The 72,089-nt window shown below is 43.0% G+C and overlaps 4 protein-coding genes across 4 annotated transcripts in view; 3 read left to right on the forward strand and 1 right to left on the reverse strand.

Moving 5' to 3' along the window:
- The window catches only part of ap3s2 (adaptor related protein complex 3 subunit sigma 2), a 12,507-nt gene extending 12,289 nt beyond the window's left edge, over window positions 1–218 (forward strand). Inside the window, exon 6 of the mRNA XM_083662140.1 lies at window positions 1–218. This exon is cut by the window's left edge and continues 2,004 nt beyond it. The gene's annotated coding sequence lies outside the window, so the exon portion shown is untranslated.
- Window positions 219–8,729: 8,511 nt separating this feature from the next.
- LOC310799805 (aminopeptidase N-like) lies at window positions 8,730–35,410 on the forward strand (the record flags this gene model as incomplete). Its single annotated transcript, XM_083662414.1, has 20 exons — window positions 8,730–9,364; window positions 10,435–10,577; window positions 11,468–11,607; window positions 12,637–12,763; window positions 14,509–14,663; window positions 16,658–16,771; window positions 17,997–18,140; window positions 19,546–19,611; window positions 20,439–20,504; window positions 21,682–21,857; window positions 21,988–22,064; window positions 23,003–23,136; window positions 24,833–24,888; window positions 26,374–26,521; window positions 26,725–26,816; window positions 26,978–27,088; window positions 27,695–27,862; window positions 30,325–30,465; window positions 34,308–34,389; window positions 35,050–35,410. The coding sequence occupies 20 exons, from the start codon at window positions 8,730–8,732 to the stop codon at window positions 35,200–35,202; spliced, it is 2,928 nt and encodes a 975-aa protein (XP_083518540.1). The 3' UTR covers window positions 35,203–35,410.
- An 8,443-nt stretch (window positions 35,411–43,853) lies between these two features.
- On the forward strand, window positions 43,854–61,680 carry LOC310799583 (aminopeptidase Ey-like; the record flags this gene model as incomplete). Its single annotated transcript, XM_083662172.1, has 20 exons — window positions 43,854–44,437; window positions 47,191–47,333; window positions 50,085–50,224; window positions 50,668–50,794; window positions 51,895–52,049; window positions 52,579–52,692; window positions 53,147–53,290; window positions 54,188–54,253; window positions 54,375–54,440; window positions 56,360–56,538; window positions 56,757–56,833; window positions 56,928–57,064; window positions 58,155–58,210; window positions 58,367–58,514; window positions 58,743–58,834; window positions 59,071–59,181; window positions 59,873–60,040; window positions 60,124–60,264; window positions 60,516–60,597; window positions 61,525–61,680. 20 exons carry the CDS (start codon window positions 43,854–43,856, stop codon window positions 61,678–61,680), a joined length of 2,886 nt encoding a protein of 961 aa, XP_083518298.1.
- Window positions 61,681–70,334: 8,654 nt separating this feature from the next.
- On the reverse strand, window positions 70,335–71,397 carry LOC310799584 (uncharacterized protein; the record flags this gene model as incomplete). The annotated part of the gene is made up of 2 exons (XM_083662173.1): window positions 70,335–70,388; window positions 70,594–71,397. 2 exons carry the CDS (start codon window positions 71,395–71,397, stop codon window positions 70,335–70,337), a joined length of 858 nt encoding a protein of 285 aa, XP_083518299.1.
- Between the last annotated feature and the right edge of the window lie 692 nt (window positions 71,398–72,089).

A 72,089-nucleotide genomic window follows, 5' to 3' on the forward strand; every position in this document is an offset into this window, starting at 1 on the left:
TTGACGAACATACTCGTCCTTGGCACTCAATGAGTTAAAGGGATACACACACAAATGCTGCATCAGGTATCAATGTTTTAAGAGAAGCAGTAGGCTAACTTTTACCTTTTTTGGATCTAAATGATCTCAATGTTTATATGAAGTGTGTTTGTGTCTTATCAGCTTTGTAGCTAGCGGTCAGATATGAGAGGTAGCGTGATCAATCCGTGTCAGACATTCCTCGCCAATGTAAATTAAATAAATGGAAGAGACCAGAGCGAGTGAGATTGACTTGTGTTTTTAATCCTGCACCGGCTCTTTCACAACCTGGAATATGTCAAAGTCACGTTGTTTCTGCGTCTGAGTCACCACAGCTGCGGTCGGGCCAGGATCAGATCATGTGCACCTCTACCAAAGCCATCTGTGGTACATTTTGTACCGCTAAGCATCTTCTTCTGAGCCGGGTTCCTCCTGTTTAGTCCCATGCGAAAGCCACAATGAGTTCATGAATGTTGTTGATACAGGCGCATTCTTTCAACCCAGCCCCCACTAATTCAGGGAAGGTTTTTGTGGAACTGGAGGGATCCCCCCCCCCACCTCCCTCCGAACATCGCCCCTCTAGGAAAACCCGTGGTAGCTCACACCACCCTCCTCCGCCCTCACACCACCTCCCACCTCCTCCGCCCTCACAGATGGAGAAGGAGTGTTTCCCATCAGCCGGGGATCACTCCAGCTCAACCTCCACGGCTCGCACAGTGCCTGTCCGTGGACCTCCAGCTGCAGAGGGTTTTGGTATGTAGTGTTTTTTTCTACCTTCATCTGACGTTTGACAAGTTTGTGTTTACCCACTACACAGCGTCAAAAGTGGCTCAATTGCCAAGTTGCATGCTTTGTATGTTTCAGCGTGATATCAGATACTGGAGTAGTAGCCTGTGTGTGTAACAGTGTTATCTGGTAATCATCTGGTGAGTTATTTCCTTGCTGCCTTGACACAACTGGAGGTTTCTCAGAAATAGAGAAGTGGCTGTGCGCTTCTGCAGCCTTGTGATTGTGAAGATGGTTTATTTTTGCTGCACTGTTTTTTGCGACAACACCAGGTGTTAAAACTGGAGAGCAACGTACCATGCGAAGCCTTGGCTTTCTCAGACTCCAGGGTAATGGAACTGTTGAGTGAATGGTCAGACAGAGACAGATTTATTGCTGACTGTAGCATGAATGGTACTTAGGATACGTCGTCCACACAGTGAGTTATAGACAGATTTATCGCTGGTCTGTAGCATGAATGGTACTTAGACAGAATACCTCCACACAGTGAGTTATAGACAGATTTATTGCTCGTCTGTAGCATGAATGGTACTTAGACAGAATACCTCCACACAGTGAGTTATAGACAGATTTATTGCTCGTCTGTAGCATGAATGGTACTTAGACAGAATACCTCCACACAGTGAGTTATAGACAGATTTATTGCTCGTCTGTAGCATGAATGGTACTTAGACAGAATACCTCCACACAGTGAGTTATAGACAGATTTATCGCTGGTCTGTAGCATGAATGGTACTTAGACAGAATACCTCCACACAGTGAGTTATAGACAGGTTTATTGCTGGTCTGTAGCATGAATGGTACTTAGTAGGGGTGTCACGATACACTCAGTTCACGATACGATACGTATCACGATACTGGGTTCACGATAACGATACGATACGATACGATTTTAACAATATTTTTTTAAACTTGAATAATGACAATATATGACTGGAAAAGTAGTATTTTATTTGAAATGCACAAATACAAAACATGCTGTTGTGGGAAATTGTTATTACAATAACAACTAGAAAAAACATGAGATTGGAGATAAGGCTTATCTTGAAATAGAATGAGTTACACCGTCACTTAGATTTACTTTGAACTAAAAGGTTTCTCAGCAGTATAAATTCTCATTATGCATCTTCAGTTTTTCTTCAAACTCAAACAACAAGACTTTTCTTAATCTATTTTTTATGCATCTTCAGTTTTTCCTGTCAAGTAAACAGTTTTGCCAGAAACTCAATTGAATGGTTTCTCTCCTGTATAACTTCTCATGTGTCTCTTCAGAGACTTGTTCAACTGAACTACTTTCCACACATTGAACTTCAACAAACAAAGACGTTTCTTAGTCTATTTTTTGAAAAAAAAAAATTTTTTTTTTTTTTTTTTTTTTTTTTTTTTTTGCGATATGAGATTTCATCTCAACGATACATATCGTGACGTTTTACTATCGCGAAATTTCGTGGGACGATATATTGTGACACCCCTAGTACTTAGACAGAATATGTCCACACAGTGAGTTATAGACAGGTTTATTGCTGGTCTGTAGCATGAATGCTGCTTAGACAGAATATGTGCACACAGTCAGTTATAGACAGATTTATTGCTGGTCTGTAGCATGAATGGTACTTAGACAGAATACCTCCACACAGTGAGTTATAGACAGATTTATCGCTGGTCTGTAGCATGAATGGTACTTAGACAGAATACATCGTCCACACAGTGAGTTATAGTTTTGTATGAATGGAAACAGTGACAGCATAACAAAGTCTGGGATAGGTTGGCATAAATCAGTGCCAAGTTAGTCACAGATCCTGTTCACGACTGTTCCCCTTCTCTGCCTTCCTGGTAAGGCTGCATTACTAACCACAAACTATGAAATATAATATATAAATGAATCCTTAGTTCACATGAACACTATTAGTAAATCAATACTAGACACATGAACACAATTAGTAAATGAACACTAGACACATTACTGTTAATTACCCCTTAATTAATGTACCCTTATTGTAAAATATTACCGCCTTCCTCTTTTACTTTCCATTCCATGTCATCCAATTAAAAGCCTATAAAATGATCTCACCACACCTTGAAATGCTGTGCATATTGTAAATGGAGTGCTTGTCAAATGCTTCCCGCTTCATTGAGTAAGGAAGTAATTCGTCCTGTCCGTCAGTCCCACTCTGAGTGCCAAAGAGCCGTTGGCTCCATGTAATGTTTATCACTCATCTGTCACTGTGGGAAGCCGACACCCAGCGCGGAATCTGCTGCTCCTGCAGCCGGGCCAGCAGGAACACACCGGCCAGAGTTTGTGTGAATAGTTGAGCTGGTAATGGTTACCACATGGCAGTGATAGTGAAGGGCCACAGGTTCATGGGCAAGTTGAGGTTGTGAGTGACGAGGTTGTTTCCTCACGTGTTTAAGATAAGATTAACCTAGTGTCCTCTAGAGAGAGAGAGAGTGGCGTCAACGGAGGACCAAAATGCGAGACTCATTAGCCAATGAACAGCCAGGAATGGGTCTCGAGCTACTTTTGCATGCTAAAATAAAGTTGTCCGTCCGTACGTCCCATGTTCATGGTCAAAGGTCAAGGTCAAGTTCAAGGTCACTGTGACCTCACGATTCCCAAGTTCGTTAATGCGATATCTCAGGAATGCCTTGACGGAATTGCATCAATTTTGCCTCAAATGTCGACTTGGACGCAAGGATGAACTGATTAGATTTTGCTGGTCAAAGGTCAAAGTTCAAGGTCACTGTGACCTCGCAAACGCCATTTTCAAGCTCGTTAACGCGATATCTCAGGAATGCCTTGACGGAATTTAATCTAATTTGCCTCAAACGTCCACTTGGACTCAAGGATGAACTGATTAGATTTCGGCGGTCAAAGTTCAAGGTCACTGTGACATCATGACTGCTCCGTTCATGCTCGTTAACGCGATATCTCAGGAACGCCTTGACGGATTTTCTTCAAATTTGGCTTAAAAACATCAAAGTCTCGACAGACATGGATGTGTACTGCTCACTTGTTGGCGGAGGCATATATCCGCGGTGCTGTCGTTCTAGTTTTGTTTATGTAATTGGTCACCATGGTCACATGGTTATAGAGCACAGACAAAACATACAATAATAACAAAGCAATAGCGCATGGCTAAAGTACAACGCATGTCAGGACATTCTTCGAAAAGGCACCTAGTTTACACATGACTTTTTCCCACATCAGATTGTAATAACAAAATTAGTTTAAACAGACAGGCAATTTAAATCCTACTTTGGCAAGTACCTTCCGCTATCATTCAATCTGCTTACATTCAAACAGATGATACTTGTCTCCCACGCGATTGTCATTAGAAAGGTTGGAGAGATCCCCAGGTTCTTTTCCAATTCAAATATATGACTTTTGGAGCCCAAGGAAAACATTCCTACTTACAGGATTACTCCCCTTTCTACTGGCACAGGGCCAGCGCTCATGCTTTCTGCTTTGCTCAGATCCCGTGTTAACGTGTTCTAGAGTGATAGTCAGGACATTAGACATTAGACCCAAATGACACTCTATTCTATTGTTTTCACACATTTACCATTTCAACAGTTTTATCATGTTTCAACTATGACATCATTAAACGTTGACCTTTTGTATACACTGCACTAGGGATGTCACGATACTAGAATTTCCACTTGGATACCGATACCCGGGAAAAGATCGATACTCGATAGCATTTTCGATACCATGGGAAGGGGGGATGATGACACATCAAGAGGCATAAAAATAAAGTTAGACAGACGGACGGACGGACAGACGCACACTTCTCCATAATCTAGACCTGATCAAACTTTGAATTTGGACAGCAGATTAGCCCTGCTCTAGCCACCAGAACACGTTTAGCTTGTTGAAGCAACAGATACCCACCAATGATAGGGAGGGAAAAATCAGTGATTTTTCATTAAAAGAAAGCACTCATAGTATCAAAACTGTTGCAAATGAGTACTGCATCCATTTACATTTTTTAGTATTGATACTTTCGATATTATCGATACCTGTTGCAAATGAGTATTGTACTGTATCTGATTCAAAGTTTCAGTATCGATACTTTTCGATACTATCGATACTTTTGACAACCCTACACTGCACCCAGAACAGAACCTTTGCTGTGGTCCGTTTTAAGATTTGGTGTTATTTTTGGGATCACAAGTTATAGTTTAGTCATCATACAATGACACATAATATGGACATGTGAGTGTTAATCCTTTGTGTTTTGTAGCCATTGGTGGTCAGTGATGACTCAAATTTAAGAAAAGGTTGCACTAAAACGTATTTTTTTTATGCTAACACAATCCATATTCTAACATCTAAACATTGGCCACCTAATACATAATAACCGAATATAATAGTTAGTATTTATTTTTAATTCACCATTATGAGCCATTGGGGAACATGTATTTTGATATATTTGTAATTTGTATAATTTGAAATACATGTAATGTTAATAGCTAATACTGTTAATTGAAATTCTAGTGATATTGAATAGTTAATTTGTACTATAGTCATATTTGTTGTTTACTGTACATTGACATCACCATGGTTATACTTAATTGGAGTGAGAAAGTCCATGGAGCAATACAATTTTTGACAGAAAGAAAATGATTGATGGATCTTGTTAGTCTGTAACTGTTTTGTGTTTTCCACTAAACGTTCTAATGGAGTTATAGGCCATGTTCTTCAGACTAGGAGGCCAAATCTGATTTGTGAACTTTAGTGACCTATTAATGACTTTATCCAGATTGGTTTTATGAGTCTGGACGCTCCAAGTCTGATTTGTGTCACTTGTCCCAAACCACATAATATGAGGTAGTTTCCAATCTGCGTTCGACTGATGTGACTTCAGTGCGGACGCGCAGATCCACCAAATCTGATTTGAACGTCACTCGCAACTCGTCATCAAATGTCAGCTATGTCAGCTAATATCTTAACATTTTCCAAATGCAGAAAATATCTGTTGAGAAATTCCCTGTAGATGCCTTCCTTCTTTTGGCAGAAGTGCAGACTGCTGACTGGGCCTGGTATGTTTCATATTAGAGAGCGATCGTTTGTGTGGGCTTAGGCTGTGGTGGATCCAATCAAGTCCATTATATCCAGATGTTCAGGCCTTACATACCCGATGAGAGATTGGGATTCATAACATAAGTTAGTAGATAAAGTTGTATCATATGTCAATTCTTTTAAACATTGTGCTGCAGGTCCTTGCTTCATAACAAAATATTTGAATAGTCTTACCGTGTCTTCCCAGCCAACATTTTGATGGCCCGTCATGGTTCGAAAACATAGGAGGCCTGCTAAGGGACTGTTGGTTATTTATCAGAGGGGGGGTATGGTGCGTGCGTGGGTGACTTTATTTTTTTTGTTTTTCCTTGACCCTCCCTGGAGCTACAAATATTTTTCGATGACCCTCCCTGAGTGACTGGAGGAAACTGCATGACCCTCCCTCCCTCCATCATAAATAACCCTATTTTTATTATATTAACACCAACAGTAGGTAGGGGGAAATAAAAAAAGCAAATGCTGATCTTTCCCAACCATTAGGCTATTTTTAATAGCGTCCCAATAGCCCTCTCCACTTCCCTTGTCGGGGAGTGAGAGAGAGAGACACACACCCAACAAAACAACATGTGATATTAATGACGCTCTCTTCTCCCAAATATGAATAGGACTACACAACAGTGCAGTGTTTTATCACATGGTGAAATTAGATTAGATTAGATTCTTTAATGACCACACAGCCAGCCTGGTGGAATTTGTTTTCAGTACAGTTCATACGTAAGCCATCGTCCAACATTGAACATCGTAATACATCAAACACAATAACAATACACAATACAGTCATAGCAGCTGAGATATGGAGGTTGTCTCGGGTTGAAACGCTCGCTTCCCACAAGTTCCTGGTCAATAATAACAGAAATCAGCCAAGATGGAGCTATTGTTCACTGCTACTGTGGTGGTTTATGTCAACTGAAAGGCCTCCAGACTGCAGTGTTTTAGAACGGTATTACCACGGCACACGGGCTTACTGAGGCGGCACAGTTACGGATAAGCCAGCTATCCGATAAAAAGGGAGGGAGTATTATGTCACTGGGGGAAAAAATCACTTTCAGGCTGTTTACTTTAAACTTTAAATAGGCTAGTAAATGTCATCCACAGTCCCTGGAGGGCCTATTCTGTTTTAATTGAATCTCTGTGTCAAACTTTATCTTCCAAAGATATGATGAACATTTATGTCCTTCCGTCATATGAGCCTGGACTACATAAAAAGGGTTGTACAGCAGAGATTAAAGATTATCGGGGCACTATATCCGTTGTAAATATTGCTGCCAGGCAGTTTCTCTGTTATCTATTAAAACAGAATTAGCTGCTGTTCCCCACTATTCTGTTAGCTTTAGATGTCCGGTGTGTTTGGAAAAATCCAAACACACCATTTAATTACTTTTGACAGATTTGACATTTCAAACGAAATGTAGCTCACGGACAAACATCTCAATAATTCATGAATGCAAATGTAGGACCAAAATTAAGGGCGCACGTGCTTCAACCAAAGAACAAAGGGTTCTACGTCGCCGTTAGACCTCAAAGTTCATGCACACCACTCATTAAGATAAGACCTCCTTATTGACGGGTGAGTCAGTTGGACTTCCTCACGCTTACCAATAGATCAACCTAGCTTATCAAGCAGAGGTGGAGATTTGAGATCAGTCAGTGACTACAGCCCCCGCTGTGAACATCCCACAGCATGCTGCAAAGCAATGTATATAAGCAAGTAAACAGAACCCAGACAATTCAAACGTCCAGAATCCATAATTTATGCCCCCTCAGCAGCAATGATGATACAATAAAAACAAATAATCGATTTCATTAATCTCTTCCATTTGTGCGCTCTATCATTACCACTCATCTGCAGACATTACTTGGGCCCCCGATTTTTTATCCCATTTTTATCCCCCATTAGTGCTAATCCAATTTATTTATCCTGGTTGCTACTCCACCCTCTGCCGATCTGGGGAGAGCCGAAACTGGCTCCATGCTTCCTCCGAGACATGGGCAGTTAGCCAGCCGCTTCTTTTCACCTGACAGAGGAAGCTTCACCGGTAGGACATAGCACGTGGGAGGTTCACGCTATTCCAACCGGTTCTCCTCCCTCTGAACAGGCGCCCTTAACGACCAGAGGATGAACCACATTAGCAACCATGATATTGCATGTTTTTGTGAAAACTCCACACAAAAAGGCCCTTTAGACGACCCCACCCGGGCGGTGGGCACTCGAGGACATGCGGACGGGCACGCACTCCTTCAGCGTTCACAGCGTCCCAGGTGGGAATCGAACCCAGGACCTTCGAGCTGTGAGGCGACAGCACTTACCACTGCACCCCCCCTTAAAAAAACAAAAAGCTTTTGCGGACAGTTTAGTTAGTAGATCAGAATTGGCACGTTGATGTGTGCAACGGCACCAGAAACACTTTGTAAGTACTGTATGCCCCTCAGTGCGATACCCAGAGAAGCACTTTTTGAATACGTTTTGCTAGTAATCTTAGCATTTTTAAACATGGTCTTATTCGTTTTATGGTCACTATACAAGCATTCCTAATGTGGTAATAATTTATTGATGTTAAACTGCTACACATGGCGCTTTTAACAATGAAAATTGACAATTTAACAATGACAATTTGGAACATGGCCTTTAGATTGTACTGTGCACGACCACTACTTGACATTTAATCTGCGAACTGGATAACTGAGGTATTTCGATTTCTCCATCTCTCTTTAGGTGTTATGGAAATGTGTTTTTTGCCATGTTAATAGCTCAGCTATTAACCGAGCAGGGAAGAGTCCTGCTCCCTTGAAAGAACACAGACTGAGATCCCTCAGATCGCTGCTCTGACCTCCTGTATCGGCCATGGCGAAAGGTTACTACGTCAGTAAGAACCTGGGCCTGGCGGCGATCGTCCTGGCTGCTGTGGCTGTGGCTACCATCATAGCTCTCTCCATAGTCTACGACCGGGAGAAGGCTAGGAACCAACGGAGGCCCGGGGATGGAGCAGCAAGCAGCACCAGCATGCCTACACCTACACCGTCTACCACCTCCCTCTCCTCCACCACCCCCTCCTCCACCCCTAAGGAGCCCTGGGAGCGCTACAGGCTCCCCGACTCCCTCTCCCCCGTCTCCTACAACGTGACCCTGTGGCCCAGGCTGGAGCCCGACGACGCCACAGGCCTGTACGTCTTCAGCGGACGCTCGGCCGTGGTCTTCAGGTGCCAGAAGGAAACCGACCTCATCCTCATCCACTCCAACAAGCTGAACCTCACCACCTTCCAGGGACACCACGCCAGGCTGAGCGGCCTGGACGGAGTGCCCGTGCCGGGCATACGGAGGTCTTGGCTGGTGGTGAAGACGGAGTATCTGGTGCTTCAGCTGGATGGCAGACTGGCCGTAGGACGGTCCTACGTTCTTTACACTGAGTTCCAGGGGGAGTTGGCAGACGACCTGGAGGGCTTCTACAGGAGTGAATACACGGACGACGGTGTGAAGAAGTAAGCGATTTTTCACACGTAGCAAAAGAACAAGACTAAGAAAAATAATTTTGAGAATATGCTTTAAAAAGACATGCCTTGAGAATGTTTACAGCGCACAGTGCACCGTGATTCTTCTCTTTAGAGGCAGTGAATTTCCATCGTTCCACTGTTCCTCCTGTTGGGACTTTAAACTATGTGCCATTGAAGGATGTTTTTTTCCCATTATCGACCCACTTTGTATCATTATAATCTCGCTAATATAAGCACATGGGCAGTGTTTACCCTCGCTCTCGGTTTTGGAGAAAAACACTCCCTTTCTCTGCCTGCAGAAACTCCGCCCCCGCCAGCTGCAAGTCATTAAGGCTCGTTAAAGGAACACTCTGCCCATTTTCAACCAGCTTTGTATCATTAGAACATCAGTAGTATAACAGAAAACTGTAAACGGTTTTGAAGTCTGTCATTTAATTTGACAGTTATTGAGTGTTAAACACTAACTCAAATTAATAACTCATTAACTCAAATCAACTCTCAATAACTGTCAAACTAGATGAATGATGAATAGTTTGACAGTTATTGAGAGTTGATTTGAGTTAATGAGTTATTAATTTGAGTTAGTGTGGACCAGTGATGTCACTGGTCCACACTTTAACACTCAATAACTGTCAAATTAAATGACAGACTTCAAAACCGTTTACAGTTTTCTGATATACTACTGATGTTCTAATGATACAAAACTGGTTGAAAATGGGCGGAGTGTTCCTTTAAGGCTCTGATTCTCCCTGGATGTGCGCATACTTTAAAATTTAAAATAAATAATAACAGCCGCCCTCGGAGCGGATTCCGCGTCTCGAGCAGAACTTCCGCAGTTCTGCTGTGACGCGTTGTGACGTAAAACGCGTCACAACGGAGCGTTTTGCCAGAGGAGGAAATGGGAGCTCTCCGTGAGGAAAACAGAGAGCGAGAAGGTAAACACTGCCCATGTGCTTATATTACCGAGATTAGAATGATTACAAAGGGGGTTGATAATCGGTAAAGTTACATCCTTTAATATTCATATATAATTCATATTTAATTGGGACATTTTCCAGAGTTGTGGCTACCTCACAGATGCAGGCGACGTACGCCAGGAAAGCGTTCCCCTGCTTTGACGAGCCAGCGATGAAAGCCGTCTTCCACATCGCCCTCGTCCACCAGCCGGACACCGTGGCGCTGTCCAACAGCAGGGACATCGGTCGGTTTCACAATCAACCCTTTTCATTCCTTTTACTCAGTGGAAGCAGGTTACATTAGATTCAATGACCTGAGATTCAAAACGACGAAACTTTTGTGGGGAAACCGGATCAATGTAGAAGCAAATATTAAGATAATAGCCCAAATACACATTAGGGATGTACGATGATATCGGCACGTCGTTGGTATCGGCCGATAAAGACTTTAAAATGAAATATCGGCATCGACCCCAAGCGAATATTTCCGCCGATATGACAGACCTGAAAAAATGATGCTTTAATTATGCTCAATGCTTGACTAAAGTTGAAGTGGTTTTCTTATTTTGCCCAGCAGTGAATGTGTAGATTTTGAAAAGTATTGTATTTATGTCTGCGGGCCATCACGATAAGAGGAGGCATAATAATGTCTTAATTCCACTACAGGAGAGACTTAATGCTCTCAAAAATTAGGTGGAGAAAAATACTATTAATACTAATTCACATATTGAAGATACTACAGTAAATAATTGCAACACAAATGGTGGATAATACAAGATGTTAAAACAAAGTTAATGAACGTCAGCTTGAAGCCAATGTTCAGGTCATGTTGAAACTGGCTCATTTAAAGTGAAGAGTGCAGTGAAGTGGGCATTGTTCATGTTCTGCTGGTGTGAGTATCATTTTTAACAAGTCAAGTCCAATTTTAGCAAACATTACAGACGCAGAAAAGAACAAGAGAGAACAAGGACATCACAAATTGTGAGACATGAGACCTCTGTGTTTGTGTGTGAGAGAAAGAGTTTGTCTCTAAATAATGCATAACTTGGGGGCAACATGTCATGAGAAAATCAACAACTAAATGCTGTTAATGCTAACATGAGTCCGAGTCCAACTCTTCCCTCATCCTCTCCAGATGTTGCTGACTCTTTGATGGATGGCGTCGCTGTCAGAAAGACCACGTTTGGGCCCACAGAGAGAATGTCCACATATCTGCTGGCGTTCATCGTCAGCGACTTCGCTTACATCGAATCAACCCAAGACAACGATTTGATGGTAAGAAAAAAATGCCGTTTTGTGAGGACATGACATGACACCATTTATAAAATCTGACTGCAAGATAAACTTTGAGTTTATAACATTACATTTCATATTTTAGACATGTATCTTATCCAGAGTGCCTTGCAATGAGGTCAACAGCAGAATTCAATTCAAGCAGCCAATATTCTGGTTGACACGGGTCAGATGTCACAGTAAAGTGTCCTGCAACCCCATAATGCTCATATCAGAGAGGCCATTTGCACCTGGCGTTATTAACATGTGTTTTCTGTGATCAGATTGCAATCAGATTGTGTTTTATCACTTGAAAGTACAGGTGTAAACACCCCCAAAACGCATTGAAGAAGGATTGCAATCTGATCGGCCAAACCACCTCCGGAGGTGGCCAGGGATGCATTGTGTACTAGGGCATTCACAGACTAGTCGACTAGTCAACTAGTAAAACCACTAGTCGACACTGTGCTTAGTAGTCGACTAGTAGTTTTTTTTTTTTTTTTTTTTTTTTCATTGTTTTTGTTTGGTTGTTTGTCCAATAGTCTTGTTTGTTCTTGGATTATTGTGTATCTTATGCAGTTTTCTTGTTTTGTTTTGTTGTGTTTTGATGTTCTTTGTGGGGGATATGGGATATGATAGTCCATGTATGTCGTGTAAATACCTCATGTTCTTTCTTAAAGATTAAAAAAATAAAAAAATAAAAAAATAAAAAAATAAAAAAATAAAAAACGACTAGTCGACTAGTCGACTACCTTTAGGGACGACTAGTCGACTAGTAAAATTCACTAGTCGTGAATGCCCTATTGTGTACACATTGAACACAAGTGTAAATGCAATGTGTCCTCTCAATCTGGATACAGCAACTTTATGCGGATTGAGAGGACAACTATTTCTGCAATCTGATTGCAATCAGATTGCGGAAAACGCATGTTAACGCCAGGTGTAAATGGAATCAGAGAGAATCAATAAATGAGGTGAGAAAGGGATGTTTGTCCAGTTAGCGTTGACTCAAAGCGTCTATCTTCTTTGCAGATTCGAATTTGGGGTAGAAGGAAAGCCATCGATGACGGGCAGGGTGCCTATGCTCTCAATGTTACAGGACCCATTCTGAAATTTTATGAGCGCTACTACAACACAACATATCCCCTCTCCAAATCAGGTAGGATAACTCTGCATCAAGATCGCTGTTTGCCCACCGATTGTTTGGAAAACTGAATGTTTTAAATTCAATTAATTACATTTCCATAATCTCACTGTGCCAGCATTCATTCATGCTGTGCATTTGGGAAGTTCTACAACGCATGTTCACTGTGTTCTCCGGCTTTGCACATTTACCTGTTAAGCATTTCTTATGCAGAGAGAACGCAACAGGAGGATACACTTCAGTTCCTAGATTAAACATTACAATCAACCAATACAAGGTCACGGGTCAGACGAGGTCACAGCACCCAGGCAGTAGATGGAACAAATATGACTCTGACCCTAGAATGGGTCTCAGCTACTGTATTTTACCTGGGCATTATTTTCATTCAACTATTATTTACATCTTGGGAGACACATTGAGGATGCATTATGCTACAAATACATACACAATCCACAGAAACTTGGGAGGCATACACGCAAATACATAATTAAATTAGTAATAAGTATTTTGAATTGTATGTATGTATGTATGTATGTAGTGGACAGAGTAGGCTTTCCTACTTTGTCCACCCATGTATAGCATATATCATACATATATAATATTATGTATATATGTTGCTCTTCTGTTAATAACACTGTACATACTGTAAGACATGGTTCTGTAAATAGTGGCCCGTAAGAGCCAAATGTACTGTATGGCCCTCCAGTGCATTTCCAAAATGCGTGGCCATGAAATACAGCTGTAATATTGTTCAATATCCTTGAGGAGATCTGGCTAAAGTTAATCTCTTGTATAAGAAATGACTGTTCAACACTGAGACATTTGAAAGAAAGAAGTATAATAGTGAAATGATTGGTTTTAGACTTGTTTTGTTTCAAGAGTGCATTTTTTCTTGTGACCATCAACACAGGCTTTGAGAATCCCAGGCCTAAATTAGCTGCCACTACTACCACTACTAGCCTACTACTACTAGCCTACTACTACTACTACTACTACTACTACTACTACTGGTGATAGCAATAGCAGCCACAACATCTGCACATAAAACCACTTTTCTTGGTGCGATGTAGGGGATGTACCCCCCAAGACGTTTTGGCCCTCGGCTTGGCATGCTTGACATAATGTGGCCCTCAGGGGAAAACTATTTGGGGTCCCCTGCTGTAAGATCTACTGTAGCATCACTAATGCTGCAAGTGCTTATTTGCACTCCTCTGTAAATAATACTATTATATTGTGTTTTCTGGTTAAATGCTAACTGCATTTCATTCATGTCACAATGACAATTAATGTAATCTAATTAAATGTAACCCTAGCTACTGTAAGTTAGGGCTGTGAAGCTTCACTGGCCTCACGATTCGATTACAATTCATCTGTCAACGATTCGATTCGATTCCACGATGCATCACGATGCATCTCGATACAGCTCAAAGTATCGCAGCTCCAAGTATCACATCCTCAATTTTCTGTACTATTACTGCACATGGCTCATTTTTCATCAAGATAAATATCATCTCCTTTTTTTTTTAACTTAGAAAGTGCTTTAAAAACGGAATGTCAACATCAATTTAAACATAAACGATTCAGCGATTATCTTGTCAACGATTTGATTCGATTCACATGTCCGCATCGCGATGCATCGATTAAACGATTAATTTTGACACAGCTACTGTTACTGTAAGCGCGTACATTTTCAGCCCTAGCGGTCCGTTTCTTTGGCACTTGAAATGAATTGGACTTCCTGATGTCCTCGTCCTCTCCAGATCAGATAGCGCTGCCCGACTTCAGCGCCGGTGCCATGGAGAACTGGGGCCTGGTGACGTACAGGGAGACGGCCCTGCTGTACGACCCCATCGTCTCCTCCACGGGAAACAAAGAGAGGGTTGTCACCGTCATCTCCCATGAACTCGCCCACCAGGTGAGCTGTCAAACCACTGACATCACATCCTGTAGTACAGAGGTTCTCAAATGTTTTTCAGCCAAGGACCCCTTACAAGATAGAAAATATACCGGGGACCCCCTCATTCTGATTTGTGATTTTTGGGCTAAGCTTAATTGTTTCCACGGTAACGTGCTTGACTTTTAATTTGATAGGTTTGTTATTAGAATGTAATCCATGAACCATTTTAGATTTAAAGCATAAACTATTTTCGCTGAACTATGAAGATTTTGCAACAAAAAAATTTTTTTTTTTTTTATTACATTACATTTACATTACGTCATTTAGCAGATGCTTTTGTTTTGTCCAAAGCGACTTACAATATCACAATTTGTCAACAGTACAGAAAACCACTATGCAACACAATCAATGACAGCCAAGATATTTTGATAGACTAGCACCATGTAGGAAGTAGTTTGAGAAGGAATAAGTAACATGTAGCATTTTATTTATTTATGTTTTTGTTTGTTTTTTACCTGAAAACTTTTCACGGACCCCCTGGCAAAGTGCCACGGACCCCTCGGGGTCCGCGGACCTCCATTTGAGAACCACTGCTGTAGTAGGCTTATGACATCACCACATGGCATGTGGTGACACACTGCCACTAGTAGGTGGTAAAGAGCTGTAGCTACATTACAAGGTTAAATAGTCTAGAAAAAGCAAAAAGGGGAAGGCTACACCTTAATGTGCTTCCTCCACAGCTTTTGCTCATTTGGAGTTAACATTGAGATTTCCCTCATTTCTGCCTGGGTAGAACAAGTTGACATCGCTAGCTTAGCTACATTACATCGCTAGCTTAGCTACAACACTAGCAACGTATCCGAGTAAATTGGAGTTAATACACAGTCTGTGGGTCAATTAAATGAAGAAGATGAAACTGGATGAAAGGGGCCGCTGGATAAGTTACGGCCGCTGCCATGTTTAAACCTCACCTTTGTAAAGTAACTGTAGCAACTGCCTTGTACCTATGACTGCAAAAAAGGGAGCAGGTTTCCCTGCCTGTCTCCTTTGTTTCCTTACCTGTCTCCTGGTGTGTTTCCTTACCTGTCTCCAGGTGTGTTTCCTTACCTGTCTCCTGTGTTTCCTTACCTGTCTCTGGGTGTGTTTCCTTACCTGTCTCTGGGTGTGTTTCCTTACCTGTCTCTGGGTGTGTTTCCTTACCTGTCTCTGGGTGTGTTTCCTTACCTGTCTCCGGGTGTGTTTCCTTACCTGTCTCCAGGTGTGTTTCCTTACCTGTCTCCTGTGTTTCCTTACCTGTCTCTGGGTGTGTTTCCTTACCTGTCTCTGGGTGTTTCCACCTGTGTCTGGGTGTTTCCTTACCTGTCTCTGGGTGTGTTTCCTTACCTGTCTCCAGGTGTGTTTCCTTACCTGTCTCCTGTGTTTCCTTACCTGTCTCCAGGTGTGTTTCCTTACCTGTCTCCAGGTGTGTTTCCTTACCTGTCTCCTGTGTTTCCTTATCTGTCTCCTGTGTTTCCTTACCTGTCTCCTGTGTTTCCTTACCTGTCTCCAGGTGTGTTTCCTTACCTGTCTCCAGGTGTGTTTCCTTACCTGTCTCCTGGTGTGTTTCCTTACCTGTCTCTGGGTGTTTCCACCTGTGTCTGGGTGTTTCCTTACCTGTCTCCTGTGTTTCCTTACCTGTCTCCTGGTGTGTTTCCTTACCTGTCTCCAGGTGTGTTTCCTTACCTGTCTCCAGGTGTGTTTCCTTACCTGTCTCCTGGTGTGTTTCCTTACCTGTCTCCAGGTGTGTTTCCTTACCTGTCTCCAGGTGTGTTTCCTTACCTGTCTCCAGGTGTGTTTCCTTACCTGTCTCCTGGTGTGTTTCCTTACCTGTCTCCAGGTGTGTTTCCTTACCTGTCTCCAGGTGTGTTTCCTTACCTGTCTCCAGGTGTGTTTCCTTACCTGTCTCCAGGTGTGTTTCCTTATCTGTCTCCAGGTGTGTTTCCTTACCTGTCTCCATGTGTGTTGTGTTCTAGTGGTTTGGGAACTTGGTGACTCTGAGGTGGTGGAATGACCTGTGGTTAAACGAGGGCTTCGCCTCCTATGTGGAATACCTGGGAGCTGACCATGCCGAGCCCACCTGGAACATTGTAAGAATAATGACTGTACTGTACCTTTAAGAGACTGTAACAGTAACTGGGTTTCCATCCAAATGTATCGCATAATTCAAGCGAATTTTGTGAAAATCCGCAAAATAAAATGCGAATTTATGCATGTTTCCATTCAGTTTTGTTTAGCGAGTTTTGGGAGTCGGCAGGTTGAGCAGTCGGTGGCGCTTCTCGTCAGGAGGAGGCGTAACGTGCCTGTGTGCCTGTAAGATCTCTATCAGCGGAGACCTGCTTTGATTGAGTCATCACCCGGTGACGGTGATGATCACCGTCCTCATCGTCGTAAAGTCGCCTTCAAAGCATGATGTTAGATTATAACGAACTAGTTGTGTGGCTTAGCCTTCCCAAATGTTGAGGGTCGTTTTTTAGAATTTAATACATAGAATTGGGAACGTTACATTCAATTTCATTCAGACTGCCTGGCGCTAATCGCCACCATTTCCCCCCTGGAGTAGCATAAAGCGGAAGTGAAGTCACATCTGGTACGTCATCGTTAATTCGCAAAATCTGTTTCCATTGCAAAAGTTCGCATCTTCCTACTGTCGATACGCTGATAAATCCACCCCCTCCAAGCGTAAAAACATTCATGCGATATTTCGACCTTTATTCGAATTTCTGGTGTTTCCATTCAAGTTTATATTCGCATTTTGGGTAAATGCGAATATCCAGAGGTGGATGGAAACCCAGTTAGTGATACACAAAACACATTGCTGTTTCAATCTTTATGCTCATGACCATGTAGGACAGGAATACTCAACTTGCTTTGCCCGGGGGCCACGTTTGCAAAATGACAGGAGGCCAGGGGCCAGTTAATAAACAAACATTAATCATATACATTTTTCTGTAGCGGATTGTAGGTATTTGGGGTGTCAGCCGGAGTTTAGTCTGACAATTCTGTGCACACAGGATAGGATAAGTTAAGTTAGTTAGTACATAGTACCTGGTTGGCGAGCAAGTGGCGATATTTGAGAATTTAGCTGGAGCTCAGTCGAACTTTATAGTTTTCATTGTGAATTAGAAAATGGCCAGGGGGCCACTTGGCACCCTATCGCGGGCCACATCTGGCCCCCGGGCCGCAAGTTGAGTATCACTGATGTAGGATGAGAGAGGTAGGGATTTTCGTAGTTCTATCCTATGGCAGTGTGGCAGCATACTGACATGTTGGTTTAGCTGGCTGATTCTTACTCGTCTTTCTGCTCGGCTACAGAAAGAGCAGATCGTCCTCTACGACGTCCACAAGGTGTTTGCTGTGGACGCCCTGGCTTCCTCCCACCCACTGTCCCGCGCAGAGGAGGAGGTCAACGATCCTGCCCAGATCAGCGAGATGTTCAACACCATCTCCTACAGCAAGGTCTGGTCCGCTGATCATCTCCTACAGCAAGGTCTGATCCGCTGAGAGGGTTTCCTACAGGATCTGAGACTGGATCTTATCAGTGATGTTCATACATATCATTTTGCAACAGAACTATTCATTTACTTTGGGGAGCAACTAAGGAATCTTCATCATTTGCTTCATCTGACGAACCATCACAACTGTCCTTTTTTTGCTCAATATTGCTCTTCCACAACCTTGGTGGACTGGCCTCCTTGTGAGAATGGAGCACTTTGAATTAAAACTATGATTTCTATTTTCCATTTTCAGGCTATTTTACCAGTTATTGGAGGAAGCCTAGGCTTCAATGCCATTATCTCGATGCTCGATGCCCAAAACTCGTGATTTGATTTGATTTAGCAATAGAAAAAGCAATAATAGCAATAATCTCAGACTTATTTCCATTGTGGTCATTGATCTTATGGCAGCAACTGACCACTAAATAATAGCTACGAAAGAGAAAATATGACACATTTCAATAACATTACAGCTGAGTGAAGAGCTGCATTTGAACTGCCCTGGCCTCCAGGGGGAGCCAGCCTAGCTGCTGGAACTGCAATTTTCCTACATGGTGCCGCGGGGTTAATCCCAGCACTACCCTGGGAGACCTGTAGCTTACCTTTAAGTACTTTAGTCAGACCTCCATACCAAGAACATATTGCATAGTCAGAACAACAGGAAACGAAAGAATTAGCCAGCGATCGGAGACTTGCTGCATGTAAAAACTGGGCTTTTCTAGCTAGGAACTTGGTTCTCCCATTCACCTTACGTATGATCTTTAGAACCATGTTCTCACCTCCCAGGCTGCTATCTAAAGAGCAACCTAGGTAGCTAATTGAGGACTTATTAGCAGAAAAGTTCTGACCCCCAAGGTCGATATTGTGCGATGTCAGTTTGCGCAACCTGGGCTGTGAGCCAAATAAAATTAATTTGTTTTTTTCTTATTAAATAGCAAGCTTGAATGCCTTTTGTAAATCAATTCAAATCATGCCACATATTGAGCAATACAAAATGTTTTAATTTCTATTCTAAGCATATGTATCAACAACAGGCCAAAAACATTTAATATCAGCCTTTGATTGAAATGCAAGATTGCTTGCGCTGATGAGAAGTTCAGACTACTGAGCTTGTGTGTGTGTGTGTGTGTGTGTGTGTGTGTTTGTTTGTGTGTGTGTGTGTGTGTGTGTGTGTGTGTGTGTCTGTGTCTGTGTGTGTGTGTGTGTCTGTGTCTGTGTCTGTGTCTGTGTCTGTGTGTGTGTGTGTGTGTGTGTGTGTGTGTGTGTGTGTGTGTGTGTGTGTGTGTGTGTCTGTGTGTGTGTGTGTGTGTGTGTGTGTGTGTGTGTGTGTGTGTGTGTGTGTGTGTGTGTGTGTGTGCTGTTCCCAGGGGGCTGCGGTGTTGAGGATGTTGTCTGAGTTCCTGACGGAGCCTGTGTTTGCCAGAGGACTCAGTGTGAGTATTCACTCTGAACACATCATCATCACTCTATTACTATATGACTGCAACCGTTCAGGAGGTAGGACGAATCATAGAATGATAAAGCTAGCTTATTCCATATACTACGGACTATTTGCCGACAGTGTAGTTCTGCGACATAAGGCAAGACTTTCGATCAGACCCAACCATTCAGGTTGAGGGCTTTCTGAACATGTGCGTTGATTGTAAAAAAAAAAGTGCAGCTTTTGTCAATGTGAAGATCATCAAAGACACAAACCACCCCCACAACAGTCTGTTCTCCCTGCTACCCTCAGGGAGGAGATACAGGGTCCCAAGAGCACGCACAAATCGCTTGAGGGACAGTTTCTTCCCGCAGGCCACGAGACTCCTTAACATATAGTGTAGTAGCCGCACTGTACCGCACTGTAGATGCTACCATTATGTATGACTAATGTTCAATAGTATGTTTAATTAGGTATACGCTATTTGCACCTAACAGAATGTTATTATGTTTAATTATGTTTAAAGTATGTTCATGCCATTTGCACTATGGGCAGTGAATACGCCACTGTCTGTGGCGTGTCTTACTGCTTTATTGCTCGTTGCCTCTTGTTTTTTATTTATATATCTTTTATTTTTTACACTATGTTGTAACGGAGCCTACAGCACAAGAATTTCACACGTGATACTTGTACTACGGAGTGACAATAAAAATCTTGAATCTTGAATCTTGAATCAATCAGGAACTGCTTTTCATTAAGAAATAGAATGTATATTGTGTGTGGTCCCTAACACTGTTACTGATGGCTGGCCTGGTGTTTCTCACGACTTCCTCTCCTCAGTCTTACCTGAATACGTTTGCCTACAGCAACACAGTGTATACAGATCTATGGGACCATCTCCAACAGGTTGGTGTGACGACAAACAAACTTAAAGTCGAACTGAACCCGTTCGTCGCGTGCGTCAGAGTCCGTTTCAGACTGAAAACACAACTTGTCTGAGATGACGGGTTGAGAGGCGGGTCACAGTAGCTTGTCGACGATTTTATTTGACAATTCTGGGGACTGGATTGGGCTTTGGCCAATCCTGGCGTGTTCCGCCTCCAAATCGAGTGGGATTCAGTGTGTTGTGGCGCTCTCCTCGGGAGAAAAGAGCCTGCTGACGCGAGGTTAGTGGCTGAGTGGAGCTCAGCGAGCTGCAGGCAGCCAGCTGCCGGAGCGGAGAGTGCAGCCCGTCGGCCTGGAATCTCCGAGGGGCGACCCCTTGACAACCAGGCTCTCTGAGGCGTGCGCCACTATCGCTATTGCAGTAAATAATATTCCTGGAATCCGAGTTTTAACGAGCCAGTTACATTTATTTGCATTCTTAGACATTACCGTTTGATTTAGTTTGCATAATTGGCCAAGTTAGTAGTTAGTTTATCGGCTAGAAATTCTGCCAAATGACAGGCACTAGGCGCCATTTTCCCCTTCATTTGGAATAGAAAATGATCCTGAAATGAAGATTTGATTGACAGCTGCCATGTCGTGATATGATTGGTTGAAATGGGGTCGAAATTTGATAGTACTAGCTAGGTGACGTCAGCAAACTGTCGATTACTGTTATGAATGAAATCTTGAAAAATGAACTTTTGATGTGAAAAAGTGTGAAAAACTAAAGAAATTCGATTTTTGTGATTTCTTTGGCATACATTATTAAATAGGTGCACTGAATACCCAGGTGTTTGAAAGAAAAGTCATTTTTGGGTTCAGCTCGACTTTAACAGACACAACTTTCAACAGCCACTCAGTCCATTATTTTAAAAGGAATAATGTTGTGTGTGTGTGTGTGTGTGTGTGTGTGTGTGTGTGTGTGTGTGTGTGTGGATCGCGAATAGGTCTTCACAGCCACATGAGGTGGCATGAGCGCACCAAGCGCTAAATACCTCTATACCCCTGGGAGATATGAAGTCATCATCGATATCGATGGACTGCCATAAGCAAAAAGAAGCGCGTGTGCGTGTGTGCGCGTGTGTGTGTGTGCGCGTACGTGCGTGCGTGCGTGTGTGCGTGTGTTAATATCTGCCTGCCGTCTGTCTGTTGTCAGGCAGTAGAAAACACACCAGGTATGCATCTCCCACACACCATCCACAACATCATGAACCGCTGGACTCTCCAGATGGGCTTCCCGGTGGTCACCATTGACACCCGGACAGGAAGCCTCACCCAGAAACACTTCCTGCTGGACCCAGAATCTGTGGTGGAGCGGCCCTCTGAGTTCAAGTAGGCATCACTTTTACCTTCTCCTGTAAGTTCCATACATCATGTGTACCGTATGCTTGCTTGTTAAAACCAGCATCACCAGTCAACGTTTATGTTTACTCATCATGTCTTTTTCTGTGTTTCTGTCCAGTTACACCTGGTTTGTGCCAATTAAATGGATGAAGAGAGGCGTGGAACAGGAGCAGTACTGGCTCCTTCAAAACACAGGTAGTCATGTTCAAACCCGCTGTGGTCGACTCTGTCACTGATCCTCCATTATTACTGATGATTTCACCAGCCGCAAGATCATTCTGTCATCTCTAATTATGTCAACTACTCTACAACCTTCAGATGTATTGGAGACACAGAAACATGCAGGACGGGACAGGATAGCCTGGGTAAACCCAGCCCCCAGTGACCTGCTCTCAGACAGACCCTGCTCACTAGTCACAAGGTAGTGACTAGTGAGCAGTAGGGGTGGGACAAAATATCGATACTCATGGTATCGCGATATTTCCACTTGCGATACGTTATCGATACACTGGCACCAAGTATCGATATGTTTATTAAAAAAATAAAATAATAATAAACAGGCTAAAATATTATGCTGTGTGTGGTAGTTGAAACATAGTTTCAAGTTGACGTTTATTTATGTTTGTAGTTGAAACAAAAACATAAATACTGTAGGCTACATGAATGGAAATGTTTGATCATTAATATCTACTTTTAGAAATGATATAGGTAGGTAGGTTATATAGGTTTTCTTGTTTTAATAATAATAATTAAAAGACTTAATGTGTAACTTTTCCTCCGTGGTATCGAAAATGGTATGAGTGAGTGAGTGAACTCTGAGAGAGTTCATGTCAATTCTCCTAATAAATACATAATACCTGCTTCTTGCCTTTTAGGGGTATTTTTTCCTCTTCAGTTACACAGATATGTATCGTAGGTTAAATTTCTTCCAATATATCGATTATCGCAGAATCGCTGTATCGTGATAATATCGTTATCGAGGGCCAAGTATCGTGACCATATCGTATCGTGAGTTACTCCACGATTCCCACCCCTAGTGAGCAGGTCTGAGAGCAGGTCACGTGGGGGCTGGGTTTACCCAGGCTAGGGACAGGATGATTTATTAATACCCAGGGTATGATGTTTCTTACTAGACACCCACAGTCCAATGAGAGCGTCAGGAGATGACTGGGTGCTGGCCAACACTAATGTGTCTGGATACTTCAGGGTGAACTATGACCCCGACAACTGGGAGCGTCTCCTCCACCTGCTCAACACCAACCACCAGGTGAGTCCTCACCTGTCTCATGCTAATGCCACAATGTAAATGCAGGAATGTTACGTGGATTTTGAGGGTATCTGTGGGCCCTTAAGATGTCAGAAAAAGTCTCCTGTATCCTGCTCTGTTTGGAAATTAAACATAGTATTTTATATGTATGTTGTTTTAATCTAATGCTCTTGCAGATGGTGATTCTCATGTGGCCTGAAGTAACCCCAGGGTCACTATGACACTGAGGGAACTGGTAGTCAGTTTCAATATTTTTCCACCAGTTTTGGGATGAACAACAAGTTTTATGCCTAATAATAGCAGGGCTAGTTTTCTGCTTGGAGATAGCCCTGAGGATCTGCTGGAACCTGGTACTTCTCTCCAAACTCGCCAGTTTCTGATCAATCAATTATTACAGAAAAGTCTACCACAGCTGGACCGGCTGGAAAGATCTGGGTGAGGAAAGTGAATCAAAAAAACGCTCTGTTAACATGTACTGTTGAGGTGCGATGTTGCCAATATGGTGTGAATGTGTGGAAAAGTTTGACTGGAGCTGAGAAAGAGCAGGGAGTTCATTCAACCTTTACACCAGTATGGAATTGTACTTACTGGGGTCTTAATACGGAGGGATCAGCCGATCAGCATTTTTGTAAACAAACTGCATCACTGGGTGGAAACGGCATTGGGACCCTATGGAGCCTGAGCTTGATCGTCTGACTCTAGCCGACTATGCTGTTTACATTTTAAAAACTACCACAGTTCACACAACTTTAACACAACATGCATTATACATCAAACTCTTGAGCTACTTCTGCTCTCACTCAGAATGTCAAAATATAAGCGACGTGATGTATCGTTTTTGAGATATTAACGTTTGTTTGGCACAACTCATACTAGTTAACTGCTGTGGGGTTCCGCATTTCTGGGTGGTTGTGACATCACGCCGATTCGTCCTATCCATAGTATTCCCATGATGTCACAAGCATTTTCCTACCAATATGGCGCTACAATACACACAGCTCATTGGCTGGTTGTGTCACTTGATTGTAATCACCTGTTAATTGATTACAATCACCTGCTATTTCCCTACCAAGATGGCCATGTGGTGCTGTAACAGAATACTATTATCAATAGTTGACCAAAGTTTATTTTTTCTTTTAATGAATTTTTTTGTGTGAGTTTTCTCCAATTTTTCTCCCCAATTTGATTTGGCCAATTCCCCCTGTTGTCCCAGTCATTGCTGCAGCCCCGATGCCGATCTGGGGAGAGTTGTAGACTAGCACATGCTTCCTCCGATACATGTGCAGTCACCGGCCGCTTCTTTCCACCTGACAGCGAGGACCAGGTCACACATAGCCTTAATCCGGCTTCCCACCCGCAGACATGGCCAGTGTATGGACGCCTGACCAAGCGAGAGGTCGGGGCTCAAACCTGCGACCCTCGTATTGGCAAAAGTAGGGAATCTACCGCTGCCCTACCTGGACCAACCAACGTTGACCTAGTTTCAGGATGTGTCTGATGTTTCTGCTGCAAGGTCATTGGCTCCGAGCGAGCATCAGCTATCAGGCATAATGGAGACATGAAGGAGCCGCGTCTTGTCACTTTATCTGTCATGTACGTAATGGAGCACGATAAAGGTCAGATCAACTCAGTCTGTCGCTGTGCTCCGCTATCAATATCACCATACAACAGTGTCATCTCTCTTCATCTCCTTCAGGCTATACCAATCATCAACAGAGCACAGATCGTGGATGATGCCTTCAACCTGGCCAGGTGAAAACATTTTCTCACACACTTAACACTAGGGGTGTCAAAAATAATCGATTATAAGATGCATCGCGATGCGGACGTGTACGATTCTGCATCGATTCACAAATGTCAAAAATTGATTATTAAAAAAAAAAAAAAATAATAATAATAATCAAATAGAATATAATGGAAGTACATGCAGTTGTTTATTTTAATTATGGATCATAATACAATGCAATTCCAACTGCACTTTTATTTTAAAAGTAGCCACACAGTGAGAAAAAAGAAAGTGAGAAAAAATAAATCATGTATTGCGGAAAAAAGTGATATGCATCGATTTAAGATGCATCGAGATGCATCGAGATGCATCGATAATCGTAATCGAATCGAATCGTAATCGAATCGAATCGTGAGGCCAGTGAAGATTCACAGCCCTACTTAACACACTCTCTCGCACATTGCCTCTTACACGACTTGGTAGTGTGTGGAAAGCATGTCAATGACTTGGTAGTGTGTGTAAAACATGCAAACGACTTGGAAGTGTGTGTGTGTGTGTGTGTGTGTGTGTGTGTGTGTGTGTGTGTGTGTGTGTGTGTGTGTGTGTGTGTGTGTAAAACATGTATGTTATTTCAAACGAGTTAGTGACTCCCACAGGACCAGGGCCAGTGACTATAGAGACACTGCGGAGCACGTCACCATTCAGAAACCATGCCCAAAACGGGGGAAAACACAAACTCCCGTCCAATCCTGGCGTTCTCCTATGTCGCGTGCATGGTCGGGTGTTGCACACAAAGATCGTATATACGGAAGATGAACACTCCAACTTACTTCATTGACAGCAACATCCACATTTTTCTTGTCGCCATTTCTTAATGGCTTCCTTGTTTTCCTCGGGAGTACAAACAAACTTTAACTGTCGATTTTTTTACATTTGTCGTCTGCGCAGCCCACCACACAACAGCTTTTAGCTATGTTTAATTCAAGGAAAATGACGCTGGCTGGTGTGTGGAAATGAACGGAGCTTTCCCCCCGTGATGGGCGTGGCCTATTTCATGCAGTGTCTCTATAATGTCAACATTCTTAGATTTAGGACTGTAGTGGGGAAAAGTACCTTGGCCTACACTGGAGCGTGGAGTAGCCTCCCAGCATCACTTAAATCCATTGGCTCTAAAAGTCAGTTTAAGGGGTCAGTTTAAGTGGCTGGCGGCTAACCTGCTACAATAGTCCTTCCAGTGGAGGGTCTGTTGTTTTTAACTATTCGTTGTTTACACATTTGATATTGTTTTGATATTTGAGTTGATTGTTGCCATTCTTGTTGCCACTAAGAGGACCGCAGTGGAAACAAGTCCTTGACTCTTCTGTGTTTTGATCCTCGTTAGTTATGGAATGTCATACTGTGGTTCTTTTCTGTGTCTGTGGGAAGGGGGGGGAACTATTTGTGTGTGTTTTCTTTTAACTTTCAAATAAACCAAACTTGGTAGCATGTGAATGACCCTCTCCTCTCTGTAGAGCCAAAGTCATCAATACGACGTTGGCCCTGAGCACCACCAAGTTCCTGTTCAACGAGACAGACTACGTCCCCTGGGCGTCAGCACTGTCAAACCTCAACTACTACATCCTCATGTTCGACCGCACCGAGGTGTACGGCGCTCTGCAGGTCAGTGCTGCAGCACCGATACTGATCAGTTAATCCTGTCGATACAATACAATGTCAATACAAATCAATAACAATGCTGTAGGCGTAAGAGTTACCTCGACAAGACGAAAGACATTTTGGCTTTTGTCTAAACAAGCGACTAAAGACTAAACTTTATAAAGGGGAAGTGTAAAAAGACTATTGCAGATCATCTTTTGTTTTAGGGATACCTCAAGAAACAAATCCGACCTCTTTTTGAGCACTTCAAGACGCTAACCGCTAATTGGACCAAAGTACCAACGGGACACACCGACCAGTAAGACATTTTACACCACCAGATTCCTTTTTTTTACGACTACTCTTTGAGATATAATTTAATACAGTCTAAAATTAGTCCGATATGACCTTTTCCACGTGGAATATTGTGATACTACATTGTAAACGTGAACATGTTTCCTCCCGTTTCTCCCTCGTCAGATATAACCAGATCAATGCTATTGGAATGGGCTGCAGTATGGGTGTGGAGGGCTGCCGGGAGCTGACCAAAGGCTGGTTCAGACAGTGGATGGACCACCCAGACCACAACCCGTAAGCAAGTTGATTTCAAGCCTCCCCTGTTATGAGCAAATATGAGCTTCAGTTCAGCTGGCTACCCATTACTTTACTTTACTTTACTTTACTTTATTGGTTTATTGTGACGGGACAATGCACATTAATGGACATGTTCAGAAATACAGAAGCCTCTATATACGAAAACATGTAAATATGCCGGAGTTAGCTAATGCTAATTTACATCCGTAGTCCCCAATAAATATCAAAACAATCACTCATTACATTCATTCAACGCACAAACTGAAATATACATGTAACGTGTCATCGCAAAAGATACCACAGCATTACAGACATCAAAATTACAGCAAAACACAGACAGGATGTACGCAACAAACTGATATACCTGTAGCGTGTCATCGCAAGAGATACCACACATTACAGACAGCAAAATTACAGCAAAACACAGACAGGATGTACATGCAGCATGTCAGTGCTAAAAGAAGAATACTACACCTTCCATTCGACAGGTTACACGACAGGTTACATTACATTGAAACTGACATTTGTGATTGAGGTTGTGTCTGATGTTTGGCCTGGTGTTGAGATGTTGTGTCTGATGTTTGGCATGATGGTGTTGAGCAGGATCCATCCCAGCCTGAAGAGCACAGTGTACTGCAGTGCCATCGCGTCCGGCGGTGTGCAGGAATGGGACTTTGCCTGGAGAATGTTCAAGAATGCCACGGTGGCAACTGAAGCCGCCAGACTCAGGTCGGCCATGGCCTGCACCAAAGCTCCCTGGCTTCTGAACAGGTAGGCACCTCCTCCACACACCATGGCCTGCACCAAAGCTCCCTGGCTTCTGAACAGGTAGGCACCTCCTCCACACACCATGGCCTGCACCAAAGCTCCCTGGCTTCTGAACAGGTAGGCACCTCCTCCACACACCATGGCCTGCACCAAAGCTCCCTGGCTTCTGAACAGGTAGGCACCTCCTCCACACACCATGGCCTGCACCAAAGCTCCCTGGCTTCTGAACAGGTAGGCACCTCCTCCACACACCATGGCCTGCACCAAAGCTCCCTGGCTTCTGAACAGGTAGGCACCTCCTCCACACACCATGGCCTGCACCAAAGCTCCCTGGCTTCTGAACAGGTAGGCACCTCCTCCACACACCATGGCCTGCACCAAAGCTCCCTGGCTTCTGAACAGGTAGGCACCTCCTCCACACACCATGGCCTGCACCAAAGCTCCCTGGCTTCTGAACAGGTAGGCACCTCCTCCACACACCATGGCCTGCACCAAAGCTCCCTGGCTTCTGAACAGGTAGGCACCTCCTCCACACACCATGGCCTGCACCAAAGCTCCCTGGCTTCTGAACAGGTAGGCACCTCCTCCACACACCATGGCCTGCACCAAAGCTCCCTGGCTTCTGAACAGGTAGACACCTCCTCCACACACCATGGCCTGCACCAAAGCTCCCTGGCTTCTGAACAGGTAGGCACCTCCTCCACACACCATGGCCTGCACCAAAGCTCCCTGGCTTCTGAACAGGTAGGCACCTCCTCCACACACCATGGCCTGCACCAAAGCTCCCTGGCTTCTGAACAGGTAGGTGGGCTGGCAAGAACCTGATTCATGCTGTTTTTTGTCTTCCAATAGAGAGCCACAGTGGAACATCACTTCCTGCTTCAGCACTGTACCGCTTATAAAAAATAGTTTTACTTGTTCAAACCAAACGGTTCAGATATATTTAGAAACAGGAGAGCCCGCATAACATTTCACTCAGACCAAAACGTTAAAAAAAAATGCAGGTTTAAAGAAAATATTTTTTCAATGTTTTTGTTTTGTTTTGGCCCGAGTGAAATGTTCTATGGTCTCTCCCGATTCTAAATATAGCTGAACTGTTTGGTTTGACCAAGTAAACCAATTTTTATAGGCATTTTATGAAATGTCTATGGGAAAATAAATTGCAGAAGAAAATCTCTGGTACAGTGCTGAAGCAGGAAGTGACGTTCACTTTGCCTCTCTATGGCACCCTGAGGAGGAGGTACTACATTACAGATGAAAGCGCCGCAGAAAAATGACAAAGCATGCCCGCTCTTTATTGAGCAGCATCTAATTAGGGACTGTCCGATATTTACGTGGGGTGAAATATATATATTTTTTAATCAACTGCCCTCCTGCAGTGTGCAAATGTCTCTTTTTCCAGTTTAATCTCCCTCTAGCTCTGCACCTGCCCTATTCAGGTTTGGATGTGCGTGTCTCTACTTCTGTTCAACGATTCTTCAAAGGCCTATTCACCTTATTCCTGGACCTACGTTTCCCATGATTCTCAGCGGTTGCCAGTTGTCGACTTCCTGTTTAAAAAAAATTCACTATCAAGGACGTACGCGCCGCTGTCAAAGAGTGGGAACGTTTGGCTTATTGATCCGAAATGGCTAAAAATAGTAACGTTGTGTGGTTGCAAGGCGGCGATATCTTACAAAAACGAGGTGAATGTCAATTCACTCGTACTGTATGGGCTTATTTTAGCCCAAATTGCTAGTATGTGGTTGCATAGCGGCTGCTTTTGTTTTGAAGGCTAAACGTCCAAACCGGAACTCTTATTATTTGGTCATTGAACGGAGCTTTAGCGGTCTCTCTCTTTCAAGATTCAAGATATTGTCACTCTGTTGTACAATTATGCACGTGTGAAATTATTGTGCTGGGGGGGCTCCATTACAAGACATAGGTAGGTACAAAGTCACAACAATTATTATGATTATTTTCAGTCTCTTTCGCTATGAACGGTCCTGGGCGGAAACAGGCAGCTGGAAACAGGGAGGGAGGAGGGCATCATGGAAGCGCCCACGGTCTCACCAGGAAACTCGTGAATATGCGCAGAAAGGAATGTCGTCATGCGCCCGTCACCAATAATGTTTTCATTATCATCACATCATCATTTTGGTCGTGTGGTCAGCGTGTCAGCGTGTGGTCGTGTGGTCAGCTTGCCACCTTTCCTAAGATGCGCTGGTTTCAGTTCAAGGCTATGATTCAGAAACCCTTACAACACAGGTGGCCCTCTCTCTCTCTCTCTCTCTCTCTCTCAGAATGGCACCGTGAAATTTGTCCCCGTTTGTCTGCTCATCCATCCTCCAGGAGCCACATTAAATCCACATTTGAACAAAAAATATGAAAATTTTTAGAGACTGGATTCCCCTAGATTTTAAATGTACCGCCTAATGATTCTCTTCTAATAAGGATATATGAACATGGCGTTTTGGCTGACCTAGGTATTTGGAGTACAGCCTGGACCCAAGCAGGATCCGGAAGCAGGACGTCACCTCCACCATCCAGGCCGTGGCCGGGAACGTGGTGGGCATGCCGCTGGCCTGGAACTTTGTCAGGGCGAAATGGAGCTACATTTTCCAACAGTAAGACCTGGGCCCAATTTCCTAATTAACATTTCCCAACATTTCCCAATTTCCTAATTAGCTGGAAAGAAATAGTCATGACTCTCAAAAAAAATGGAGCGACATTTAATACATAGCATCCACAGCAGCCCTCAAGTGAGTGTCCAAGTGGAAAATGCTGAGGATCTCTGAGTAAAGCTATTTAACTAAAGTGATAACTTTGCCCTGTGCGCAGCCTTGTATTTTTCCATTACTTATAAGATTTTCTATGCATGCAAGCACTTTTTCAGGCCCTTCCCCTTTGATAGTTATTAACTAGAACTGCAACAGAATAGCAACGTTGTTGAGAAATGAATCAGTGACCACGTTGACGATGACGACCACATGATGGACGACGAAGGCATGTTGCAACTTATGGATAAAAATACAAACCCTTTATACTTCACCCAGTCTGTCTTTTTATTTATTTGCTGAGCACCACCAGACTAGATCATCTAATCCAGAGGTTCTCAAATGTTTTTCAGCCAAGGACCCCTTACAAGATAGAAAATATCCCGGGGACCCCCTCATTCTGATTATTGTGATTTTGGGCTAAGCTTAATTGTTTCCACGGTGACGTGCTTGACTTTTAATTTGATAGGTTTGTTATTAGAATGTAATCCATGAACCATTTTAGATTTAAAGCATAAACTATTTTCGCTGAACTATGAAGCTTTTGCAAAAACAGTTTTTATTTATATTTTCCTGAAAACTTTTCGCGGACCCCCTTGCAAAGTGCCACGGACCCCCATTTGAGAACCACTGATCTAATCATCTACCTCAGGTGACATCAGTACCAGGGTCCAGCAGATACTCAAGGCTATCTCCAAGCAGAAAACTAGCCCTCTTATTGGATAGAAAACTTGATCCCAAAACTGGTGGAAGATGGAAAATACTGAAGCTGAACCAGTTACCTCAGTGTCTAAATAGTGACCCTGGTGTTACTTCAGGCCGCAGGATAATCACTGTCTGCAGGAGTGTTCTGAAGATGCCTATTTTCTCTCTCTTAGATTTTCCACTTCCTCTCCTCACCCAGTTCACTTCCTTTACCTCACTACTTTCCTTAGCTTTACTCCTCACTAATTAGTTATTTTGTTCACCTGTTGGCTCCCCACTTAATTGTCCCCATTAAGTTCACCTGAGTTCCCAACTCACTCCTTATTTAAAGTCTGCACTCCTCCGTTTCTTCCTTCCACACCAATGCATGGGGCAGCACGGACTTAAAGGGCAACCCATGTGTTTTTTCCCCATTGCCCAAAAAGATTGTGTGCTGAAAAGAAATACTTTAATCTGGAAAGCAAGCTTCTCTGGACCTTCTCTGGATGCCCATGGTGACAGTCAACTTAAAATCCAGAACCTTAGCCCTCCATTAAAATTAGATTAGGTGAAATAAGATTATAATATAGAAAATAATGTACAGTGTAATAGTAAGGAGGAGGTTAATGGTCAGAGCCACAGAGCCCTGACACTGAGTGCATTTTATGCACACAATAATCAGATAAGCAATAACTGGAAAATAATCTGATTGATGCGTTTATATTCACTTTAGTAAGTAGCAGGAATGTGCCTCAAATTCCGTGAGTGTGGACATTGAGATCAAGTTCAAGTTCAAGTTCAAGTTTATTAGTGTCCCAAAGGGCAAATTGAGTTGCAGCATATAGACATACAAATAAGAACATTGACAAGAAACAACACAAGTAGCATGTTAAACATGTTACATGCATATAGTTAAAATAAATAAAAGGCTAAATAAAACATCAAGGACCTTGTTTGTGGCACGCAATGACCGATAATGTGCAAGGTAGCATTAAAGTGCACAGCGATCGGTAAAGTGCACAGCGATCGGTAAAGTGCACAGCGATCGGTAAAGTGCACAGCGATCGGTAAAGTGCACAGCGATCGGTAAAGTGCACAACGATCCGTAAAGTGCACAGCGATCAGTAAAGTGCACAACGATCGGTAAAGTGCACAGCGATCGGTAAAGTGCACAGCGATCAGTAAAGTGCACAGCGATCAGTAAAGTGCACAGCGATCAGTAAAGTGCACAGCGATCTGTAAAGTGCACAGCGATCGGTAAAGTGCACAGCGATCTGTAAAGTGCACAGCGATCGGTAAAGTGCACAGCGATCCGTAAAGTGCACAGCGATCAGTAAAGTGCACAGCGATCAGTAACGTGCACAGCGATCAGTAAAGTGCAGACACGCAGCGACCGGTAAAGTGAGGTAGTAGAATAAAGTGCACAAATGGCCAGTAAAGTGCACAAAGTAATGAAAGGTAAATCAATAGAGATTGGGCCATGCACTGAATAAAACGGATCCGATCACGTTTTTTATCCAATCAAACACATGATGACCACGTGAATAATCTGGTAACTCAATAAGTCTGATAATGATCCGTTCATTAGTGTGAATGTAAACGCACTCGATGAACGTGTGAGTGAAAAGTGCTCGGAAAATACATTGAAATAAGTGCTAATTAGAGAGGCCGTCAAGTTATTGTTTATTGATGATTAAAAGCTCCTCATTAATTAAAGTCTGGCCGCTCTGCTGCCGGTTCTAGTGTGCCGCTGCTGCCTCGTCCTCGGCCACTACTGCCCCGGCCGTTGCAGCCGGATGACCAGGTGGATTGAGTAGCTGCTGTCAGGGCCGTAACCAGGGTTCCGAACGGGCGCCGCCGAAAAAAATTTGAGTTTCCCCCCCCCCCTTTTTTAGCCATATTTAGAGTAATATATCATTTTAAATCAACATTAGGATTATACTGTTGTGATGTCATTATTCAGTATATTCTCTTTCATGTCACCACCTGCTCAGCTCTCCTGTCAACATAATTGTAACTAACAAACACAAACTGTTTTAGCCATATTCATATCAAAATGACACCTACAAACACAGGTACACAACCCAAGCCGTACACAACACACAAAGTCATCATCGATAATAAAAAAAACATACAGAGGGACATTTATTTATTCCTGATAGGAACGATTGAAAAATAAAATAAAATATATTATGTTGTTTTTAACTTTACACCACCTCTTTTTGTTACTTATTGGGTCATGAAACTGAAACCATGCATATAGCCACCTGCATACCTGACTTCGGGAGCTTGGCAATTGGCATCATGCATGATTACAATGAGATGCACCCACTTTAAACCTGAATAAAGTAATAAAACCACTAGTAAACCAGTAGGCGGCGCCTGGCCTGCTGTTCAGTGAGTGGCCTGGCCTGGCCTGGCCTGCAAAAAAAAAAAAAAAAAAAAAATTTTTTTTTTTTTTTTTTTTTGCAGGCTGAAATATTAGGGGAGGTCCGGACCTCCCCGTTCTCATAGCTAGTTACGGCCATGGCTGCTGTATGCCCTATAGGGCTGGGCGATAAATGTCAGACTAAGGGTTTGTTGTCTATTCAGTGGCTCATATCACCTGGTAACTATAATACATAACTTGATTGCTAAATTTTACTTGACCCCTGTGACTATACGTGACCATATCGCCCAGCCCCAGTAATATCCTGTCTGTTCTGCTCTCTCTCTCCTCCCTCCTTCCCCTGCTCTCTTCCTCCCTTTCTCCCTCTCCACCTCCTCCCTTTCCCTGCTCTCTCCTCCCACACTTTCTCCCCTCCCCTCTGTCTCTCTGTATCATAAGATTGTTCAACCATGTTATTATTATTCTTACTGTAATTGTTATTGTTGTGTCAGCTAGATTTAGCTAGACATATTCTCTGTGAAGCCCTCTGAGACATGCTTGTGAATTAGAGCTATACAAATAAACTCGGCTTGACTTGATCTTTAAAATGATCTGCTTCCTTCTCTGTCCGTCTTGTCAGGTACGGAAGAGGATCATTTTCCTTCCCTGGTCTGATCGGCGGGATCACAAGAAGATTCTCCACCGAGTTTGAGCTGCAAGAGGTATACAGCCCACAGGGCTGCAAACACAGTGCACATTACATGCTGTAATCTCATATTATAACCAGTGTTGGGGGTAACTCATTACAAAAGTAACATATTACATGTAATATATTACTTTTAGCAGTAACTCAGTAATATAACTTATTACTTATAGGATTTCAGTAATATTATACCAGTTACTTTGTCAAGTAACTCAAGTTACAAATTGAGTTACATTTTATTAAATCAAAGCACATATTTAAAAAAGATACAATCATTTCTTAATCAAACTGTGTGTTTTTATGCAAATAACCACTATAGATGACAATAACAAAGGAAAATAATAACATTTAGAATTTTGGATTGTTTACACTGACTTCAAGGCGGTTGAAATTATTTTTCAGGATGTTCCGGGGTGGCAAAGTAATTCTGCTGATGCTGTTGCTTTGGTGAAAGTAATGCAAAAGTAGTGTAATAAGTAACGAGTTACTCTACACCGAAAGTAACATTGTAAAGTAACTTATTACTTTCAAATGAAAGTAACTAGTAATATGTAGTATATTACATTTTGAAAGTAACTTGCCCAACACTGATTATAACACAGTGAAACGCGCCGTAATCTCATATTCAGACGAACGGAACGATGCCAAATGCAGAAAGTCTCTCCGTTTCTTTCTCCAGCTAAAGAAATTCAAAGAGGACCACCTCCACGCTGGCTTTGGCTCGGCGACCCTGGCCCTGGAGCAGGCCATCGAGAAGACCACGGCCAACATCAAGTGGGTGGCAGAGAACAAAGGCCACGTGCTGAAGTGGTTCACCGAGGAGTCCACATGAGACCGCAGCCGCCGCACAAAACATTGCTCTCCGCGCTCGGGTCAGGAAATCCATCAGAAAGAGAATCATTTCAATCCAGCTCTTTGTCTCGACAACGGACGACCTCAACGTCGGTGCGCTGTGCGAGACGTGATGGACGGTACACATAATCTCTCTACATCAACGATGTAGGAGGGTGACCTATGACCTCTGGTCAGTGATCATCTTAAAGGAACACTCTGCCCATTTTCAACCAGCTTTGTATCATTAGAACATCAGTAGTATATCAGAAAACTGTAAACTGTTTTGAAGTCTGTCATTTAATTTGACAGTTATTGAGTGTTAAAGTGTGGACCAGTGACATCACTGGTCCACACTAACTCAAATTAATAACTCATTAACTCAAATCAACTCTCAATAACTGTCAAACTAGATGAATGATGAATAGTTTGACAGTTATTGAGAGTTGATTTGAGTTAATGAGTTATTCATTTGAGTGAGTGTGGACCAGTGATGTCACTGGTCCACACTTTAACACTCAATAACTGTCAAATTAAATGACAGACTTCAAAACCGTTTACAGTTTTCTGATATACTACTGATGTTCTAATGATACAAAGCTGGTTGAAAATGGGCAGAGTGTTCCTTTAAGGAAAACCAGCACCGATGTTGAACCAAAATCAATTATACTTTCAGAAAATCATTCATTTATGTCCTTTCCCCTTGAAAGACCCTAGCATCATATTATTGACATCATGATTCGATGCTGCTTACTATGATGACTTCACTGAACTCCACCGTGAGCCAGAACAGCTTTAATGTGCCTTGGTATGGATTCTCCAAGTGCCTGAACTCTATGGGAGTGACGCCACGCCCGCTAAGCGTGATTGGAAGTTTCTGATTAATTGCCTTTCCTGCAAATGACGTACATTCCGATGAACCGTCGTGTCAAAAAATTGTGTGTGCGACTGCGTGCGTGTTTATCTGTGTATGCAAATATGTCGATTGCAAATGTGTATTATTTAATCGATATCACACAAGAGCTAGTGCCGTACTGTAGCCTATATCAGCATAATCACAGCCGTGCTGATATCAGTAGGCTACAACAGAACAGCACATCCTCCAGTGTGATATTGCTTTTATACAACAGTTGTATAAACAAGGCTATTCATCAAGTAATAGAGAGCCAAGGTGGAACGTCACTTCCTGCTTCAGCACTGTACCAGAGATTTTCATCCGCCATTTATTTTCCCATAGACATTTTGTAAAATGCTTCCAAAAAGAGTTTTACTGGTTCAAACCAAACGGTACAGATATATTTAGAAACAGGAGAGATCGCACAACACTCGGACCAAAACGTTAAAAAAAAACTTTTTATAAGCATTTTACGAAATGTCTATGGGAAAAATAAATGGCGGATGAAAATCTCTGGTACAGTGACGTTCACTTTGCCTCTCTATAATAGTAATGTTTTAAAAGTAATTTGAAACAATTTGTATACACGTCATTTGCCTTTGCCAACAACAAAAACGGTTACTTCAGGATTGCCCTACCAAGTGTTGCCAAGCAACAGGTAAACAGTTTCCCCGACTGCAAGCTAGCTAAGGGGTAGCTACTTTTAGGTTAGCACAGATGATTTCAGCTTACTTTCTTCCCATTCCTACCAATCCATTCATAATGAAGGTCAAATTGATCCATATCGCTGTCGCTACGCTGTGTGAACGCAGCCGAATCAAGGTTACGTGAGAACATGTGTGTGAAGCAGAGTGATACGTCCCAGTGCTGTTATACTGTATATCAGCACTTATGCAATGCCTCTTGTCCAATCAAATAGCTTGAACAGAACTAATTGAGGTATAATGCTCAGCAGATAGCAAGTGTTTTCTCACTCTCTCCGGCTATAGCAGGTGTAAGGCTTCTACAGGTGCAGTAAAGGAATATTTCCTGTAGCTCCTCCCACCCAGGAAGTCAGGATATTATTCTCAACACTGAATATCTTTACGTGGAGAATCGCTTTTACCCCACAATTGGAAAACGTGCGGTACTCTTTGATTTTTATTCGGTTTCAATTTGTTTATCGTTTCATTATTCACCATGATGAGGTGTGTATGTTTCCATGTTGGACTGTATGACATGACTACGATGATTTCACTTATTGTATGATATTTCTCCGTCCTATTTAAGGCATACAGACAGATTTTATACCCGCTTAACATTAACCAGCTTCAGATGATGCACAGCCTCTGCTTGGAGGATCACCCCAGTGGGTATTTGAACTAATACGAGCACTTCTCCAAAGAGAATACAGTTACAGCCCCCCAGCAGCACGCCAAAGACAAGTTATTTTTTGTAGGCTACTATAGTCATTGTGGTCAGCTGGGGGGAGGGTAGGGGGTGTTAGTCAGACTGGCTGAATCTCTTTAACTCCTCCCCGTACAAAGGCTAATCGTGGACGAAGCTGTGATGCCCGATGCTGTAAGAGTCCGTTTTGTGTTTCTCATTTCAAATGTGTGCTGGCTTCTGAATAAAAAACAAATAAAAAACAAATAAAAGACTACACAGAGACTGTGATCTCCCTGCTGTCTGTTCCTGTGTGTGACACTACTTACTTTGGAAATGGCTTCTGTCATGGTCCATGGTATCAAAAACTGGAACATGTACCCACATATACTCTATTGATAGTATCCTGTGACATCACCACACGGCCATCTTGGTAGGAAAATAACAGGTGATTGTGATCAATTTACAGGTGATTACCATCAAGTGATGCAACCAATGAGTGTATTGTAGCGCCATTTTGGTAGGAAAAATGCTTGTGACATCAGAATACTATGAATAGCAGTGTTCCCCAAACTTTTTTTTTCTGGGGACCCACTTTAAAAAATGACAAACCACCCAATTCACAGCAGGCCTTCTCTATAAATGATCATTTTTACTGCCATTTCCGCATCACCTCATATCGAATAGGTAAACTGTCATGACAGATTGTCTTTAACAAAACAGACTTGAGAAAAGAGTGTTCTTTTTTGTTGTATTATTAATTGTTCGAACAATATGGCACAAATCACTTCATCAAAATCTTAGGAGCAGAAAAGGCAGCATTCTGTCTCATGTCTTTATACTGGAAGTGGAACGTTGCTGACATGCAAGGTCAGATAGCATTTGTGTGTCATAGAATGAAAACAAAAGGAAACTGGAGTTCTTATTCGAACGGGTTACAGTGATAGATAGCATAAGGCTACATGAAGAACATTTCTTGATACATCAGAGAACATGATTCCAGAATAGTCTCGGCTCCCAGACGTTTGGTGAGAACTGAGTCTACATCCAGAAGGTTCCTTTGTGCTTTCTCTCTGAAAAGACTAAAGTATTTTCTCAGCAAGAAACCACATTCTTTCCCGCAGACACAATGAAATAGTCAATTAAATCCAAGAAATATGTTTTACTGGCATAGGTAATTAATCATTTCTAAACCAGCCAATTCAAATACAGTACGTTTGATAAATCACAACTTCGTTTTATGCATGTGTTATTACAAACATATACACATTTTTTTCAATTTATAAATGAGACAAAAGTGCATTTAGGCGCAGTTAAGGCTCTCATTTCCCTCTCATCAGTAAAACAGTATACACCAAAAAATACTTTGTAAATGGGCCAAATGAAGTGCATTTACAGTAGGCAGAGTTAACAGGCATACATGTACACAACATCTCCGTAATCAAAGACAGACATTAATATTAGGGGATTGTACAATAGATTTTCATGAAAGGAAAGTTTGCTATCCAGCCAAATGCCAAGATATTTAACAGATTCAATTTGCTCACCTTGTAGTGTGGGATACTCAGACTATCGTTGACAATAGCATCCATTTAGTTTTATTGGAATCTAAGACCAATTTAAGGTCAGACAGGGACTGTTGGAAAGTATTGAAGGCGGCCTGTATTAAAGTTGTGCCAGAAATGGACCCTTGGGGGACACCCTTACCAATAGACAGGGAGCCGGATCTCATATTGTCAACAACAACAGTTTGCTTTCTCCCAGACGGATAATTGGAAAACCATCTGACTGAGAGATCTTCTAATCCGATAGAGGACACTTTACTTAACAGAATACTATGATCTACTACCGTATCAAACCCCTTTGAGATATCAACAAAGAGAGCTGCACAGTGCTGCCAGTCATCAAGGCAGTTCATATTATTTGCAACAAGAGATGTGGCTGTGACAGTACTGTGTCTAGGTCTGAACCCTGATTGATGTGATTGGAGAATGTTATATGTGTCTAAAAAAAGCCAGACGCTGCTAATTTGCCAGGGTTTCGAGGACCATGGCTAAACAACACAGCTTGGAAATGGAACGTTAATTGTTTAGATCACTTGGGTTGCCGCCTTTAAACAGAGGCCTGAAACCTGAGCGCTCTTCCATACAGATGGAATTTCACCCGAGATAAATGTTAAATTAAATATATGAGCGGTCAGAGCAGCAATCAGATGGGCACTAAGGCCTAGGAGAAATGGAGCAATTTCGTCCTCGCCCTTCGACTTCTTAACATTCAGTTTTGAAGAGAGCCTTATGGACTTCATATACGCTTAATACCGGCCTCAATTAGAAACTATCGGCAAAAGGAGAGGGGGTCGCTGAGTCCTCAGCTCGTGGAACATGAGCGGGAACCCTGAAGAGCCGGTTTCGGCGCCGAGCGGGGGCGATGAGCACGTGACACTACAGGGTGAGTAGGCTATCGCCTCCCTCACAAACATCTAAGACAGGGGTGGGCAACTGGCGGCCCGCGGGCCGCGTGCAGCCCCCGACTCCACTCAGTGTGGCCCCTGGGTCAATTTGCTTCTTTTTTTTTTACAAGGTGGACACTTTTGGTTAGGTTAGGTTAGACCACCCAAATCTGTGTTTTTATTTTACTGTACATGCCAGAACATGGCGCTAATGGCGTTAGCATTGTCCATCCACATAAGGTTTAACATTAGCATTTGAGCTAACACTATTGTAACAAACTATATCCAGGATGCACATTGCACAAGTCATGCAACATTACTAATCTGATTAATATGACATATTAGTTTCTGGTGTAAATGGCCTCAATGTCTGCCACTTTGAGGCCATTTACACCTGGCGCTAACATGCGTTTTCTGTGATCAGATTGCAGTCAGATTGTGTTTTATCACTTGAAATGCCAGGTGTAAACAACCCCAAAACGCATTGAAGAAGGATTGAAATCTGATCGGCCAAACCACCTCCGGAGGTGGTCAGGGATGCATTGTGTACACATTGAACACAAGTGTAAATGCAATGTGTCCTCTCAATCTGGATACACCAACTTTAGGCGGATTGAGAGGACAACCATTTCTGCAATCTAATTGCAATCAGATTGTAATCAGATTGCAGAAAATGCATGTTAACGCCAGGTGTAAATGGAATCAGGCTGAAGTGCTAAAATACAATCTGATTGCAATCTGATGGCAGAAAACGCATGTTAATGCCAGGTGTAAATGGCCTCATAATTTATTGTCCTCCTGAATGGAAATGTGTTTTCACAGTCTGTACATCAAACATTGAACAAATACACACAACACATATATAGGCAACAAAAGGGACATCATAAAAATAGCACACGCAGGTCTGTGAACTATTTGCTTACTTAGACTGTTTAGGGCAGTTATGGCTGAGGGTACAAAACTACGGACCCCCTAAAGTTCTGAAAGGTTATATTTATTTTGAGGATGCTAATTTGTGCGTACGTTTTAGTTAATTGTGCCCACAAATTAACTAAAATGTGCGCACAATTGAACTAAAATGTCCGCACAATTTACCTAAAATGTGCGCACAATTTAAGTAAAGTTTAAAGTTTTAAACTAAGGTTAATTTAGTTAAATTGTGTGCACACTTTAATATATTGTGCGCACAAATATATATAAAAAAAGATATATATTGCCTTTCAGAACTTTAGGGGCTCCGTACAACTCCTCCCAAAGGGATTTTTTTTTTGTTGCAGACTAGTTAGTTGTCTGTATCTGCGGCCAGAAGGGAGGAGGGTGAAACATGGGTTGAGGGGGTGACTGGGGTTGTGTACTATGGTCAGTGCTCTATGGGTTATGGCAGTGTCAATGAGGGCTGGTAGGTTGGGAGTGGGGAGGCCAATTATTTTAGAGGATGTTTTTGTGATTTTGGGAATATGGTGAAGTAGCAGGTGGCACAGTACAAGAGGATGGATTCTATGATACTATGGTAAAGAAGGAGTAGGAGGTGGGGTTTGACTGAGAGGGCCCTGACTTCATGGCTGGCATCTGCCAAGTGCCAAAGCATCTGGTTTCACAGTTGGGCACGTAGACGTGGCGTACAAGTCACCGATAATGAGGGTATCACATACCAGGGCATCCGGAGAGACAGCACCGACGGGGGGGGAACGATAGGAGGAGGCGGATGGTGCCACCCTCTACAGGCTGAGCCTCAGTAGCCCCTAGTACAGTACTACTAGTACTTTTTTGGCTTGTGACCCGATTTTGACGTCACAAAAATCTAGGGACCCAAGATATTCAAATTCCGGTACTCGATCGATAATATCATCAGTGACGTCACATGTAACAGTCTTCTTGGTTTTTACCAGGTATCGACCAGGTATAATTACCAGGTATTTACCTGGTAACTACCCAGTAATTATTTAATTACAGATTGTAAATCTCTACTATCACCCATCAATTTGTCTAAATGTGACCGTGTTAGTGTGACAATAACACTTATTATTTACAAGGTAATTACCAGGTATATAGTCGACAATGGACAGGTATTTACCCGGTAACTACCAGGTATTTACCTGGTAATTAGAATTATCTCCTGGGTAATAACCTGGTAATTACCAGGTAAATACCCGGTAATGACTAGATATTTTCTTGACAACTACCATGTATTTACCTGGTAATTACCTGGCATTTACCCAGTAATTATAGATTACAGAATATAAACCTTCCACTATTACCCATCAATTCGTCTAAATGTGTTAGTGTGACAATAACTCAGATATGTACAAGGTAGTTACCAGTTATATACTAGACAATGGACTGGTATTTACCCGGTAACTACCAGGTAATTACCTGGTATTTACCCGGTAACTACCAGGTAATTACCCAGTAAATACTTCTAATTACCAGGTAATTACCTGGTAGTTACCGGGTAAATACCTGGTAATTACCGGACTGTAAAAGGAAGGGTTACCGTATTCTTATTTTCTCCCCTCAGAATTTTGACTTTAATCTCAGAATTCTGACTTGTTTTTTTTTCAGAATTCTGACATTAAACTCAGAATTCTATCTTTATTCTCAGAATCCTCATTTAAAGCTATAATCTCAAACATTTTCATCTAAAAAAAAGTCAGTATCTGATCAATGGTTTGAGGCTATGGCCCATTGACAGTTTGGATCTCACCTGCAATTACTGCTCATCTCCATAGGTGTCACCCAAGAGAACAAAACTGAAATGTTAGAGACTATCACTTTTACTTTAAACTCAGAACTTAAAAAAAAATCTCAAGTGACACTAATAATCTTCTGTAGTTTTAAATTGTGTGTGGTGTAAAAAAGAAAAAGATTTTCTTTTTTTTCCGTGCGACCCTCTTTGAATTCCAGGCGACCCCACTGAGGCTCGCGACCCTAAGGTTCGGAACCACTGCCCTAGTAGATATAGACAGTTCGTTCCTGACTCGTTCCTTAGTAACTACACATGTTTTTGTGTTACAGTATTGCAAAGTGTTACCCAGTCCTGTCATTGGCTGTAATGACGATTGTACAGGGAGGTTTTAGAGTTCCTGGTAATATGAGGTGTCGTCCTGCTGAGTTGGCATCTGATGTTGGTATTTCACTTCCTCTCAGTGGTTGGTGTTTAATACCATCTACGTATGACTTGAAACAGATGAGTTATTATTTCCTCAGACCAAAAACGAGATGGCACGGCATTATGATGTCATGTTTATGTGTCAGTTCTGTTGAAGCGAGGGCCAGTTTAACCAGTGGAATGGTTCCATATTTATAAACTTTTTTTTTGCCAACTATACTATTGGGTAGTTTAGCACATAATCGTTTAGATGAAATAAACCTTTTACACCGTTTTCTGAACCCATCCTTTACTCATTTCTTAACTCGGAATGTAATCACACTTCTTGTTTGAATGTGTGAAGAAATAAGAAACAAATATTGCTCAAAACACTTTCCAAACTTCTCCCTGAAATGAAACTAGCAGTTATACTTGGAGAGGAAGTGAAGAGTCTGTGGGCATATTCTCTTCACTACAATGTATACCTTTGCTTTGGCAACATGTACTCCAGTATTTCATGCCAACAAACGACATTTTTAATTTAATTTAATTTAATTTAATTGTAATTCTGATTTCCCTATAGCATGGCCGAATCTGCATAATGTATTTAGTAAACAGACACGAGACGAGCTAACTTCTGAAAAGGCCCTTCATTCAGAGGAGCCATAATAAAAGTAAGTTCACAGATCTGGTTCTCTTATCACAAGAGGTTTTTACAACCCGTTGTTTTGGACCTTCGGCCATTTCCCCCCGCCCCCCCGAGGGATAACACGCCCCTTGAGCTGTATCTCTCTATACGACAGGGCATAAATAGCCTGTCTGTCTGTCTGCATGTCTTCTTGCTCTGGTGGCAACATGGCGAAAGGCTTCTACATCAGCAAAGTGGTGGCAGCGGTTGTGGCGGTTGGCGCCGTGGCCTCCGTGGCCACCATCATAGCCCTGTCTGTTGTGTACTCTCAGGAGAGGTCGAAGAACCAGGTGACCAGCACGGCCTCCCCCCCCACCACCCCATCCACCCCCAAGGAGCCCTGGGAGCGCTACAGGCTCCCCGACTCCCTCTCCCCCATCTTCTACAACGTGACCCTGTGGCCCAGGATGGAGCCCGACGACGCCACAGGCCTGTACGTCTTCAGCGGACGCTCGGCCGTGGTCTTCAGGTGCCAGAAGGAAACCGACCTCATCCTCATCCACTCCAACAAGCTGAACCTCACCACCTTCCAGGGACACCACGCCAGGCTGAGCGGCGTGAGTGGGGGAGTGAGCGCGCCGGGCATACGGAGGACCTGGCTCCAGGTTCCCACCCAGTACCTGGTGGTGCAGCTCAGCGGCAAGCTGCAGGCCGGCCGGCTGTACGAGCTCCTCACAGAGTTTGTCGGAGAGCTGGCCGACGACCTGGGAGGATTCTACAGGAGCGAATACATGGAGGACGGAGTGAAAAAGTATCTTGTTCTAATTTGATTATACTTTGTACGTCTGTCTATCCAAGTTTAGGTACTTTTTTTTTAGCTTGGTTTATTTGGGTCAAGGTTAAGGGGAAGCCAGGTCATGGTTAGGATTAGTTATTTGATTAATTGATTATTATTTGAGGTAGAGTCCCCGGCACAGAAGAATAGTTAGACTTCTTTATTTGTGTGACAACGTTTTGATCCTAGATGAATCTTCGTCTGGTCATTGGTCAATGACGAAGACAAAGATCCGTCTCGGATCGAAACGTTGCACAAAAATAAAGACGTCTAACTATACCTCCTCGGTGTGCGGGCTCTACCTTTTTAATCATGTACTGCATCTAGCCCAGCACACACAGTCGATGTGAGGATAGTTATCTTCTACTAGGATTCGTTATTTCACACTGAAGCTGTAAACACTGAGTACTAGTTGTATAGTAGTGATGTTAGAGATAGTAGTTTACAAAAACAAAAATAAGAAGGGAGCTCCTTGAACTTTTCAAGAATAGTATTTAATCCCGAAGTAATATATTCGTGTACACAGCAGTGTTACAAACAGAATATATCTTCAATAGGGTACACGGGCAAACAAAACGCTACGCGCGTTTCAACCACACAGGGTCTTCATCAGGCTGGAATAGCTGGGCGTCGGCCACCGCACCTGAGTATAAAAGACATACGTGGCACAGTTCAGAGGCAATGACGTGAGGTGGGCAGTACTATGACATCATACTGTAGGTTGGGCCATCATAAAGCAACATACACTCCAATATAGTAACAACCTGAATACGCAAAATGAGGGTATAAGCAACAGATGAGGATATATACATTATTGCAGAGAAGGCTATATGCAAACAGTCAAGATGGCCTATATAGGCTATAGGGAAAAACGACATAGCCTATAAGCAAAGTCCATGACGTCCTGTGGGAGAGGGGGGGGGGGGGAGAGAGCAACAGGGGAAATGATACGCTATAAGAAAAATGTTAGGTCCAGCTCCTCATTAAGTCCGTGAGGGCTGACAGTGTTGAGAGAGTAGATCCACCGCGCCTCACATTGTAGAAATAGAGATAGTAGTTTTGCAGATATGGGACCATCCCAGGGTTCAAACCAAAAATTCACTTTGTGATGAATCAATTGGAGACTGAAGAAAGCGCTGTGGAATCCCTAACAACTCATTTAGTTGTTTGTCGTTTTCAAGCAAACAATCTGAGCATGAAGAACACAGAAAGAGGTCAAATCTGAAGCAAAAAGGAAGAGTTCCATAATATACAAAATGAGATATACATATGGGATATGTATATCTCATTTCAAAAGCAGTCTTAAGGCATAGGCCTTTAGTTAATGGTAATCTTCTATATTATATAGAGCTGAACAGTCATGTGACATTTCTTGCCCTGGAAGAGAGTTCCCCATTAATTTATCCATAGACATTGTGAAAAATCCTTATATAACGAGTTTTAAGGCTGGAACCAAGAAAATAGAAAATTAGATTTTCTTGCTTGAAAATCTTTTGCTCTTGCTCTTCCGGGGCAAGACATGTCACGTGACTGTTCAGCTCTATAAGGAATCCGTCCTTGAATCTGTAAAATAGTGATGTAGAACTTGCATTCCTGGATCCATTCTCAGTTTGGTGTATTTTTCTTATTCCTGTGGAGATAACTGACCAAACATAGATGACATAACGTCAGGTGAAGATATTTCCAGCAGCTACGATGAAGTTGGGTCGGAGAAAAATGTGTTAAACTATATGAAACAAACGAGTAAAACAATCAACAATCAAACAATCAAACATCAAAGAGCAAGTGGAGAGACACTATCTGTAGATAAGGCAGGTTGAAGGAAATGTCAGGCCAATTGCGCAAGTAAACTAAACAATCACTAACTCCTGGAATGCCCTGAACATCATAGACTGATAGAACAGTGCAGTAAAGGAGTTCTCCTTCAATGTGTATTTTATTACTGAAGTCTATCTTAATCTATTCTATCTATCTAGGATGTTTCATTTTGTAGTACAGTATATTCTTCATGTAAGCACAACTAGATAAGAAAACACAGTCACATGCTAACACCTGAGACATGTGTTGAGTCCTAACCAGTGTTGGGGGTAACTCATTACAAAAGTAACATATTACATGTAATATATTACTTTTAGCAGTAACTCAGTAATATAACTTATTACTTATAGGATTTCAGTAATATTATACCAGTTACTTTGTCAAGTAACTCAAGTTACAAATTGAGTTACTTTTTTTTTTTTTAATCAAAGCACATATTTAAAAAAGATACAATCGCTTCCTAATCAAACTGTGTGTTTTTATGCAAATAACCACTATAGATGACAATAACAAAGGAAAAGAATAACATTTAGAATTTTGGATTGTTTACACTGACTTCAAGGTGGTTGAAATCATTTTTCGGGATGGTTCCAGGATGTCATTCTGCTGCTGCTGTTGTTTTGGTGAAAGTAATGCAAAAGTAGTGTAATAAGTAACGAGTTACTCTACACAGACAGTAATATTATAAAGTAACGTATTACTTTCAAATGAAAGCAACTAGTAATATGTAGTATATTACATTTTGGAATTAACTTGCCCAACACTGATCTTAATCTATTCAAATTAAGGATGTTTCATTTTGTAGTACAGTATTCTTCATGTAAAGCACAGCTAGATAAGAAAACACACTCACATGCTAACACCTGAGAGACGTGTTGAGTGACCTAACCGTTGGTGTTTGCTCTCGTCAGAGTCGTGGCGACCACTCAGATGCAGCCGACTGACGCGAGGAAGGCGTTCCCCTGCTTCGACGAGCCCGCTATGAAGGCCGTCTTCCTCATCACGCTGCTCCACCCGCATGGCACTGTGGCTCTGTCCAACGCCATGAACAACGGCAAGTTCCCCTCTCTGTCTGTGCTTCTGCCCCCGCAGCTCCACTCTGTGCTTCTCCCCCCGCAGCTCACTTGCAAATTAACATTTTCCTTGCTGAATAATGAGATATGGCTTCCTGTAGGGATGCACAATATTGGATTATTCTTATGCCAATATCTTCCTATATATATATATATATATATATATATATATATATATATATATATATATATATATATATATATATATATATATATATATATATGGGGCGTATCTATATATATATATTTCTTTTAATTGGTTGTTTTCTAGAGGTAAACTTGCTGCTGCCTTGCTAGCCAATGGTTTTGTAGCTTAAAAACGCAGGGCACATCATCTCCAGAGTCTAATGCATGACAACTTCATGACATCTAGGAATTTTGCGTGTTTTGCGCGCAAAATTTCGTCATGCAATTGCCCCCCCAATTTTATCCAGGCCCACCCAATTTTATCCAGGCCCACCCATAATTGAATTTCTGCCTACGCCCCTGAAATATATATATATATATATATATATATATATATATATATATATTCCGGCAACAGCTGTGGCCGGGGGCATTATGTGTTGGGGATGTCATAAGTCTGTCCGTCCGTGCTTGGTAACACGATATCTCAGGAGCGCACCTTGGGGGAATTCTTCAAATTTGGCTCAAACGTCCAATTGGACTCAAGGATGAACTGACTCGATTTTGGTGGTCAAAGGTCCAAGTTCAAGGTGAACTGTGACCTCACAACTGCCTGTTCATGCTCGTTAACGGGGGGTATATCAGGAACGCCTTGAGGAAATGTCTTCAAATTTGGCACAAATGTCCACTTGAATTTATTTGATTTTGGTGGTCAAAGGTCAAGGTTACGGTGGCCTCATGCCCATCCCATTCTCATGAATGCGGCCTCCTATTCCTCTGGTAGTCCACCACAAGCTCATTGGTTTTGCTGAGCTTGAGGTGATTGTCGCAGCGTGTGACAAAGCTCTCTATGAGTGCGTTTACATGCAGACAATAAACAGTTTATTAGCAGATTTCTGGAGTTACCTGATTATTCAAGTGTCATGTAAACGTCATCCTTTACCGGATAAAGGTCGTTATCAGTTTATGAGAAAACTGATAAACGCACCTAGGTTTCTGCTGAATCATCAGGTTTATTCAAGTGCATGTAAACGTGGAAATCAGATTATTGCCAGTTACCAGATTATTCTCAGTTATAAAACGGCTCTCTCAAATCAAGCAATCTGATTGGTTCACAGCCATTGTATAAATCCAGTAACCGAGTCCAATAACCCATGGCCATGGGTTATTGGTTGCCATGGCAACTCTCTTACTAAAAGCCTTTGGTTACCTCAAAAAAAACAAATGGCGGAGACAGCTGTCAGATCCTTGTGAATCGATCTTCGCTTATAACTTTACTAATACTTCGCAGAAAATTATGTTTTGTACAAGAATAAATGCGGGCTAATGTCTTCTTTGCAAAAAAAAGGCTGTTAACCCCGCATTTAACCCCGCATTTAACCCCCGTTGGTGTCGGGCTTTGCAGAAAGCACTCAGCTTCTCAGCAAGCGCTGAGAATGCAGCGCTGCGCTCGAGCTGCCTGTCGGCTTTCCAGAAAGCTCTCAGCTTCTCAGCAAGCGCCAGGATTGGCCAATGTCAACTTCAGTCTCCAGAACGATCCAATCAAATCACCCGCACGTTCTTGCGGTCCCGCCTTACAGTAGTGTTTCAACTGACTCTATCAGAATACCATGCCAGTCGGACTTATAGTATTATTATTATTATATTATTATACTTGGAAACCGTTTTATAAAAGCAATATAGCACTCGAGCCTGCGGCCTCGTGGGATAACAGCTTATCAGCGGGATATATTCGCCACAACACACTTGCTCTCATGCTATATTGCTTAATTATCCTTTTATTGTTTGCATGTAAACGCACTCTATGAGTCCTCTGTATTCCTACTGTATGGGAAAATAGTCTCAAAGTGAAGACAGCGTGTTTTTCACTGGAAATTATTCACTGGAATCATACATGTCAATATAGTGATAACTTCCATTTAGCAAACATTTTTAAAATAAAATACATACCTTTTAGTAAATTCCTTCAAAGTCTTCACTTCAGTTTTATGAGTCTTGACAGACATGTTTCGAAAATGAGATGGTTCATCTCAAGGGGTCTATCCTTCTAATAAATTGTGAAATTGTATGTCAACTGCAACTTGACTTGTTGACGGAGGCATACAACTGCAAGGTGGTTATTTCTAGTTTCCACCTAATTTCAGACAACATCATGCCTCACTGGCCCACTGGCAGATGCAGACATACATACAATGCTTTTCAGATAAGAAAACGATTTCTATATTTTTATGCCTTATGTGTTCGGGTTGTCCGTCCGTCGATATCTCAGGAACGTCTTGAAGGCCTTGGAGTCAAAAAATAAACTGATTCGATTTTGGTGGTCAAAGGCCAAAGTTCAAGGTCACTTCCTTCCATGCTCGTTAACGCAATATCTAAGGAATGCCTTCAGAGAATTTCTTCAAATTTGGCACAAATTGGTCTCAAAAATGAACTGATTGGAATTTGGTGGTCAAAAACAATTGCTCTAGGTAACGAGCCTGCATGGATTTACAAGACAGACCAAATGCGGTAACATCTGTAGGCACACAACCCATTACTGATTGTGTCATCTATAGCCTATGCCCTATATATAATAACCCTGCTGCTTTGTCTTTGTCCCCACACAGAGCCTGTCAACATCACCATGGAAGGCCAGAGTCTCATTCAGACAAGCTTTGAATACACACAGCTTATGTCCACCTACCTGCTGGCTTTCGTTGTCTGTGATTTTGCACACATCAGCACACCGTCAGGGGCAGAAGTTTTGGTAATCATTCATTACATCCATAGACTATTACATCCTACTGTCAGTGTTCTTCGTGGTATTGTCTTCTCCACAGCAGGGCAAATTAGGGCAATATTGGAATTATGCCAACTCTTGAAAATGATAAATTTGAGTAAAATAGCTTTATAGGAAAATACCGGTGTCATTGTGGAGTTATAGTCTGTCTAGTCTAGTTAACATTTTTCATGCCTTACTAAGTTATCTTTTTTCTTACATTTACGTATGGACTGTCGTTTACCCCATCTTCTGTTGCCTAGTTTGAAATCAACTGCTCTCCTCCTTGGGCACCATAACAATCAAACAAAAGGTCTGACAAGGGGGCGAAGGGGGTTGTCAGTCAGTGTGACTATGCTGCCCTCTACTGGACTCAGTTCATGTTTGTGGTCTACAGCCACCCTATCTGTCCCCTCTGGTTCTGTGTCCAGATCAGAATCTGGGCTCGCAGGAAGGCCATAGAGGAGGGCCAGGGAGACTACGCCCTGGAGAAGACTCCGCCCATACTGCGCTTCTTTGAGCATTACTACTCGTCCCCTTACCCCCTCAGCAAGTCAGGTAGGAAGCACACACAGCGCCCTCTGCAGCAGGGAGGGACTGGCTTTACACTGACATTGACAGCAAAGAGGGATGCAAATATGCGTAGACTGGCAAAAATGGATTAGCACAATTTTGTTACAATGAACTACAATAAAAATTAATACAACATGATATAGATGAACAATTTGAGCTATTAAATAAAAACTGACCAACGCTAACACACTCAATACAACAACACACCAACCTCAGAATCAGAATCAGAATCAGAAAGACTTTAATGATCCCCGGGGGGAAATTGGGACAAGTTACAGTAGCTCGCTCACAGAACACACATAGCATAAAATAAAATAAAATACCTAAACTAAACTCAGTTTAAAAGTTGACATAAATCCTTGTGATTTAAATACATGCCATATACATATACATGAATATCTATATGAATGAATTATGGACTTGGGGGTAGGACTATATAAGTACATTGTACTTCAGCCTACTCCTTTTTGGACTTTTGTCACTGGCATTGTATTATGATTAACTATTCTGTTTTCTTCCTTGGTATTTCGTGCTATTGTATATACATTATTTTATTATTTATTATTATTTGTCCGAAATAAAGCTTTCATTCATTCATTCATTCATTCATTCATTCATTCATTCATTCATTCATTCATTCATTCATTCATTCATTCATATATCATGATGTATGTACCCTCTTTTTTGCTGGTCTTAAAGGAACACTCCGCCCATTTTCAACCAGCTTTGTAACATTACAACATCAGTAGTATATCAGAAAACTGTAAACGGTTTTGAAGTCTGTCATTTAATTTGACAGTTACTCAAATCAACTCTCAATAACTGTCAAACTATTCATCATTCATCTAGTTTGACAGTTATTGAGAGTTGATTTGAGTTAATGAGTTATTAATTTGAGTTAGTGTGGACCAGTGATGTCACTGGTCCACACTTTTAACACTCAATACCTGTCAAATTAAATGACAGACTTCAAAACAGTTTACAGTTTTCTGATATACTACTGATGTTCTAATGATACAAAGCTGGTTGAAAATGGGCAGAGTGTTCCTTTAAGGTGCCTGTAGTGACCTCTCTAATGTCTCTAGACCAGATAGCTCTTCCTGACTTCAGCGCCGGAGCCATGGAGAACTGGGGCCTGATCACCTACAGGGAAACCGCCCTGTTATATAATCCTGCCGTGTCGTCCAATGGAGACAAGGAGTGGGTGTTAACAGTCATCTCCCATGAGCTCGCCCATATGGTACTATGGCACTAAGGACCATGCATTCCATAAAACTCTTGCATATTAATGTCTATATATATACAGTATATAAAACAGTTATCTCCGTTTGGATTTTTTATCGTTTTATTTTATATATTGATGTATTTATACTGTAATTTATTTATTTTTGGGACATTTTTATTATCAATCATAACTAAAACATATTCATCTGATAATTTTCACATAAATTACCTCAATAATGTTTTCTATGTGCACTCCAGGGAGTATCAAACAGATGTTGTTTGTTCATTTTAAGAATGGCGTTTACCTGTTTTTGCAAATGAACTCTTCAATATATACCGTATATATATATATATATATATATATATATATATATAGATATAGATATAGATATAGATATAGATATAGATATATATAGATATATAGATATAGATATACAGTATATATGTATGTATACTATATACATATACATACACACATATACTATACGGGCTCGCCAGCCCTGCTATATACAGTATATATATGATTATGTATAATATGCCCCCAGTGGTTTGGAAACCTGGTGACCATGAGGTGGTGGAACGACTTGTGGCTGAATGAGGGCTTTGCCTCCTACGTCTCTTATCTTGGAGCCAACTCTGCTGAACCAGGCTGGAATATAGTAAGTTTGATCCCTCGTTCACAACCATACGCCGAAGCCACGCTGACCCATTGGTTCGCACCAGGCGCTATGCAGAAGCATAGAGTGTCACGCTAAACCGCTCACACCAGAAGCACTCTCTTCTCCTCAGCGCCTCACTCACCGCTGCCCTCCCCCCCCCCTGCTCACAACTTGCATTGACTTCATGCCTGGCAGCTCGGTTGAAAAATAGAAGCTGAAACTATGGCTGCAGCGTGGCTTACTATTTGAAGTCTTATGGTAGTTGCCTAACCAAGTTGTATTAGTTGCCTAATCTTAACCGCTTGGGGAAGTAACCAGGAAGTCGCCGGTGTCGATTCGCAACATATATGGCGTTTTTTGGGAATATACATATTCTGTTGTTTCAGTGTGAGGACGTGCATGCTTAAAAAAAAATGGCTAAAATGTAAAGCAACATTTTTGTGTGTCCCTCCAGAAAGACCTGATGGTTCTGAACGAGGTGCAGGGTGTGATGGCTCTGGACGCCATGGCCTCCTCCCACCCGCTGTCCATCAAAGAGGGGGACATCCAGAAGCCAGAGCAAATCAGTCAACTCTTTGACCCCATCACTTACAGCAAGGTACAGTAGAATTGTGGCAGGTAACACTTTAACCCATTGATACCTGATGCAGCATTTGTGTGTGTATCCCTTTAAGAGCGGTCTTAAAGGGATACACACACAAAATTTGTGTGTATATCCCACATTTAATGTGGGATATACACACAAATGCTGCATCAGGTATCAATGGGTTAATGCTATACAAACAGATGGCCTTTATTGTCTGTAAGATTTGTACTCAGTAATACACCTGTTTTATCAGAACAAATCATGAGAAGACTCCAGGGTCCTCTCTCATTCTCTCACTGTCCGTAATGAAATAAGAGTGAAATTATGCTATTTTTTCATTTTTTGCTGGGGAACCCCCATCAGGTCTACCACAGAATGAAATGACTACTAAATCACTCCTCAGCATGAGCAGATGGCAGATGGCTACTTGCAGGCTAATGTTAATGCCTACTGGCAGGCTAATGTTTGGCTACTTGCAGGCTAATATGGCTACTTGCAGGCTAATGTTTGGCTACTTGCAGGCTAATGTTTGGCTACTTGCAGGCTAATGTTTGGCTACTTGCAGGCTAATGTTTGGCTACTTGCAGGCTAATGTTAATGGCTATGTGCAGGCTAATGTTTGGCTACTTGCAGGCTAATGTTTGGCTACTTGCAGGCTAATGTTTGGCTACTTGCAGGCTAATGTTAATGGCTATTTGCAGGCTAATGTTTGGCTACTTGCAGGCTAATGTTTGGCTACTTGCAGGCTAATGTTAATGGCTATGTGCAGGCTAATGTTTGGCTACTTGCAGGCTAATGTTTGGCTACTTGCAGGCTAATGTTAATGGCTATGTGCAGGCTAACGTTTGGCTACTTGCAGGCTAATGTTTGGCTACTTGCAGGCTAATGTTTGACTACTTGTCATTCCAGGGAGCTGCGGTCCTCAGGATGCTGTCAGAGTTCATCACAGAGTTCGTCTTTCAAAAAGGTCTCAGTGTGAGTACAGACAGTACATCATAAAACACATGGAACTCTTGATAGGCTAATTCAGCACATTTAGGCTCATGTTTTTCTGTTTGCACCAGAGTGTAACAAGTGTTGTTTCCTCTGTCTGCAGACGTACTTAGAGCAGTTCCAGTATAACAGCACGGACTATACAGACCTTTGGAAGCACCTACAAATGGTAAGATGCCACCGGACTTTACATGACATTTAACACACCAAACTAAATCAGAATAAATACATTTAACACACCAAACTGAATCAGAATCACTTTATTAACTTATTCAATTGGATTCAACTGTCAGCAGCACCACTGCCTCATTGCCACACAATAGCTTATTTAAAAAGAAATGCCACCATTTTTTACTCTGTCCAACAAAACTCAAACGCAAAACTCAAACTCAAATCAATCTCTCAGCATGAACACTTCACAGTGAGCACTGCAAAGGGGCCGTCCACACAGGCCAGGTGGTTTTTTACTTCACAGTGAGCACTGCAAAGGGGCCGTCCACACAGGCCAGGTGGTTTTTTACTTCACAGTGAGCACTGCAAAGGGGCCGTCCACACAGGCCAGGTGGTTTTTTACTTCACAGTGAGCACTGCAAAGGGGCCGTCCACACAGGCCAGGTGGTTTTTTACTTCACAGTGAGCACTGCAAAGGGGCCGTCCACACAGGCCAGGTGGTTTTTTACTTCACAGTGAGCACTGCAAAGGGGCTGTCCACACAGGCCAGGTGTTTTTTTACTTCACAGTGAGCACTGCAAAGGGGCTGTCCACACAGGCCAGGTGGTTTTTTACTTCACAGTGAGCACTGCAAAGGGGCTGTCCACACAGGCCAGGTGGTTTTTTACTTCACAGTGGGCACTGCAAAGGGGCCGTCCACACAGGCCAGGTGGTTTTTTACTTCACAGTGAGCACTGCAAAGGGGCCGTCCACACAGGCCAGGTGGTTTTTTACTTCACAGTGAGCACTGCAAAGGGGCCGTCCACACAGGCCAGGTGGTTTTTTACTTCACAGTGAGCACTGCAAAGGGGCCGTCCACACAGGCCAGGTGGTTTTTTACTTCACAGTGAGCACTGCAAAGGGGCCGTCCACACAGGCCAGGTGGTTTTTTACTTCACAGTGAGCACTGCAAAGGGGCCGTCCACACAGGCCAGGTGGTTTTTTACTTGCAACAAAAATACAAAATGGGAAAAATACTCAAAAAAGGGGTTAAAAACAAAAGACACTAGTGGGCAATAGAGAGTCAAATGTGTGACTGTGTGTGTGGTACTACTCTGTTTCATCCGTATCTGTAAGCTTTCAGAATTACCCACGAAATGAACACAGAGTACAGACAGAAAGCTTCGTCCATATCCGTATATAATGTTGAGCATAATTGGGCCTTTAGCCTAGGCTAATAATGCATGCACACTTGGGCGAGGCCAGCGGTCCTGTCTGTAGTCCTGCATGGCTGGATCAAGGCAGAGTGAAAAGTCTCTAGTTTCTAGTCCTGGCTGGATCAAGGCAGAGTGAAAAGTCTCTAGTCTCTAGTCCTGGCTGGATCAAGGCAGAGTGAAAAGTCTCTAGTCTCTAGTCCTGGCTGGATCATGGCAGAGTGAAAAGTCTCTAGTTTCTAGTCCTGGCTGGATCAAGGCAGAGTGAAAAGTCTCTAGTCTTTAGTCCTGCCTGGATCAAGGCAGAGTGAAAAGTCTCTAGTCTCTAGTCCTGGCTGGATCGAGGCAGAGTGAAAAGTCTCTAGTCTCTAGTCTCTAGTCCTGGCTGGATCAAGGCAGAGTGAAAAGTCTCTAGTATCTAGTCTCTAGTCCTGGCTGGATCAAGGCAGAGTGAAAAGTCTCTAGGATCTAGTCTCTAGTCCTGGCTGGATCAAGGCAGAGTGAAAAGGCCCACAAGGATGCTTGCCTGTTAATTGGCCCCAATGCCAGTATGCCTTCCAGCATGGCTGCAACGCTGCAGTGAGACAGACTACAATGAATACAATCTCCAACACCAACCTCAAACACAGTAACACTTCACAGTATTTTAATATAGGGCATCCCCGTGACAGGGACATTGAATTAACTATCACATTAGGATGATTTTAACCGTCCTCTTCCCCAGGCGGTGGATGCTGAGACGCCCAGCCTGGGCCTGCCCCACACTGTGGAGGACATCATGAACCGCTGGATCCTCCAGATGGGTTTCCCCGTGGTCACCATCGACACCCAGACAGGACACATCACCCAAGAACACTTCCTGCTGGACCCAGACTCTGTCGTGAAATGGAACTCTCAGTTCAAGTAGGAATCCACCTATATCTATCCTTGCTGGAAGCTTACTTAATGGTAACAGTGGGTCTGACCACATGAGACTCTGGTTGAAACAGCGTAGCTGTTGAGTAGAAGTTGGGGTGTCTTGCGTGAAATCCCATCATCTTTGACTGAACCCTACACTGACCTCTCTCTATGCTCTATGTGTCTGTATGTGCATATGGATGGATGCGTGGATGTGTTTCTAGTTATGAGTGGTTTGTCCCTATTACATGGATGAAGCCACCAGGATTTGTGAGGCAGTACTGGCTCCTTAAGAAAGAAGGTAGGATTTCATTTAGGCGCACTCTCAGAGCAGCTTAAGGATGATGGACATTGTATAAAAATATATTTTTTCCCCTTAATCCCTATCCAAACAGATACAAACACAAACATGACAATCGGCACCGGAGAGTGGCTATTGGCCAACATAAATACAGCTGGCTTCTACAGAGTCAACTATGACTCTGAAAACTGGGATCGTCTCCTCATCAAGCTGGCCTCCTCCAGCCACCAGGTACACAACACTGCAATACTTTCTACCTAGTCTGACTCACTGGAAGCAGGCTGCGGGGATAGGCTCTGCCTAGTCTGACTCACTGGAAGCAGGCTGCGGGGATAGGCTCTGCCTAGTCTGACTCACTGGAAGCAGGCTGCGGGGATAAGCTCTGCCTAGTCTGACTCACTGGAAGCAGGCTGCGGGGATAAGCTCTGCGTAGTCTGACTCACTGAGAGCAGGCTGCGGGGATAAGCTCTGCCTAGTCTGACTCACTGGAAGCAGGCTGCGGGGATAGGCTCTGCCTAGTCTGACTCACTGGAAGCAGGCTGCGGGGATAAGCTCTGCCTAGTCTGACTCACTGGAAGCAGGCTGCGGGGATAAGCTCTGCGTAGTCTGACTCACTGAGAGCAGGCTGCGGGGATAAGCTCTGCCTAGTCTGACTCACTGGAAGCAGGCTGCGGGGATAAGCTCTGCCTAGTCTGACTCACTGGAAGCAGGCTGCGGGGATAAGCTCTGCCTAGTCTGACTCACTGGAAGCAGGCTGCGGGGATAAGCTCTGCGTAGTCTGACTCACTGAGAGCAGGCTGCGGGGATAAGCTCTGCCTAGTCTGACTCACTGGAAGCAAGCTGCAGGGATAAGCTCTGCGTAGTCTGACTCACTGAGAGCAGGCTGCGGGGATAAGCTCTGCCTAGTCTGACTCACTGGAAGCAGGCTGCGGGGAGAAGCTCTGCCATTGGTGCCGACCATTTCAGTCGGCGCAAAGAGAAATCCCTCTCCGCTCCCTGCGTGTCGCTCTCAAATGCCTCTACCGCTGTGAAACAACAACAACGCTAGCTTAGCTAACGAGCTACACGCTGAAAATGACAAGTTTTGACGAAGATTTGGATTGTGCAATAAAGCAGACCTGCTTGGTACTTTCAGTGGATGGTTGTAAAGATAACAGAGCCTTTTTCCCCACTATACCAGAGTGAGAGTAAGAGCAGCCAGACTCTCTCCTGCGCTGATACAGTGTGAAAGGGAGATTGTCTGGCAAGCGGGACTACTTTCTATGTGCTTGTAAATGAATATTCAAATGTCCAAACTCAATTTCATGTTCATTCTTTTCAGGATATCCCAGTGATCAACCGAGCCCAACTCATTGATGACGCTTTTAACCTTGCAAGGTCAGATCTTTTTATATACCAGTGTATATATATATATATATATATATATATATATATATATATATATATATATATATATATATATATATAAGTATAAATGTATTAATGTCACATTTTGAAAGATGGGTGTCAAGTAATTTCATGTGACCTATTCAGGGCGAGGGTGGTGAACACGACCTTGGCTCTGAGGACCACCAAGTTCCTCATCAAAGAACTGGAGTACATGCCTTGGAAGACGGCCACACGCAATCTGGACTACTTCTTCCTCATGTTTGATCGCAGTGAAGTCTATGGACCCATGCAGGTTTGTGAATGATCTTCAACATGTACTGTATTATAAGATGGGCAAAATAAAGTCATTCTGATTCCAACGTATTATTATTTTTTGCATCTATAAAAACAAATTCTGTGATAAATATCCCCTGTGTATGTCCAATAATATATTTTAGGATATGCACGTTATTTCCATTTTGTAAAGATTTTTTCTAAATCTTATTCAGTTCAGTACTCATGTGGTGTTATCGTCCTCCAGGCTTATATAAAGAAACAGGTCACTCCTCTTTTTAACCACTTCAAAAACATCACTGACGACTGGACCAAGATCCCTGACGGACACACTGACCAGTAAGGAACTTTATGTTTGCCTGTTTATTCCCTGCCTGCTTCATTCATTTGTGTTGCTTTGAATTCATATCTGCCATCTGCAGCCTTGATTTTATTGTGCCTTGTCATTTCAAAGTGATTTTGGAGATCCCGTTATCAAATTCTCATCTGATACCAATGTGACCCAAAACAAAAGTGTAGCCTTTTTAACTGTAGGCCACCCTGAAGCTCCGATCATCTTCTGTGTTGCTGTCCAGGTACAACCAGGTGAACGCCATCTCCCTGGCCTGCAGCACGGACGTGGAAGGCTGCAAGGAGCTGACTACCGGCTGGTTCAGAGCGTGGATGAACCACCCCGCTAACAACACGTACGTTCGCAGATCAAGTCTGACTGTGAATATTGTCCACTGTTTTGTACAATGTACAGTGATATTTGTGCTCACTTTTAAATGAATAGAATCATTGTTGTTCAGTATTGTAGGCCTGACTCACATTTCTTTTCTTCGTTATGTTTCCTTTTCATTGTTTCAGGATGATTCTTTCCCTATTAGCTCCCTACTTCCTTCCTTATAGAGAGGCAAAGTGAACGTCACTTCCTGCTTCAGCACTGTACCAGAGGTTTTCTTCCGCAATTTATTTTCCCATAGACATTTCGTAAAATGCTTATAAAAATAGTTTTACTTGGTCAAACCAAACGGTTCAGATATATTTAGAATCGGGAGAGACCATAGATCATTTCACTCAGAACCCAAAACAAAACAAAAAACATAGGAAAAAATTCTCATTTTCTTCAAACGCGCATTTTTTTTAACGTTTTGGTCTGGGTGAAATGTTATGCGATCTCTCCTGTTTCTAAATATATCTGACCCATTTGGTTTGAACAAGTAAAACTATTTTATAAGTATTTTACGAAATGTCTATGGGAAAATAAATGGCGGATGAAAATCTCTGGTACAGTGCTGAAGCAGGAAGTGACGTCCCACTTTGCCTCTCTATAGCCACTGACCACTGACCTTGTTCCATCCTTACCAAACACATGTGCTCTTGTGGTCCACGCAGCATCCCTGCCAACCTGAGGTCCACCGTGTACTGCAGTGCCATCGCAGCAGGAGGGGTGGAGGAGTGGGACTTTGCTTGGGCCATGTTCAAGAATGCCACCATCGCTTCAGAGGCTGATAAACTGATGTACAGTCTGGCCTGCGCTAAGCAGCCCTGGCTGCTCAACCGGTCAGTAGATAATCTGACACACGATCACTTATATATACATAATGTATGATAGTACACATTGGCTCATTGTGGGTGTCTTGCAGGTATCTGGAATATTGTCTGGATCCAGAGAAGATCCGTAAGCAGGACGCCACCATCACCATCATTTACATCGCCGGTAACGCCATCGGCCAGCCTCTAGCTTGGGACTTTGTCCGGGCCAACTGGGACCATATATTCAATGAGTGAGTTTTTTCCCTGATGGACGCAAGTGCACAATCCTGCCAGCTGGTGGTGCTGTGTAGCCAGAGCAAGCCACTAACGCTGCCATGGTTGAGGGTTCTGTTCCCACTCATGCTAAACATGTCATGGAAATGTGTGAGGAGGCTTGGATCAAAGCAGTAGATGTTACCCGGCAGCGTGGCGTTGTGTCAACGCGACGATTTGAGAATTAGAGTCCTTTTCACAAGGTGTCTCATTTTTGTCTTTTCTTCAGCTACGGCGGTGGATCATTTTCCTTTGGAAGACTCATTGATGGAGTGACCAAACGTTTCAACACTGAATTTGACTACAAACAGGTACAGCTTCTCTTGTTGTTTTTTAAGGTAGCAACAGTTGATGTGATGAGGATGACAACAATGACAAACACAACCCAGTCACCAGGATAAAATGGTGGCATGCTACATCTCTGCAACCAAAAATATGTTGCTTATCAACAATAGATATAATAATAATAATAATAATAATAATAATAATAATAATAATAATAATAATAATAACTGATTGCATTTATATAGCGCCTTTCTAGATACTCAAAGCGCTTCACATGTCAGGGGAGGGGGCAGGACTCAACTCAACCACCACCGATGTGTAGCACACCCACCTGGGTATGTGTGACGTTATAGCCTAGTCCTATAACGGTCATGTAAATAACAACAGTATGCTACTGAGATAGCATGGTGGGAAATGAGTGTGTTGAGGTTGAGGGTGACGGAGGCCACATTTGCCTTAAAGGCTTTAGACACTGGAGACCGGGGTTCACTTCCCAGCATCTTATATACTTCAACCATAAGTCACATTTAACGTTGTTGTTATTTAACCAGTGGGCAAGCCCACCCCCTCCAGGCCCGGCGTTGGGGGCGGGCCAGACCGGGCCAGGCCCGCCCATTTCCCATCTTTGCCCGGCCAGATAATGTGTGTGTACAAAAAGGGGGAAAAAATACACATGCCGACCTTTGATTCTGGTGACATGGGTTGATTCTGTTAGACTGTAGTATATCTTGGTATATACTGCTGGTGTATACTGATATAGTCTAGTAGCCTATACACTGTTATTATGGTATATATTGCTACAGTATATGCTGATATATTCTCTTGTATATTAGTATATTCTGGTAAACTGGTAAATCACATTTAGCGTATATCAGAATTGACCATAGCCAATGAGTGAGAATACTGCATATACGGTATTAAATCCCATGCATTGTCATGCTGATCCGCTCCAGCTGCAGCAGTTCAAAGAGGACCATGCAGAGGGCGGGTTTGGCTCGGCTGCCTGGGCTGTGGAGCAGGTTCTGGAGAGGACCAAGGCCAACATGAACTGGGTGGCCTTGAACCAGGAACAGGTCCTCGCATGGTTCACTGGCGAGGCTGCTTCTTAATGAGCCAAAGAACACTGCCCTGTCCTGTCCTGTCCACTGCTCAACATTTTTTTAACGTAGTTTTCTATCATGCAAATGTTCACTATGACTACACATTTTTTTCTCCAGCTGAAACCAAATGTTTATAGTTAAAATAATATAATATAACCACATGTTTATAGAGATATCAATCTTATGAATGTCATGTTTATGAAGTTGGAGGATGTGTTTCTTTTTTATTGTAAAGTTTGCGGTAAAGCATTTTATGGATAAAGTTTATTTGATACCAATATCTTCTTTTGTGTATTATATGGTCATGTTAGATTAGACTGGAACTATCGGTTCTCTAGATCAGAGGTTCTCAAATGTTTTTCAGCCAAGGACCCTTTACAAGATAGTAAATATAACGGGGACCCCCTCATTCTGATTTATGATTTTGGGCTAAGCTTAATTGTTTCCACGGTAACGTGCTTGACTTTTAAATTGATAGGTTTATTAGATCAGAATGTAATCCATGAACCATTTTAGATTGAAAGCATACAATATTTTCGTTGAGCTATGAAGCTTTTGCACACACAAAAAAAAACAGTTTTTATTTATATTTTCCTGAAAACCTTTCGCAGACCCCCTTGCAAAGTGCCACGGACCCCTGGGGGTCCCCGGACCTCTATTTGAGAGCCACTGCTCTAGATTCCAGTAACGTCAGCCCAGTCTGATTCAGCTGCTGTCCAAGCCAAGGCCAAATGGACATGAGGTTCCCTGCAGCGTTTCAACCGCTAACTAGTGTTTACTCAGGCAGGGAGACGAGGTGCCAATCAAGTTTATGTTTATGTTTATTAAGGCCAGAGTGAATTGTTTGACATTGCGCTTTGTCACATGCCTCCTCCCAGTCCTCTATGGCAGTGGTTCTCAAATGGGGGTGGCACTTGTGGTGATGTGTTAGATTAGACTGGAACTATCGGTTGTCTAGATTCCACTAACGGTCAGCCCAGTCTGATTCAGATGCTGTCCAAGCCAAGGCCAAATGGACATCATGAGGTTTCCTGCAGCGTTTCAACCGCTAACTAGTGTTTACTCAGGCAGGGAGACAAGGTGCCAATGAAGGTGGTCCCAGTTCAGCTGCCAGTTAGCCCAGCAGGGGTCTTTCCTCAAACACTTTAGAGTGGATGTGCTCTCTGTTTAGTCTGAGCTAAGAAGCTACGTCTGCTGCCAGGCACTGACTCATCTACAAAAATATAAAAAAAAATCACAGAAGTAGAAAACTTACAATATATGCGTCTGAATTCAAAATAGAGTAAGAATAGTAGGGTACCAAACAAAGAAATGTAAGAGCTGTTATGATAAATAAAGAATTTTATTCTCAGTACTCTTCACATTGTGAAAACCCAATAAATATACAATTATTTACAATAAAAAAAACATACAAAAATATATATTTTGTTTAAAATAACAAAAAAGAAGATTTGTCCTTCGTCAGAGGTCATTGTTGCAATGAAAGTGGACAGAGTCATTTGATAGCAGCAGTGTCTTCAGCACTGTCCAGAGAAGGCAGCATGTTGGAGCTGCTGCTGTGGTGTCCAGTACTGCTGGTTGGTGAAGCGAACTCCACTAGAAACCTGACAACAGACAGACAACAGATGCTGAGTTACTGACATTGTTCATTCAATAAAAAAAAGAAAAGGGAAAAAATACTGGTATGGTAGCTTTATCACTGGGTATTCACATGTGACAATCTATGGACAATTATTGTGATTAAGTGAAAAGTTGTACATGGAAAAAGCCATTATAAAGTTAAGGGTTACGGTACATCTCTGATGGAAATAACACTATTAAATGTTTAAAAAAGTCATTGAATTGAGACCATTGATATGAACATACCTGGTAGGAGTGCTGCAGAGAGGGCAGCTGGGGCGTGAAGGCCTGCTCCAGGGAGTCCATGGCGTCATAGGCTGGTTCCCCTGGACTGTAGCTGGCTGGTTCCCCTGGACTGTAGCTGGCTGGTTCTCCTGGACTGTAGCTGGCTGGTTCCCCTGGACTGTAGCTGGCGGCCGACTGACCCAGGATCCGGTTGAGGCTTTGGGGCTGCTCGGCCACGAAGCCCGGGGTGAATCTCCTCTGCTCCTCTGCGTCCTGGCCGAGCCCCAGCTGGGCCGACAGGTAGGAGATGTAGCGGATGGTGAGGCGCATCGTCTCGATCTTGGTCAGGGTCTGCCCGGCCGGGGCCACCGACGGCGGGAGGTAGCTCCTGAGGTGATGCATGGCCTTGGTCAGGTCCCTCATCCTCAGCTTCTCCCTTTCGCTGGCTGTCTGACGCTTCTTACCCGGGTACCTCGACCTGCTGGGTCTCTTCTTGGTGGTGGAAGAGCCGGCCGTGGAGGGTCCGGGGCAGGGCAGGATCTGAGGTGCTGCCGGGCTGCTGAAGATGAAATGGTCCAAGGCGGTGCCCTGGTTGCTTCCAGCAGCCTGGAGCGATGTGGGGGAGAAACAGAAGGAGTCCACGGTGGAGGTGGGAGACAGGCTGCTGCCGGCGCTCAAGTACCCGGGGTCTGAGGCCGCATCGTAGGCAAGGCCATCGTATGGCTTCTCCCTGAGCAGAGAGTCGCAGTCAAGCAGGAAAGAGCTGCCCTGGTTCCCCTGGAGCTGGAGAGAAGAGCAGTAGGACATCTTCATAGCTGCTGCTGAAGAGAGAAGCAGGAGTTGTGGCAGTAAAAGTAGACTTCCCTGAGCAGTGAGTTGTCAGTTGTGTTTCTGGTCAGGCAGGCAGAGGCTAGTGAGGAGGACCAGGGAGGCTGCACCATATATGTGGTGTGAGGTGTGAGGTTGCACCTCCGGCAGCCACCTCTGGTCCTGAGAAGCTCTGGGAGCGGGGCTGACACCCAGGCCAGGGGGTCCATGGGAAGCAGGCCCGCTCCAGGATAAGGTGTGAGCTGGCATCTAGCACAGGCATCATAAAGTATGATTCACACGATGCACCTCCAGCATGGGAGCATGAGTGTGTCGGGGACAGGGACTTGACCCGGTCACAGGTACGCCTGTGAATCTTCACTGGCCTCACGATTCGATTCGATTACGATTCATCTGTCAACGATTCGATTCGATTCCACGATGCATCTGGATACAGCTCAAAGTATCGCAGCTCCAAGTATCAAATCCTCAATTTTCTGTACTATTACTGCACATGGCTACTTTTTCATCAATTAATACAAGCAGTCAGATAAATATCAACTCCCTTTTTTACTAGAAAGTGCTTTAAAATCTGAATGTCAACAGAAATTTAAACATAAACGATTCAACGATTCATCTGTCTTCGATTCGATTCACACGTCCGCATCGCGATGCATCGATTATACGATTAATTTTGACACCCCATAGTCACAGGTCCGTCTGTCTCTGGGCCCAGATCATGGACACGCGTGGATTGTATTATAAATCTAGACGATGGTTGGCTGGGATCGGGAACGGCAAAATCCCCCCCCAAATTCCCATAACTATAAACTAAACTGAGTTGGGATGGATTCATCTCAATGTTGATCCTCTCTCAATCATCTAATTAAAGATCTCACGGCCTCACAATTTCAGAATCTCCCAGGTTTCTCCATGCTTACATAGTAATAATGGCAGTTACAACAGTCAGATCAAATTGGCATTGTGGTTAGCAATGAGAGACCGTCCCATGCAGATTCAAAAAACACAGCCACTGCTGTATCCATCCATATTTCCTGATGAAGCATCCTGGAGAAGCACACTGACCCTTACCTGCTCACTAAGAAGTGTGTGAGCATCAGATCAATAAATTAATAGTACGGATGACACAACTTTACCTGCTCTGTGTGTGTGTGTGTGTGTGTGTGTGTGTGTGTGTGTGTGTGTGTGTGTGTGTGTGTGTGTGTGTGTGTGTGTGTGTGTGTGTGTGTGTGTGTGTGTGTGTGTGTGTGTGTGTGTGTGTGTAATAGTGGGCTGCAGAAGTGTGCCAGGCAGCTGCCTGTGAGGCGTGAGGACTTCACACCTTGGCCTCACCGTTAGCCTGGGAACTGGAGAGCTAGCACTTAGCTACTGGAGCTTCAGCTAGCACTTAGCTACTGGCTAACACATTTTCACCAGAACACGTTAGAGTGGAGGACAGACTATTAGCACAGGAATAATCGACACAGTTGCAGCCTTCAATCAATTCACTATATTGTTAGATGCATTAGGGATGATTCAACAGCCATATTATATCTTTAAGAAGTACTTCACAGACACACACACACACACACACACACACACACACACACACACACACACACACACACACACACACACACCTCCATGAATCACACCCCTCCTCTAATTGCTTTATTGTGTCCTTATCTTGAAAATACTTCCTAATTTCCTGACTTCTGTATCAAACATGATCACATCACAGGACTATTTGGAAAATAATATGATTCATCCTCCCGCTCTATTTGCTCAAATTGTCTCTTAAATATTGTGAAAATCTAGAAATTGAATATAACCAACATACATTTGACATAATCAAGGTAGTGTATTATTGCCTAGCAGATTTATATTTACATGTTGACAGTTACATGTAGCAACACATCACACTGGTGCCTTGCTCCGGAAATTGTATCCGGTGGGAAAAAAAGGAAAGGTTTTGCTCAATATTATTGCTCAATATATACAGTTGGATGGCATGGCACCCATCAATGCAGAGGTGCCCATGAAATGTGTATTCTGCATTTGACTTATCCTGGCTCATCCTCCATGGTCAGGCCAGGAGCGGTGGGGCAGCTGCAGTGGAGGGCTCGGGGAAATATTCGATTAAAATTGATAATTGCATCTTCTAAGTATTTGTAAGAACTGTAAATTGCAAATAACATTTTTATTATTATTATTATTATTATTATTATTATTATTATTATTATTATTATTATTATTATTATTATTATTATTAGTTATTTTTGATATCCTGTGGGTATGAGTGAAAGCCCGTGTGTCAGGAGAGGACTGTGGATCTGAGTCCAGACCAGCGTTCCCACAAACCTCCGTGTCACATTTGACTCCTGGACAAACCTCCGTGTGACATTTGACTCCTGGTCTTCGGCAGAGGTGCAACCTATACGTGTGAAGCGGTCTCACACAGCTTTCCATCTCCTCAGGAAAGGAAAACAGCTGATGGAATCAGGAGAAAAACATCTGAAACAACTGGCTCAAAGTAATGATTTGGTTGGATTCTTCTCGGGGCTTTCAAACATGTTTCTTTAATACAAGACACTTTTTTTGTGGGTGCAAACTTGGTGGATTGGTTTTTACTGTCTTGGAGCTGGATGGAGGTATGTGAGGCGACACCGGAGCTGACAGCTGACTCGTGGACTAGTTCCCATAGTGACCTTTGACCCCAGTTTCAGCCCGATCGCCCGTAAAATGGCATAGCTGTGGCCGGACAAATTTCGTGAAACAAACAAACGAACAGAGTCCACATTGCCAAATTTATATATATAGATTAGAGCTGCAACAATTAATCGCTAACTATTTTCTATAATCGATTAATCGTTTAGAATGATTTTTCCCCATAAAAACAAAATACTAAAATGATCTTGTTCCAGCTTCTTAAATCTGGTGTCTTTATAGTCTTCAGTCTTTAGTCTGGATTGTGGACTGTTGCTCAGGACAAAATAAGACTTTTGAGGACATCATAATTGGGCTCTGGGTAAACGGTGATCGACATTTTTCACCGTTTTCTGACACTTTACAGATCAAATGACTAATTGATTAATCAAGGAAATAATGGACAATCGTTAGTTGCACGCCTGTACTGTGTGTTTGCCTGTGTTACTCTGTTTCATATTATTATATGATGTAATTATCCACAATTCTGATTTGCAGCATTGCATCAGTCTTGAAATCATGCAGGCTGCTTGAATACAATTTAAGAGTTTTGAAATCAAATGATCACCATTGGAAAAGTAAAAACAATCTTCAGCAGACGATTTACCAGCGGATGGTCACTTTGCTCTCTCCCTCATGAGGCTGATAGGGGACCTTTAAAGTGCCCTTAATCCACATGATCCCTGACTGTTGTTGACTCACATGTAATGAGTGAATCATCAGCACAGCAGTGTTAATTAACCCTTTCCTCCCGCAGAGTTTATTAGCTTTTCTGCCATGAAAGGCTGAGGAGAGTATATTAAGCTGTGTGTGTGTGTGTGTGTGTGTGTGTGTGTGTGTGTGTGTGTGTGTGTGTGTGTGTGTGTGTGTGTGTGTGTGTGTGTGTGTGTGTGTGTGTGTGTGTGTGTGTGTGTGTGTGTGTATATATTAAGCTGTGTGTTAGGCTTTGCCGCTTGCATATCAAACAAACTGCATCTCTGTGGCAAAGCAAACACTCAGGTCTAACTAAACCCTCCTCTGCCTGATATGCAGAGCAACACGTCCCCATGCATATGAAAGCCCTCTGATTGGTCTTAGCAGGTCATTAGAGCCAGGAGAGAAGGGGTGGGGGGCGAGTGGGGCAGAACTGATATCTTATTAGTCTAGACTTAGCGGTGCCAAGGACTCCTCTTTATTTGTAAATGCTCATTAACAGAGATGCACTAAATAAAGTCAGTGGTGTCATTTCAGCAAAAGCCAAGGGATGCACTGGGTATACGTCAGATCGGCAAAACGTCATTTTGTGTAGGTGGCACATGATCCCGCCCCCAATTTTAGGGGGGAAACACAAGCCTCTCCCCGTTGACTTCAAGTTAAAATAGCACTACCCCCAAAAATTATAGAAAAATAACAGAATCTCGTTTATTAACGTTTATTAACCCCAAAACACCATGACATGACAATATATTACAACTCGTCTGGCCATAGAATGGACAAGATACACCGGAACTATTACTTTGACCCATTCTACAATCATGTGACTCCCCCCCCCCCCCCCCCCCCCCCCCTTGTGGAAAAAATGTGTGAAATCAGCTGTGCACTAAAGTGAAGTCAGTGTGCAGGAATCTTCTTCTCTTTGAAATCAGCTGTGCAATAGTCAATTTAGATGAGTTGTTTCTATAGACGCTTTTAATTTGACAACATAAACATTCAAAATTGCCCCTAGCTTACTTCCTGTTGCAATGTTTGCTAATGCAATAGCTGACAGCAAATAAGATAGGGTTCAAACTGTTCCCATAGCAACCCAATTCTGTGAAAACCGTCTATACAATTCACTTGACATGTAAGTTAATGTAGCCTACTTTTTGTGAATAAACATGGCAACACAATACAGCATGTAAAAACAATGTAGGCTAGCGTAGGTGTGAGGAAGGGTAACCTCTGTAAACTGGTATGTATAGGGTACACTACAGAAATTATTCCCGTCAGAAAATTCTTTGTGGTTGGAGGGTTTGTTTATTTCCATGAACTAAGTAAATACATAATGCTAAATAAGCTACATTAGCATGAACAACAGTATTGATACGGAGAAAAATCCTTATTGATTATCATGATATTGATTTCAACCATATCACTCAGCCCTATTTTTGGTATAGCCCCCCCTGGACAAAATATGCACCAGCCGCCCCTGGAGATAACTGTCTACAAAGTATTTAAACCATCAGTCAATTGAGCGAGAAAGACCGTCTGTCTGCAAGTTATGCTAAACAAGCATGCTAAACATAATTGGTAAGTAAGGAGATCTGTTCAGGCAGAATTGTTCACAACAACATGTGTGTCACACATGTAGCCTTTGTGTCATTAACACACACAGGGCAAACCTCACTGACGTCTGCTCGTTAAGGAGAGTGCCCATAATTCCACTTCTCCTTACTCTCATGGCGCGCGCGCACACGCACGCACACACACACACACACACACACACACACACACGCGCGCACGCACACACACACACACACACACCACAGAAGTTATTATTTCTAATTATTAATAATTGTTTCCCCTCATAGTCTCGGGCCACGAGCCATGTCCAGGCGGTCCGTGAAATTATATTATTATTATTTTTTGCCCCTTCACGTCCTAGGCCCCGGGGCCTAGCTCTGGTGAGCATTAATCCAGGGCTGTCTCTACTGCTTTTATCGTGCAAATAAATAAACAAAAAATAAAAAATAAATATAACTTATTCTTATTAAGCATACTTTGTATTATGTGACAACTGCAAAAAAAAAATATGAACAAAATGAGAGTTGACTGGTGATCTTGACTGTTGATTGTCATTGTGTTTTTTCATGCTGCACCAAACTGCTTTACCGAAGAGCTAAAGCTTCCTAGCCCAATTTGATAGAAATGTCCCTCCAGTGTTGAGCTTGTTCAGCAGAGTGCCAATGTGATGTTACGGTATGACCAGGAGAGGGCGATCTACTTCTTCTTTTAAAGCAAGACTTTCTCCATGAAATGTTGACTGACCAACATGCACTTTTCCAGAAACATCATGTAACAAAATTCAGACTTTCACAGAGAGGCTCCAGATGACAACATGCTACATTTTACTCTTTTATTATAAATAGCGGTATAAAGAATTATAAAAATAGTTCATAGACATAATATATCGATATTTACATGGAACATTTCATAGGACAAAATAAATAACAGTGAAAATAAGATATACATTTAAAATAAATTACTGGTTTCACAGTGAGGCAGTAAAATAGTGAACTAGTTTGTCTGGCTGTTGTTGGCTGGCGATGGCGAAGAGGGTGGAGAGTTTAGCCCCAATATTCCCTTGGGACCAGCGGGCTGCAGAAGTCCTTGCCATACATCTGTAATAAAACACATAAGAGAGCTGAGTTATACATCAGAAACAAAATAATAATTAGGAACTTTTGCTAGCAGTTTATTGTCTATCACAGGTACGTACATACCGGTATGCTTTAAAAAGGGCTTACAGGTGAGAAAGTGGTTCAATGTGATGGTCTACTGTGACATGGTTTGTATTCCAGCACAGGAAGAAGTTGTAGAACATACCTGACAGGAGGAGGGGTGCGTTGCAGGTGGCGACTGCAGCACGGCGTCCATGTTGGCGCTCAGTCCATCTCCATGCGGAGTGTCGCTGTACAGTCTGCCGTACTGACGCAGGTCTAGTCCAAAACAACAATTCCCAGAATGCAGCGAGGCGGTCTGGCTCTGACACGGGCCCGGGTCCAGGCTGTGGTCCAGGCTGTGGCCGTGGCCGTGCGGCTGGGTCCACTGTCCTCCGGCGCCGGAGCCGCACCGAAAGTAGCAGTCCGGCGAGGAGGCGTCGCTGGCCGAGCCGTCGCCTCGCTCCCCCCCCCGCTGGAACAGCGCCCCCTCCTGGCCGGGCCCCAGCTGGGCCGACAGGTAGGAGATGTAGCGGATGGTGAGGCGCAGCGTCTCGATCTTGGTCAGGGTCTGCCCGGCCGGGGCCACCGACGGCGGGAGGTAGGTCCTGAGGTGGTGCATGGCCTTGGTCAGGTCCCTCATCCGGTGCTTCTCCTTCTCGCTGGCGCTCTCTCTCTGCTTGCTGCGGACGCGCGTCGCCCTGGTTCGCCCCGACTTCCGGCCCGGGCGCCCGGACGACGCGGGGGAGCGGGCCGAGGCTCCGAGGAGGCCCTGGGGGTATCCGTTCTTATTAGTCCCCGTGGGAGTGGACTCCGGCGGCCGCTGATGATAAGAAGGGGACAGGCTGGAGTCCATGGAGAAGACCGGCGAGAGGGTTTCTGGGGAGGAGAGGCTGCCGGAGACGTCGGAGTCGGAGCACCACTGGTACTGCAGGCCGTAGGCGAGCAGAGGCATGGAGGAGGTGTCCATGTTGTTGTGCGTGTGGTCAGACTGGGGAGGCTGTGTGCGAATGGCGCTCTGCTCCGTCCCTCTGGCTTATAAGTCCAGGCCAGGCCGCAGAGGTGTGAGGTGACACCTCCGCAGACTCTCCCTGACCATCACTGTCTCAAGGAGAGGCTACTGGCCCTGAACACACACACACACACACACACACACACGCACACACACACACACACACACACACACACACACACGCACACACACACACACACACTCCCTCCCTCACTCAGACCCTCCTCCCTCCCTCCCTCCCTCCCTCCCTCTCTCTCTGTCTGTCTCTCTCTCTCTCTGTGTGTCTGGGAAAGTTCAGCTGCAAGAAGTGTGAATTTTGACTCCTGCTCAAAACAATAAACAGTTTTTGCTTCTTGTGTTTTTGTCTCTGCCACGAGCCTGATGCGTTCTGCACATGTTTTGGGGGTTCAGCGAAATGTTTTCTAATTGATCTGATTTCTCTGAGAGAAACTTTCTCTGAGGGAAACCTTCACTCATTTTGAAACACCAAAGCCAAAGAGCCAGTCAGCTAATAAGGGAATATAATAATAAAGATAATTGCGTACTAGGAAATAAAACTGTTGAGAATTAATACATCTTTGTTGTGTCAAATTAGTTGTTTCATCGCTGTCACAGCAAGTGAACATGGTCCTTTAAGTTGCTAACACTAC

This window comes from Poromitra crassiceps, assembly GCF_964638095.1.
Source record: "Poromitra crassiceps genome assembly, chromosome: 28".
Taxonomy (NCBI): domain Eukaryota; kingdom Metazoa; phylum Chordata; class Actinopteri; order Beryciformes; family Melamphaidae; genus Poromitra; species Poromitra crassiceps.